At 42.9% G+C, this 72,089-nt stretch overlaps 2 protein-coding genes across 4 annotated transcripts in view; one reads left to right on the top strand and one right to left on the bottom strand.

The window, feature by feature from the left end:
• Positions 1–31,628: 31,628 nt before the first annotated feature.
• metap2a (methionyl aminopeptidase 2a) lies at positions 31,629–54,618 on the top strand. 2 transcript variants are annotated; one of them, XM_063072257.1, is made up of 11 exons: positions 31,629–31,867; positions 34,027–34,134; positions 34,228–34,293; positions 40,493–40,595; positions 42,572–42,733; positions 43,898–44,079; positions 44,177–44,271; positions 46,114–46,210; positions 48,280–48,383; positions 50,735–50,850; positions 53,853–54,618. In XM_063072257.1, the coding sequence occupies exons 1-11, from the start codon at positions 31,702–31,704 to the stop codon at positions 54,103–54,105; spliced, it is 1,452 nt and encodes a 483-aa protein (XP_062928327.1). In that variant the 5' UTR covers positions 31,629–31,701; the 3' UTR covers positions 54,106–54,618. The 2 variants fall into 2 exon arrangements, with proteins under 2 accessions (XP_062928327.1, XP_062928326.1); XM_063072256.1 differs by having other exon boundaries at positions 31,687–31,870.
• An 11,568-nt stretch (positions 54,619–66,186) lies between these two features.
• usp44 (ubiquitin specific peptidase 44) overlaps positions 66,187–72,089 on the bottom strand; it is a 64,809-nt gene continuing 58,906 nt past the window's right edge. For both annotated transcript variants that reach the window (XR_010021075.1, XM_063072255.1), the window contains one exon: positions 66,187–72,089. This exon is cut by the window's right edge. The gene's annotated coding sequence lies outside the window, so the exon portion shown is untranslated.

The following is a 72,089-nucleotide window of genomic DNA, read 5'->3' as shown; positions in this document are numbered from 1 at the left end:
AACCCAGGCAACATTTTAGTAAACCTCCTCTGTACTCTGTCAATTTTATTGACATCTTTTCTATAATTCAGTGACCAGAACTGTACACAATACTCCAAATTTGGCCTTACCAATGCCTTATACAATTTCAACATTACATCCCAACTCCTACACTCAATGCTCTGATTAATAAAGACCAGCATACCAAAAGCTTTCTTCACCACCCTATCCACATGAGATTCAACCTTCAGGGAACTATGCACCATTATTCCTAGATCCATCTGTTCTACAGCATTCTTCAATGCCCTACCATTTACCATGTATGTTCTATTTTGATTAGTCCTACCAAATTGTAGCACCTCACATTTTTCAGCATTAAACTCCATCTGCCATCTTTCAGCCCACTCTTCTAATAGGCCTAAATCTCTCTGCAAGCTTTGAAAACCTACTTCATTATCCACAACACCACCTATCTTAGTATCATCTGCATACTTACTAATCCAATTTACCACCCCATCATCCAGATTAATAATATATATGTCAAACAATATTGGACCCAGTACAGATCCCTGAGGCACACCGCTACACACAGTCCTCCAATCTGACACACAGTTATCCACCACTACTCTCTGGCGTCTCCCATCCGGCCACTGCTGATTCCATTTTACTACTTCGATATTAATGGCTAACGATTGAACCTTCCTAACTAACCTTCCGTGTGGAACCTTGTCAAAGGCCACATAGACAACATCCACTGTTTTACCCTCGTCAACTTTCTTAGCAACCTCATCAAAAAATTCAATAAGATTTGTCAAACATGACCTTCCATGCACAAATCCATGTTGACCGTTCCAAATCAGACCCTGTCTATCCAGATATTTATATATACCATCTCTAAGAATACTTTCCATCAATTTACCCACCACTGACGTCAAACTCACAGGCTGATAATTGCTAGGTTTACTTTTAGAAGGCTTTTTAAACAATGGAACCACATGAGCAATACGCCAATCCTCCGGCACCATCCCCGTTTCTAATGACATTTGAAATATTTCTGTCAGAGCCCCTGCTATTTCCACACTATCTTCCTTCAAGGTCCTAGGGAATATCTTGTCCGGACCCGGAGACTTATCCACTTTTATATTCCTTAAAAGTGCAAGTACTTCCTCTTCTTTAATCATCATACTTTCCATAACTACCCTTCTTGTTTCCTTTATCTTACACAATTCAATGTCCTTCTCCTTAGTGAATACCGAAGAAAGGAAATTGTTTAAAATCTCCCCCATCTCTTTTGGCTCCGCACATAGCCGTCCACTCTGATTCTCCAAGGGACCAATTTTATCCCTCACTATCCTTTTGCCACTAACATAACTGTAGAAACCCTTTGGATTTATTTTCACCTTACTTGCCAAAGCAGCCTCGTATCTTCTTTCAGCTTTTCTAATTTCTTTCTTAAGATTCTTTTTTCATTCTTTATATTCCTCGAGCACCTCATTAACTCCAAGCTGCCTATATTTATTGAAGATCCCTCTCTTTTTCGAACCAAGTTTCCAAAATCCCTTGAAAACCATGGTTCTCTCAAACTTTTAACCTTTCTTTTCAACCTAACAGGAACATAAAGATTCTGTACCCTCAAAATTTCACCTTTAAATGACCTCCATTTCTCTATTACATCCTTCCCATAAAACAAATTGTCCCAATCCACTCCTTCTAAATCCTTTCGCATCTCCTCAAAGTTAGCCTTTCTCCAATCAAAAATTTCAATCCTAGGTCCAGTCCTATCCTTCTCCATAATTATATTGAAACTAATGGCATTGTGATCACTGGACCCGAAGTGCTCTCCAACACATATGTCCCTCACCTACCCTATCTCATTCCCTAACAGGAGATCCAACACTGCCCCTTCTCTAGTTGGTACCTTTATGTATTGCTGAAAAAAACTATCTTGCACACATTTGACAAACTCCAAACCACCCAGCCCTTTTACAGAATGGGCTTCCCAGTCTATGTGTGGAAAATTAAAATCTCCCACAATCACAACCTTGTGCTTACTACAAATATCTACTATCTCCTTACAAATTTGCTTCTCCAGTTCTCGGTCCCCGTTAGATGGTCTATAATACACCCCTATAAGCGTCACAACACATTTCCTATTCCTCAATTCCACCCAAATAGCCTCCCTAGACGAGTCCACTAATCTATCCTGCCAGAGCACCGTTGTTATATTTTCTCTGACAAGCAATGCAACACCTTCCCCTCTCGCCCCTCCTATTCTATCACACCTGAAGCAACGAAATCCTGGAATATTTAGTTGCCAATCACACCCCTCCTGCAACCACGTTTCACTAATAGCTACAACATCATATTTCCAGGTATCAATCCATGCTCTAAGCTCATCCACCTTTCTTACAATGCTCCTAGCATTAAAATAGATGCATTTAAGAAACTCCCCACCTCTTACTCTCTTTTTATCCTTAATGGAGCAAACAACTTTGTTATCTTTTTCTTCCTCGTCCCCTACATCTTCGGTCTGAGTGCTCCCGTTCTCTGTCCCCTGACTATCCTCCCTCACACACTGTCTACCTGCCTTCTCCATTTGTGAACCAACCTCCCCTCTCCTAGTCTCCTTAATTTGATTCCCACCCCCCAACCATTCTAATTTAAAGTCACCTCAGTAGCCTTCGCAAATTTCCTCGCCAGGATATTGGTCCCCCTAGGATTCAAGTGTAACCTGTCCTTTTTGAACAGGTCATGCCTGCGCCAATAGAGGTCCCATGATCCAAAATCTTGAATCCCTGCCCCCTGCTCCAATCCCTCAACCACGCATTTATCCTTCATCACATTGCATTCCTACTCTCACTGTCACGTGGCACTGGCAGTAATCCCAAGATTACTACCTTTGCGGTCCTTTTTCTCAACTCCCTAACTCCCTATATTCTTCTTTCAGGACCTCTCCCCTTTTCCAACCTATGTCATTGGTACTTATATGTACAACGACCTCTGTCTCCTCTCCCTCCCACTTCAGAATCTCTTGGATGCAATCAGAAACATCCCGGACCCTGGCACCAGGGAGGCAAACTACCATCCGGGTCTCCAGACTGCGTCCACAGAATCCTCTATCTGACCCCCTAACTATTGAGTCCCCTATTTCTACTGCCCTCCTCTTCCTTTCCCTACCCTTCTGAGCTACAGGGCCGGACTCTGTGCCAGAGGCATGGCCACTGTCACTTCCCCCAGGTAAACTGTCCCCCCCCAACAGTACTCAAACAGGAGTACCTATTGTCAAGGGGCACAGCCACTGGGGTACCCTCTATAACCTGACTCTTCCTATTCCCCCTCCTAATCGTGACCCACTTGTCTGCCTCGCGTGGCCCCAGTGTGACTACCTGCCTGTAACTCCTCTCTATCAACTCCTCACTCACCCTGGCAAGATGAAGGTCATCGAGCTGCAGCTCCAGTTCCCTAACGCATTTTCTTAGGAGCTGCATCTCGACGCATCTGGCGCAGATGTGGATATCTGGGAGGCTGGGAGACTCCACGACCTCTCACATCCGGCACTGAGAACAACAAGCTGCCCTCACACTCATACTTTCCCCTCTCCTCAAATAACAACAAAAAATGAATATCAAACCTTCCTTGCCTCACCCGTTCCCGCCTAAGCCCATTGAGCCAAAGCCCTTAAGCCTTCACTCTGCTCCCAGCTCACTCCGCAGCCCGCAAATGACTCTGCCCGCTGTATAAGGTGGTGTTCCTTTTAAATCGTCCACGCTTCACTCCCCGACGTCTCACACCTATGCAGTCCCGCCTCTCTGAACGCCGATGGAAAAAAACCGAAAAATTCAAAAAAGGTTTCCTCTGCACTCCCGTTCTGATTTTCAGACTTCCTTCTCTGAATAGTTCATAGTTCAAAGTTGAAAGTAAAGTTATTATCAAAGTAGGTATATCTTACCATATATTACCTTGAGATTCATTTTCTAGCAGGCATTTACAGGAAATACAATACTATTTATGAAAAACTATTCATAAACAAAGATTGAAAAACAACCAACGTGCAAAAGAAGAAAAATTGTGCAAATAAAAAAATAAAACTGAGAACATGAGTTATAAAGCATCCTTAAAAGTGAGTCTATGGATTGTAGAAATGGTTCAGAGTTGTGGAGAATGGGCTCATCCGCATGTTTAGGAAGCCCGATGGCTGCTGGCTGATAACTTTTCCTGAACCTGATCATGTGGGTCCTGAGGCTTCTGTTCCTCCTGCCAGATGATAGTAGCAAAAAGAGTCTATGTCCTGGATGGTGGGGGTCCTTGAGGATGGATGCTGCTTTCTTGTGGCATCGTTCCATGTAAAGATGCTATGGAGGACTTAGCCTACGATGGACAGGGCTCTATCTACCACTTTCTTTTTTCCATTCCTGGGCATTGCTGTTTCCATACCAGGATGTGATGCAACTAGTTAGGATGCTCTCCACTGTGCATCTATAGAAGTTTGTCAAAGTTTTTGGTGACATGTCGAATCTACCTGAACTTCTAATAAACTAGAGCCGCTAGTGTGCCTCCTTTGTGGTGGCACTTACATGCTGGCTTCAGGAGAGATCCTCTGATATGATGAAGCTAAGGAATTTAAAGCTCCTGATGCTCTCCATCTCTGATCCCCTAATGAGGACTGATTCATCGACCTCTGGCTCCTTCCTCCTGTGGCCGATAATCAGCTGTTTGCTTTTGCTTATGTTGATTGAGAGGTTGTTGTGGCACCACTTTACCAGATTTTCAATCTCCCTCCTACATGCGGATTCATCATCACCTTTGATTCAGCTGAAGGACTGAAAATTAACTCCTGCAGCACACTGCTCATCACTGGTTTCCCTTTCAAGAAACAACCTTCGACCACCACCCTCTGCTTCCTATTTCTCAGCTAATTTTGAATCCACCTGAAGCTCTCTCCGTGGATTCTGTGGAACCTAACCTTCAGAACCTGTCTGCTATCCGTGAGCTTATCGAAGGAAAAGTCTAAAGCCAAATAGACATCCCTCATCCACCCTTTTGGTTACCCCTCAGAATTCCTTCTGGTATTCCCTCTAGCAACCGTGTGTGTGTGTGTGTGTGTGTGTGTGTGTGTGTGAGACAGAGAGAGAGAGAGAGAAGAGCTTGACTTACATGATTTCACATATTCACAAACATGGTCATTAACATCAATAACTTTGTGTGTGTGGGTGAGAGAGGGGGAGAGAGCTCGACTCACATGATTTCACATATTCACAAACATGGTCATTAACATTAATAGGCACAGGTTCACACGATCACTCACAAACACCACTCTTTACACAGACTATCAGACACACAAAAATGCTTATTTACAAGAAACTCACATTAACAAACAGGGATTCTCTCTCACACATACACAGACAGGCACATAAACCTTGAAATATTCTGCACAAAGCAGTCAAACATTTAGATTAACACAAAACCACAGAATCATAAATAGATTCTACACATTTACCTATTCACACAGATCCACTCATATTTAAAACAAAGATTTCAAAGATACATTTCATGTCAGGAAAATGTATACAATTTACAATCTTTAATTTTTTTTCTTCGCAACCATCCATGAAAACAGAGGAGTGCCCCAAAGAATGAATGACAGTTAGATGTTAGAACCCCAAAGCCCCCCAGCTCCCCCGACCCACGCATAAGCAGCAGCAAAGCAACGATCCCCCCTCCCCCACCAGCAAAAAAGCATTGATGCCCTCCACCGAGCACTCAAGTGTGCAGCAAAGCATCAGTAAAGACACAGATTTGCAGTACCCCAAAGACTACTCATTCACCAGGTAATTCAGCACATCACAGTTTCTCTTGCTCTCTCTCTCTCTCTCTCTCTCTCTCTCTCTGTCTCTCTCCACCCCTCCCCCCCAATAAGGGAAAAAAGAGGTTTCTCCGTTTCATATAATTAACTCTGAATTTACTGTGACTTCAATCACCATAATGGTGGCTTAGCAGTTTCTTCACTGATTGAACAGCCAGCCTGAATGAAATGGCAGACAGAAAGTGAACCAACATCAGCAATAAGACAATCTGACTTTGTCCTTTCTAGTCTTCCTTTGACAAATGTATTGTTCCATGTTGGTATAGAGCTGGGCAGGCAGACATTTTTGAGAACGTGCCCAAATTGGCAATAACCTTTTTTAAAAATTCTCTCATTTGCCAGGATAATTTTGCACCGTGATTATCAATCCTTAACGAATTAGTAACAGTAACTATGAACCTCTTCAAGGAAAAAGGGATGTCATGCTGCTTATTTATATGTATTAATTGTTTGACTGTTTAAAAAGAATAACAAATGAAGCATTTTAAAAACCCTGTTCAACAATCATTCATATTAATATTTTAAAAAGACAATTGAAAAGTAACATATTTCAAAATAGTATTGTTATTATATGTCATATATAAAATAAGAAATGTGAATCTGAAATTACATGCTTTGATGCATATTCATAAAAAAATCAAGGAAAGGAAAATAAACGCACTTTAGACCATAAGACACAGGAGCAGAATGAGACCATTTGGCCCATCGAGTCCGCTCCACCATTTCATCGTGACTGATCCAGTTTTTCTCTCAGCCCTGTCTCCTGCCTTCTCCCCGTATCCCCTCATGCCCCGACCACTCAAGAAACTATCAATCTCTTCAACCTCTGTCTTAAATTTACATAAACACTTGGCCTCCACAGCTGCCTGTGGCAAAGAATTCCACATATTCTCTATTCTCTGGCTACTTCACCTGCGTTCTATAAGTATGCCGCTCTATTCCGAGGCTGTGCCCTCTGGCCCTTGACTCTCCCTGCATAGGAAACATACACTCTATCAAGGCTTTTCATCATTTGATAGGTTTCAATGAGGTCACCACTCATTCTTCTAATTCTAGTGAACACAGGCCAGGGCCATCAAATGTTCTTCATATGACAAGCCATTCAATCCTGGAATTATTTTTGTGAATTTCCTTTGAACCCTCTCCAGTTTCAGCACATCACTACTCACATTACTCCAAGTAAGGCATCATCAATGCTTTATAAAGTCTCAATGCTACATACTTACTTTTATATTCTAGTCCTCTTGAAACAAATGCTAATATTACATTTGCCTTCCTCACCACAGACTCAAACTGCAAATTAACCATTAAGGGAATCCTTGTTTTTTTTTTTGTAATTTCTCTCCATTTAGAAAATAACCAGCCCTTTCATTTCTGCTAACAAAGTGCATGACCATACACTTCCTGACACTGTATTCCATCTACCATTTTCTTGCCTACTCTCCTAATCTGTCCTTTGTAGCCTTTCTACTTCCTCAAAACTGCCTGCCCCTCCACCTATCTTTGTGCAAACTTTGAACAAAGACATCAATTCCACCAACCAAATCATTGACATAAAAAGAATCGCTCCCACTGCAGACCCCGGTCGAACACCACAGATTGGCAGCCAATCAGAAAATGCTCCCTTCATTCCCACTCTTTTCCACCTGCCAATCAGCCACTGATTTTTTATCCATGCTAGAATATTTCCTGTGATACCATGGTCTTGTAGCTTGCTAAGCAGCCTCATGCATGGCACCTTGTCAGAGGCTTCTGAAAATCCAAGTACACAACATCAACCAATTCTCGTTTGTCTATCCTGCTTGTTATTTCTTCAAAGAATTCCAACAGATTAGTCAGCAAGATTTTCCCTTGAGGATGATAAATATGTAACGGGGTTAACATGGTCAGTTAAACATAGCAGCCTGCTTTTTCTGCAAGAAACTTTGATGATCAATAAATGTGCTAATTTTGCTATTCAGTGCTGAAGTTAGCCAGCTAGTGTTTCAGGATGCTTGTCTCCTTGTGCAGTCATCGCAGAGATAAGACCGCTCCGGTTTGTTTTGTGTATGTGAGCCATTATACCTATTCTGTAATTTGTCTTTCGGGACTGTCATATACGTAGATAAGTCTGGCTCCAGCCTGTCTTGTGTGGGGGTATCTGAACAACTATATCCATTTTGTAAGGGGAATTGTGAGTTAGTTGGTGGACAGAGCAGGAACAGTCACAGACTGTTCCTGTTTGAGCGACTAACAAAAGCGCTCAGGGGGCTTTGAATAAAGGGTTTATACTTATACGGTCTCTGAGTGACTTTATCCGGATTCAACTTCCACATTTGGTGCAATGAGCAGGGTACCAACATAGGGACTGTGACACAAAGGTGGGTTGAGTACGCAACAGACTGAACATCCTATCTACGGGGACCGATCAGGCCCGTAAAGACGAATTGTCTTTGTCGCTCTCTATGATACCAGTGTGAGTCTCTGTCCTTCGCCCGGACCTCAACACAGGACCCTGATGGGACCTGGATCAAATCTGCTGAGATACTCGTATAAGGTAGGACAATTGTTTGAAAATTGGACAGCTGACAGGTGTTGGGTAGAAGTTAAAATGAGGTAAGAGTTAAAGTCGAGTAAAGAAAAACCAGGAGAATTGAGGAGTAGACACCGTGTCTGGTAAAAAAAGAAAGGATAAAATTGGACAGGTGACATGGGTCAGGTAAAATTTGCAGTCAGATCTAAGAATTACAGTTTGGTAAATGAACCAGGAAAATTGAACAGTAGACATGGTGCGCAGGTATCGGGTAAAAATTAAAGTCCGGTAAAGGAAGTAGGAACATTGAACAGTAGATACCGTGCGCAGGTATCCCAACACCCCATTGTGACAGAATGAACCAGCCAACCATGGACCCAGCGACACAGACACTGGAGATGAACTCTCGCCATCCAAGATTCCTTAGTGTCGAAATCCCTCCCCCACCCGCCCGAGTCATCCTTAGTCCTGGAGAGCCTCTTCAGTCACCCGGAGGCTCCCGTAGAAGGGGGGATACTGTCATGGTCCGGTCCGTGAAGTCCGCATTCCAGTTCACGGTCCAGTCCGTGGACTCAGGACTCCGGGTCTTCCAGATGTCCCTCGTTTGGTTGAGTTAATCATAGGCACCTGATTCCCATCTTGGGGCTTGGAATATAAGTAGCCATGGGTTGAGTGTGGCCTGCTGGTTTGTCTTGTCAGTCCCCCTTGGAGCAACCTGCTGATGGAAGGCCAATGAAACCATTTGTGATCTCTAGGCCTGGTTGGAGGACCACTGCTCATGGATCCTTGTTGCCACTTGTCGGAGTAGTCTTTGCGGTTTGGATTCAGCTGTTTCCCGGGCCAGATGAGTGGCCGTCAGCCACTCCAAGCTAGGTAGGGATCTGGCTGTTTCTGTAGCCAGTGGAGGTTGCTGTCTGTAACTGCGACTCGGAGCAACCCCGAAGCAGAGATGAAACTGTCTGTTGTTCTTTGGTGTTTGTCTCTTATTGTCCTTGCCTCCGTGGAGTAAGTCAGGCTGTTTGCCGTTGCCCTGTGGGGGGGTCATGTCTTGTCTTCTCCTCGCCTCTGTTGGGTAAGTCTGGCTGTTCTGCCGTTACCCAACAGGTGGACCTGTCCCACCTTGGTGTGGAGAGGTTGAGTCCCGGCTTTTCGAAGGACAAGTCCCGGCTCTATGTTGATGTTCAGTTCCCAGTCGGTCTCTCAGCTCCAGCCTCCGAGTTATCAGCCTCCGCATTTCAAGACGAAGATCCCGCAGCCAAGCTCCAAGAACCCGAGCCTCGAAGATCCCGCACTCAAGCCCCAGGACCCCAGCCAACCTCCAAGCTTAGGCCTCTAGTCCCCAGCCACGTCCTGTCCTGAAGCCGTGTCATGTCCTTGCCTGGTTCTGGGGTCCGCGCCCGAGGCAAGACCCAGGTTCGGGGTCCGTGTTCAGTCTCGGGCTCGGAGTCGATGCCTTGTCTTCTAGTCCATGGTTTCTAGTCCTGGTCCACATTCCCTAGCCCAAGTCTGCGTTCTTGTCCCTGCTCCTTGTCCGTATCCTGTCTCGTCCCTACTCTAGTCAAGTCCTGTTCCTTGTACTTCAGTGTCTGTGTCTTGCATTTGGGTCCGTTACCAGCGCCCCATTGTGACATTTACGTTTTTTAGGTGGTATGTTAGGTAAGAAATTGAGGGACTTGGGATGTGACAAGTGTGACCGAGCCGTAAAAATGGTCCGGATAAAGATCAGTTGTAATAAATGCAAAACCTTGATCAAGAAATAAAACCGAAGGCCAAAAGCAACAAATGCAGGGACAAATAGAGAATCATAAGCGGGATCCCGGAAGCATGTCTGGCTTACAGACCCTGTCTGATGAAAGTGATCGCGATAAAGACCGGCTAGTAATAAGACCCGGGGACCTGAAGTTTCTCCGGGGTTCTCTGACACTGTGGGAGGAGGGGTGAAACAAAAGGAAAAGGCGAGGACAGAGCGCCTATATCCAACCATCCGGCGAGGTGACACTGAAGAACGGATAAGCCCGAACCTCAGAGACAATAACCTACCCGAATGATGCCAAACCCCAGGGCGGGGGAGAAAGATCAGCTGGCGGTTAACCCTGTCTATGCCCCATGGACGCCACAAGAGATGATCATGATAAAGAATCAGGCCCCTGACAGAAAGGAGAAACCGGAGCTTTTCGCACAATATGTGCGGAGCACAATTCAGATGTATAACGCTACTCGCCAGGATCTTTTGGAACTTTGTTGCATGATATTATCTGCGGACGAGGGACGGAAATGGAAGGCAGAACTGGGGTACCGGACTTACCAAGAACTGGGGGGAGAGGTACTAAACGGGGAAGAGCAGACTAATCAGATAATACAGGGCTTGGAAAAAGCACTCCAACAGCCTGTTCACATCACTAAAGTATTAGAATGTAAACCGAAACCCCGGGAATCAGGGCCGGATTACCAGCAGCGCTTTGTATCATGCTATGTGATTTACGCGGTGGACCAGATCTTCAATAACGGGAATACTTCCCCTCAATTTAATGCGCTGTTGCTCCAAGGCCTCCCGTTTAAGTTAGCCACGATGTGATTAAGACCAACAATATGGACTGGCCGGATAATGACCGTAATCGGATGCGGCAGGCCGGAGTTTACTACTGGGATCCCAGCGCAGAGTCCACACCCGCCTCAAAGGGAGTTGCAGTCAAGCATAAATTTGTCCAACGGGACGAGGGACACCGACGGAGGTCAGATAATGGCCGGCATCGTAACCACACGCCGGAACCGGGCAACCGGGATTGAGATCAGTTCCCTGATTGGCCTTACCCTCCCCCCCCACCCCCATGTTGACCCGTACGCCCAAGGACCCGGCCAGCTGACGGCAATAAAGGGACGACCCCAACAACCTTATCCTCCGGAGCGAAGAAATGGCCACCCCAGCGAGCGCCCAGGCCCGGGGGAGCTCAGCCTGGACTGTGCTTTAACTGTGGCCAACCAGGACACTGGAAGGCAAGGTGCCCCGGGGACAGCAGAGACGCCCCGTTTCAAACCGGACAGTCACCCCATTCTCCGTAAACAATCCTTTTGCTAACTGGCCCTCGAAAATATTGCCCGTTGTAAGAAGCGACCCGCAAGAGGAACTCAACATAATCCTTCAGGTAGCTGGAATTCAACTTCCATGTATGATTGATACGGGGGAAACCACATTCACCCTCGATCATGAGACAGTGTCGGAACATGGGTTCCTGCTTTCCTTGGCCACCATTGCCCTCTCGGGGTTCGAGGGGTCTGAACGGACATACCAACGGACGCGACCCCTATGGGTGAAGTTTCAGGGAAGGCAATATATACCCTGGTAACTGCGAGTTCTAATATTACCTTACATCAGCCTGTAGATGTGCTCTCTTTCCACTCGGTGGTGGAGCTTTTGACCTCTCGACAGACACAGCACCTCACTCAGGCACGACAAAATCGCTATGAGACAGCCTTACCGAGCAACCCGCTGCTGACATTTTCTCTCTGCTCCACTTTAAACCCGGCCACTTCCCTAACGTTGCCACCCCAGGTTACAGACGATTCTGAACATGATTGCGTGCAGCGAAATCAACTCCTCGCCACAGCCCGCGAAGACCTCACGGACCAAACCCTACAGGACCCCGACATAACCTTGTATGTCGATGGTAGTCCTTTCATGGGCCCTCAAGGCCAGAGATGTTCCGGCTATGCTGCGGTCACAGATGACCTGGTGCTCGAGCAGGCAGCCTTTCAACCAGCCGTGTCGGCACAAAAAGCTGAGTAATTTGCCCTCACTCGTGCCTGCATCCTCGCCGCCAACAAACGTGCAAACATCTACACTGATTCTCGATACGCCTCTGGGGAAGGTCATGACTACGGAGCGTTTTGGGAATGCCGGGGTTTCCTCACCTCCTCAGGACATCCTATTAGCAATGCTATGTGCAGAATCTCCTCACTGTCTTGCAACTTCCAAAAACATTGGCCATTATCAAAGGCTCCGCTCATACCAGCCAGACAATTGAAATCTCCACTGGTAACGCCATGGCTGATGACGCTGCCAAAGCCTCAGCCCAGACACTCGAATTTATAGCCCCATTGGGGCCCCGCCAAAACTCCCCGCGCCTCTCAGACAGCACGGGTTTGCCAGACGTGCAAGCCGTACGTAGTTATCAGGGGGACGCCCCAGAGGAGGAACTCAGACTATGGTCACAGATGGGCTGTAAGGAGGGTCCGGTGACGGGCCTCTGGTTCACCTCTGCGGGACGGGTCTGCGTCCCTACCCAATTTCTACCAATCCTCCTTGATTATATTCATACTCGTACTCACCTCGGAAAGGAGGGAAGGGTAAACAGTTTGCTGCAAACATGGTGGCGTCTGAAATTGCAGCAAACGGCAGCAAAGAGGGCAAGAGCGTGTTTAATGTGCCGTAAGGACAATGTGGGAAAGCGGATACCCTGTGTGTCGGGCACCACTCCCTTACCTGGAGGCCCCTTTTCATGTTTACAAATTGATTTTATTGAACTACCTAGAGTGCATTGTTACAAATATCGCTTATTAATCATAGATATAAATGGATCGAGGCAATCCCTGCCACGAATACTACAGCCCTGACAGCAGCTAAAATACTGTCGCAAGAAGTAATCACTCGGTATGGGCTACCAGAAATATTGAATTCAGATAATGGTCCCCACTTTGTAACCAAGATAAATGAAGAAATCTGCAATGCCTTATCCATTAAATAACAATTCCATTGCTCTCACCACCCCCAGGCTGCAGGTATAGTGGAAAGGGCAAATGCTACATTAAAAACCAAACTGGCAAAACTTGCAGAGGAAACGGGGCTTAATTGGTTAAAGGTTTTGCCCTTAGCTGTCATGGTCCAGTCCGTAAAGTCCGCATTCCAGTTCACAGTCCGGTCCATCGATCCTTATTCCAGGTTTTCTGGTTTTCCCTTGTTCTGTTGGGGTGCCTCAATTGAGGCACCTGATTCTTATTTTGGGCTGGCTACATAAATAGCTCCTGGGTTCAGCTTCAGTGGCTGGACTGTTCCCTTCCCTTCCCCTCCCCTTCCTTCTGAAGCCTTCGCCTGAAGCCTTGCCTGAAGCGCCGTCAGGTTCTACCGCCAGAGCAAGACCGGGGCCTTGTTGTGTCAAGATAAGGAACAGTCTGTTGTTGTTTGGAATTGTCTCTTTGTGTCCTCGCCTTCGCTAGGAAGATTCAGCCGTTTGCTGCTACCTTGAGTTGGGAACTGTCTCTGTGTCCTCGCCTTCGCTAGGTAGGTCCAGCCATTTGCTGCTACCTTGTGTTGGGAACCGTTTCTTGTGTCCTCGCCTCCACTGGGTAGGTCTGGCTGTTTGCCACTACCCTGAGTGGAGAACTGTCTCTTCGTGTTCAGTGTACTGTGTATAGAAAGAGCCCTGGCCCTTGGTTCTGTTCCCAAGGAGGAGGTCCTGGCTCTCTGTGCTGTGTACGAATCCCGGTCCTATGTCCTGATCCCGAGGAGGGGTCCTGGCTCTGTGTTCCATGTTCCTCTGTTCAAGTCCAAGGCTCTGTGTTTCCCGTGCTCAAGACCAAACATCCGAGGTGACTGAGTTCCAAGTCAAAATCAACAAGCTTTAGAGTGCAAGAATAAAGATCTACTGCTCTAATTAGACAGCACTCTGGAAGGAGAGTATATGGAACAACAGTGTTACAGGTCTGGTCTCCTTACCTAAGGAAGGATGCACTTGTGATGCAGAGAGCACAGCAAAAGTTCACCAGATAGATTACTGGGATGTTAGGTTTGTCATAAGAGATAAGATTATAGAAATCCCTATGATACGGTCATTTAGGTTACAGATATTCACCCTTAAAAGAATTCACAAAAGCAACAAAATTTTGAATAAAATTAATTCCATAGAATTTTTGTGTGAAGAGGTGGATACATTAACACAACAACTTTCAGCTCACATTTCTTGAAAAATGTACAGATGATGTGGCTTTACATTACAGAAAGTTGCCATATGGCCCATTTTCTAGGAACACAATCCCTCCCAATTCATGGAGTCGTCTATATACAGTTTGGGACTGCACTCACATGAGTTTAGAAATGATACATTGGAAGATACAAAATTAAAGTACATAATAGGTTGAGGCTGAGTGAATATTTCCACTGGCTGGGATGTCTAGAATCAGGAGTCATGGGTTCAGAAGGGAGGTGAAGGGGTGAGCTATTCAGGACAGGGATGAGATTTTTTTCCATTTAGAATCAACCTTCCCTCTATCTTATAGTTAATGCTGCGCGGATCAACCATTGCTCTGAGCAGGAAAACTGCGCAGCACATTATATAAAACGTAATTCCAGCTGCGTGGCAACGATTGGGAGCATTTCAGTCAGTGCGCGGCTGCGCAGCCTAGAGGGAACAGTGCTTAGAACTGCAGTGCATTCTGATACTAAGAAGGTTGTTATGGCGGGCGGGGACGGTAGGTGCAGTGGGGATAAATTCCTACTACCCATTAAATGCTCCCAATGGCCGCCTTTCAAATTGCACCTGACAATCAAGTCCAGCCCCAGGCCTTCAAGTGTGGCTTAGCTACTGACAGAGAAAGGGGCAAAGTGCTTTGAAACCAGTGAGATGGGGCTCGTCGCCCGTGGTAGGCAGTCGTCGTCCTGGCTATTCCTCGAGGTCGAGGATGATGGTCTTCATTCTGAAGAAGTGGCCCACAGAGTGAAGACACCGTGCATGTATTTGTTTAACGTGTACTTGATGTTGCACTCCAAGAATCACACGATACTTCACAAATCAACCAACTGATTCCAGTGGTATTGAAACCACGACGTGGAGCTGATGGATTTGTTGCAGCCTTCATACGCCTTCACAGCCGTTGAGTTCGAAGTAACTTAGTCCTCCTGTTCTTTGTCAGGGACCTCACCCTCGACCTTACCGCCATGGGTGACCCTACCAGGAGCATAGCTCCAGACGGCATCGCTCTCGGGATCACAGGACCACACAAGCTTCTCCACCACGACAAGGAGACCATCCACGGAGAAGGGCAGGCAGTTCATCTAGAAGGAAAACTCTAATCTCCAACCTCCAATGCCTATACGGCTATACCTACTCATGGGGAAGGCTCCGCGAGTAAACCCCGAGAAAAACAAATTCCGGAGCTGGAGTTCAACGCTAACCGGCAACTCCTGGAGCGCCACTGGTGCCAAACCGTACCGGTCCCTGCCGCTCCCTCCGATTCATCAGCCGCGGGGAGAGGGGGCGCCCGCGGCATGGGCAGTATCTTGCGCTCCATATCACACTGCTCTGGCTTGCATATCACGTGGACAGTTAGGACGCAACATCCATAGTCGACTCTGACCACGGAGGGCCTCAACTAAGAAGGCTCAATAGTTTTTAACTATTAAGAGAACAAAAGGTATGGGTTTACCACCGGAAATGCCGCTGAAACAAACCATCAGCAACGATCTTGGTGTCTGAGGGAGATAAGTGGGCACGGGAAGGAACTGCCTACTCCTGCTAGTGTTCTTAGATACTCAACATTCTGTCCTGATGTAGTATCTGCCCCATAGATGCTGCATGACCCGCTGAGTTCTTCCAGCGGGTTGTTTCTGTTCGCTTCTGCACCCTCCCAGACAGGGCACTCGCACAGTGCCGCAGACTGACACACTCATTTACACAATTCACAAGCGCACAGCAGACTGACACACTCATTTACACAATTCACAAGCGCACAGCAGACTGACGCGCTGCTTCAAACAAAACACACGTTTGTATAATCAATTGTAAACACACTGCTCTGACGATTATAAACAAGAGAAAATCTGCAGGTGCTGGAAATCAAAGTATTACACCCACAATGCTGGAGGAACTCAGTGGGTCAGGGAGCAACCATGGAAAAGAGTATACAGTCGACGTTTTGGGCAGAGACCCCTCATCAGGTCTCGGCCCGAAACGTCGACTGTTTACTCCCTTCCATAGATAGTCTGACGATTACATCCAGTCAGGACTCACCTCTCACTCGCTGTTCCAGGATAAATTGATCTTAACGGTTTCTCACACTTTTGGCCCCGTTTTAAAAGGACGACACCGATCTTGACTCCGGGTTCCAGGTCCACCTCTCTTCATCGCGGTGTCGTAGCCGGATGCCGTTCAGACCGTGCTCTACACGGCTGTTGGAACGACTCTCCCTTTCTCGAAAACACAAACGTGTTAGGCTAGGCTGGCTTGAATTGTGTGTGCTGTGGTTCCCGAGTGGGCCAAGAGTTGAGTTAGAAGTGGGAATCGAGCTAAGCTGAGTTTACTGAGGACAGCAACGACAAAGATAAGATGCCCTGTCATGAGGAACAGTGAGGGGACCCAGACGGGACCAGGACACAATTGTTACGCTGCCTTTTCAACAGAGCAACGGTAGCTGACGCTGCCACACTTCACAATGTCCTTGGTAACGACGTCTGAAGCAGGCTTGCGAAGGGTTAAAATCCTGATACAATTCAACCACAGGACAGATACAATTAAAGATCAATGGCCGTCTGGGCAAGAATATGGCATTAATCTTACTGTTTCATTTTAAAATCAAATTTACATTGAGAATTATAGAGTTACATTGAAAATGAAAAACTTCGCCCAAGGGGGAGTAGTCTATAAATTCCATAAACAGTACTAATGTTACATGACAGAGTATAAAGAAAATATCGGGGCTTTCAGGAAAATCACTGCAATAATTGTGGGCGAATTCGCAGAGCCTGGAGAAATCAACCAGCAAAACTAGTCCATGTGGGCCCGTAAAGTGTAGTTTCACAGAACAATAAACCATCCAGTTATCCTGACCTCCTTGTGTCCAGTCAGGAGTAATGAGAAAATATTAATTAACAATCACTGGGAACATTATTCATGATCACTGCAGATTATAGTGTTCCTGAGGACAGATGAGGGTCCACACCTATGTTCTCACCACGGGAGTGGCTCACCCAGACCTCCAGCCAGAAGAGCAACTTGCCCGCTGCAGAACTCCAGCTGGGGGAGCAGCCCAGAAGGTGATTGGAGGCTGATGATGTGTGTGGAGTGGGGGTTCTGGGTGGCCCACAGTGATGATCAAGACTGGATGGCATCATCTCCACCCTACTAAGCTGTCCATGGTCAGTTGTATTTCATTAGTTTTATCCTCATTGTTTGCCTCTTTTGCATGTTCGGTGTCATTAGCAAATCCAGAAATTTAAACTCTTCAATGTCCGAATAATTTAACTTTATCATTAAACCATTTGCCCTTGATGACTGTCATTACACCCATGTTCTTATGATGTCCTGTTGTCTGTCCTTAACCCTATTTCTTCATCTAAGTTGGAACAGATCCTCATTTCCAAGACCCTCAATTTTGTTAACCATTTTTGTCTGTAGTACTTTTGTTTGACTTATTGAGGAAGGTGATGTTTGAATGAAGACCTCAGAAATGGAACATTTCTGGTCTATTGGGCAGCAGTATGCCTGTTCCCCTATTAGTGTTGGAACATGCACTATCTACAGCAAGCATCCCAGAACAATGCAAATGTACCACCAGCTCTGTTTCTGCAAAATAATCCATGGAATAAATGAACCAATGTCAGTCTCTATCCATTCAGATCTGCATGCAGGCTATATCATGCAATACCCGACACCTAAAAACAACTCTATTCTAAGGTCTGTCACAGGAAAAGATTAGCACGACAGGGGAAAAGTTTCAAGACGTGTTCAAAGGTACCTTGAAACAATGTGACATTTCCACCTTCTGGGAATCGCTGATTCTTGACTACTCAAGGTGGAAAAAGCACATTTGGATTAATATTGAAAACTCTTGAATCCATTAATCAAGATAACATGGACACCCCACACAAAGTGCAGAAAGATTTCCTACCCTACAAATTGCCTACCCTGACATGCTCCTGTTCCATCTTGGAAGAAGCTACAGTTTTTACACTGGCCTCTCACTTACCTCAGATCATACAGAATGGAAGCAAGCTATTCTCAATCGTGAGGATTGTCGATGAAGAATAACTTGCCAAACGCTTCCTTAAGATCCATATGGAAGCATTCACTGCATTCATAAATCCCAGTGGAGCTTTAATTGGCGAAGAAGACCATTGCATTTCTGTAGCTGACAGTCATGTCCACTAACTCAGATGCCAGAATTTTGTGCTAGAGTGGAATATGGTTGAAATACATGACCTGCAGCTTCTTCATTTACAAGATGTGGGTATAGGTAGCAAGCCTGGCATTTATCACCCATCTCAAATTACTCTCAAGAAGATGGTGGTAAATGCTCCCACAGCAGTCCCTGTGGTGAAGGCATTCACAATTGTTGTTGGGTACATAGTTTTCAGGATTTAGATGCACGGATATTTAAGGAAAGGCAATATATTTCTAAGTCAGGAGGGTGTGTGATTTTAAGGATATTTTTATTTAGCCAGTGGCATTCCAATCCAGCTGCTGCCTTCATGAATCAAAGTGGTAGGGGTTGATGATTTGCAAGATGCTCCTGAGGGGCCACTGCTGAGTTGCAGAATACATTTTGTAACACAATTGTTGGTAGAGGAACAAACAGTGACGGTGGAGAAATGAGTGTCAATCAGGGATGGAAAACTTTGGCTAAAAGGTTAGCTATAAGATGCCAGAGTTGTTGCCCATCCCTATCTGCTTCTGAAATGACTCACCATCTTGAACTGTTTTAGTTGGTCAGATTGGTAGAGCAAAGAAAGGTATTTGATCCTGATAAATGTAAAGTTGTGCATTGGGAGAACCAGAACATACGAATTGGACAGTATTGCCAAAGATGTATCGAGGAACAGTGACATTTGTGTAAAATTCTGCTGGATTAGACTGTATTGAAATACAGTATTATTTTTCTTGTAGTTTAATATTCCTATGCATGCTTACATTTTAATATAATACCTACTGTATATACATGTAATCATTTATTGAATTTCCAGTAATTACAGGATGGATATTTTTATATAAGTTTTGTAGTTTTCTGTAGCAGGTGTCACACCACTTGAGTCTGGCTATTTAATAAGTTAATTGTTATCATTATAATTTGTGTTATCTCTAGTCTGAGTATGAGATGGTCAGAACCGCTTTTTCTTTTATCTTGTTTGGTTCTTGTAGCACTTAATAAAATTGCTAACAATAAGTTTTATGCCTCATTCTTGACTTCCAAAGAACCTTTGGATCACAAAAGCATCAGGATCCAACTACCCCAAAGATCCTTGGAGTTGGCAGCAAAGATAGATAAAGTGATAGAGAACGTAAATGAGATACTTGCCTTCAGTAATCTGGGATAGGGATGTAAGACCAGGCAGCATATGGTTCAAATGAAGTGCAGTGCACAGTTTGGTTTGCTACACTATAGGGCATGGTTACGCTGGAGAGAGTGCAGAGGAACTTCAATCGTGCCTGGAATGAAGCAAGGGGAGAGTATGGGTGGGCTGGATTTGATCCCCAAGGAGCAGAGCGGGCTGAACGGGGACCAGATTAGGTCACACAAAATTATGTAGGACATATAGAGCACAGATAGTAAGAAGCTTTTCCCAACAGCAGAGATAAATAAAGTCAGAGGGCATAGAATTAAGGTGAGGTTTGACATGTTTAGAGGATGGGTGGGACCTGGAATGAGTTAATCAGAGGCACCTGATGGGCTTGGATTATGTAGCCTTGGGGACGACTGTGGGCTGCTGGTTTGTCTTGTCAAGATCCCCTGGGAGCAACCTGCTGGTGGAAGGCTGGAGTGGCCACTTGCCATCTTTAGGCCATGTTGGGGAAGCATCCCCTCATGGAGCCTTGCTGTCAGTAGTCAGAGCTGCCTTTGTGGTATGGATTCGGCTGTTTCCTGGGCCAGCTGAGTAGCTGCCAGCTACTCTGAGCTAGGTAGGGATTTGGCTGTTTCCGTAGTCAGCCGAGGTTGCTGGCTGTAACTGCTACTCGGAGCAACCCCGATGCAGAGATGGAATTGTCTGTCGTTCTTTGGTGTTTGTCTCTTCTTGTCCTCGCCTCTGTGGGGTAAGTCTGGCTGTTCTACTGTTGCCCTGCAGGGGGATCTGTCTTGTCTTGTCCTCGCCTCCGTGGGGTAAGTCAGGCCGTTCTGCCGTTGCCCTGCAGGGGATCTGTCTTGTCCTCGCCTCCATGGGGTAAGTCAGGCCATTCTACCATTGCCCTGCAGGGGGACCTGTCTTGTCTCGTCTTGTCTTTGCCTCCGTTGGGTAAGTCTGGCCATTCTGCCGTTACCCAACGGATGGTCCTGTCCCACCTTGGTGTGGAGAGGAAGTTGAGTCCTGGCTTGTCTAAGTATAAGTCCTGTATATGTACTGTCCTGTCTCATGTTGGTGTTGTGTTAAAGATGAGTCCCAGCTTTACGAAGGATAAGTCTTGGCTCTATGTTGATGTACAGTTCCCAGTCTGTCTCTGAGCTCCAGCCTCCAAGTTATCAGCCTCTGTATTCCAAGACTCAAGACCCCAGCCTGCAGCCTCCAGTGTCAAGACCCCAGCCTGTCTCCAGCCTCAAGCCTCAAGACCAAGACCCCAGTCTCAAGAACAAGACCACAGCCTGCAGCCCCAAGCCTCTAGAGCCCAGCCACGTCCTGTTCTGTAGTCATGTCATGTCCTTGCCTGGTTCTGGGGCCTGAGCCCGAGGCAAGACCCAGGTTCTGGGTCGTTGTCCAGTCTCTGGCTCAGAGCCCAAGCCCAGACTCCTAGTACATAGTTCCCTGTCCGGGTTCCCTGTCTTGTCCATGTCCTAGCCCAAGACTGCATTCTTGTCCCTGCTCCTTGTCTGTATCCTGTTACATCCCTACTCTAGTCAAGTCCTGTTCCTTGTACTTCAGTGTCTGTGTCTTGCATTTGGGTCCGTTCCCAACGCCCCCATTGTGACATTGGTATTGATGGGGAACTTGATGATCAACATGTACATCAACATCAGAATCAGGTTTATTATCACCGGCATGTGACGTGAAATTTGTTAACTTAGCAGCAGCAGTTCAATGCAATATAGTACATAATATAGAAGAAAAAAAGGAAAAATAAATAAGTAAATCAATTACAGTATATGTATATTGAATAGATTAAAAATTGTGCAAAAACAGAAATAATATGTATTTAAAAATATGGTAGTGCTCATGGGTTCAATATCCATTTCAGGATTGGATGACAGAGGGGAAGAAGCTGTTCCTGAATCGCTGAGTGTGTGCCTTCAGGTTTCTGTACCTCCTATCTGATGGTAACAGTGAGAAAAGGGCATGCCCTGGGTGCTGGGGGTCCTTAATAATAGACGCTGCCTTTTGGCTCCTTGAAGATGTTCTTTGTAGGCTAGTACCCAAAACTTACAACCCTTTGTAGCTTCTTTCTGTACTGTGCAGCGGCCACCACATTCCAGACAGTGATGCAACCTGTCAGAATGCTCTCCACCCGACATCTATCGACGTTTCCGTGAAGCATCTGTCACATCTGATAAAGACTACAAGAACAGGATATTCCTGTATGGCTGCTGCCCTTGTTCTTTGTTAGTAGATGTTACACGTTTGGGACAAGTTTAGATAGTGCAGACAGAGTAAAGTTTTCCCCTTTTTCTGTTGATATAAGATCTGGGGGCTTTGGGTAAGCAATGCAGTGGGGATGTACCAGAGAGTGTACAGCTGGTAGATCTTCAGCTTCCTTACAAGTGCAGCGGCCCAGATCTGACCGAGCTCTGGTGTTGTCTGTGGGGAGCGTGCATATTGTTTTATGACAGTGTGGTGTTACCGCAGTAGTCCAGTTATTCCCAGCATGATAAATGAATGCACGATAAGTAAACTGCCTCTCACGTGTGTATTCTTCGAATGGTAGAATCTTGGGAGAGTTAACAAGACGGGGGAGAATAGGTTACTGGGAAAATTAATTTGAGAATTGTTCTTTAAACCAGAATTGACTCTGAACTAAATGGCCCCTTTCTACAGTTAGTTGTTTTAAGGAAACATGAAGTATGATGTGAAGAACTGTTTATGACCTCTAGTGTATTCGCTATATGAATGATGGAAATGGAAACAATCAGTAATCATCTGCAGTCCCTTGTGCCTGAATGGAAATAGTCTTGCTGAGATGTGGGAACAGAACAGTTAACTCGATTACTCCACATGGGCTGGATAGAACAAGTAACCTTTTGAGTTGTATTGATTCTATAACTCTTTCAACAACTATGAAATTAGAAAAGCTCAAGGGTGCAGTCACAGTCTATCGAAAGGACAGACTGATGGGCAGAGAGGGTGGGGTGGCTCTGTTGGTGAGGAATGATATTCAGTCCCTTGCGAGGGGGGACATAGAATCAGGAGACGTAGAGTCAGTATGGATAGAACTGAGAAATTCTAAGGGTACAAAGACCCTAATGGGAGTTATCTACAGGCCCCCAAACAGTAGTCTGGATGTAAGGGTGTAAGTTGAATCAAGAGTTAAATTGGCATGTCGCAAAGGTAATGCTACAGTTGTTATGGGGGATTTCAACATGCAGGTAGACTGGAGGAATCAGGTTGGTACTGGACCCCAAGAAAGGGAGTTTGTGGAGTCCCTCCGAGATGGATTCTTAGAACAGCTTGTACTGGAGCCTACCAGAGAGAACGCAATTCTAGATTTAGTGTTGTGCAATGAACCGGATTTGATCAGGGACCTTGAGGTAAAGGAGCCATTAGGAGGTAGTGACCATAATATGATAAGTTTTCATCTACAATTTGAGAGGGAGAAGGGAAACTCGGAAGTGTCAGTATTACAGTTGAAAAAAGGGAACTATGGTGCTATGAGGGAGGAGCTGGCCAAAGTTCAATGGAAAAATACCCTAGCAGAGATGACAGTGGAACAACAATGGCAAGTGTTTCTGAGAATAATGCGGAAGGTGCAGGATCAGTTCATTCCAAAGAGGAAGAAAGATCCTAAGGGGAGTAAGGGGAAGCCGTGGCTGACAAGGGAAGTAATGGACAGTATAAAAATAAAAGAGAAGAAGTGTAACATAGCAAAGACGAGTGGGAAGCCGGAGGATTGGGAAACTTATAAAGAGCAACAGAAGGTAACTAAAAAGGCAATATGTGGAGAAAAAATGAGGTACGAAGGTAAACTAGCCAAGAATATAAAGGAGGATAGTAAAAGCTTCTTTAGTTATGTGAAAAGGAAAAAAATAGTTAAGACCAAAACTGGGCCCTTGAAGACAGAAACGGGTGAATTTATTATGGGGAACAAGGAAATGGCAGATGAGTTGAACAGGTACTTTGGATCTGTCTTCTCTAGGGAAGACACAAACAATCTCCCAGACATAATAGTGGCCAAAGGACCTAGGGTAATGGATGAACTGAAGGAAATTTATATTAGGCAGGAAATGGTGTTGGATAGACTGATGGGACTGAAGGCTGATAAATCCCCAGGGCCTGATGGTCTACATCCCAGGGTACTTAAGGAGGTGGCTTTAGAAATCGTGGATGCATTGGTAATCATTTTCCAATAGATTCAGGATCAGTTCCTGTGGATTGGAGGGTGGCTAATGTTGTCCCTCTCTTCAAGAAGGGAGGAAGAGAGAAAACAGGGAATTATAGACCGGTTAGCCTGACGTCGGTGGTGGGAAAGATGCTGGAGTCAATTATAAAAGATGAAATTACGACACATCTGGATAGCAGTAACAGGATCGGTCCGAGTCAGCATGGATTTACAAAGGGGAAATCATGCTTGACTAATCTTCTGGAATTTTTTGAGGATGTAACTATGAAAATGGACAAGGGAGAGCCAGTGGATATAGTGTACCTGGACTTTCAGAAAGCCTTTGATAAAGTCCCACATAGGAGATTGGTGGGCAAAATTAGGGCACATGGTATTGGGGGCAGAGTACTGACATGGATTGAAAATTGGCTGGCTGACAGAAAACAAAGAGTAGCGATTAACGGGTCCCTTTCGGAATGGCAGGCGGTGACCAGTGGGGTACCGCAGGGTTCAGTGCTGGGACCACAGCTGTTTACAAAATATATTAACGATTTAGATGAGGGAATTAAAAGTAACATTAGCAAATTTGCCGATGACACAAAGCTGGGTGGCAGTGTGAAATATGAGGAGGATGTTATGAGAATGCAGGGTCCCTTGGACAGGCTGGGTGAGTGGGCAGATGCATGGCAGATGCAGTTTAATGTGGATAAATGTGAGGTTATCCACTTTGGTAGTAAGAACAGGAAAGCAGATTATTATCTAAATGGAGTCAAGTTAGGAAAAGGGGAAGTACAACGAGATCTAGATGTCCTTGTACATCAGTCACTGAAAGCAAGCATGCAAGTACAACAGGCAGTGAAGAGAGCTAATGGCATGCTGGTGGGACTGTCATATGTTGAAAGATTGGAGCGACTGGGCTTGTATACTCTGGAATTTAGAAGGCTGAGAGGGAATCTTATTGAAACATATAAGATTGGACACGCTGGAGGCAGGAAGTATATTCCCACTGATGGGTGAGTCCAGAACCAGAGGCCACAGTTTAAGAATAAGGGGTAGGCCATTTAGAACGGAGTTGAGGAAAAACTTTTTCACCCAGAGAGTGGTGGATATGTGGAATGCTCTGCCCCAGAAGGCTGTGGAGGCCAAGTCTCTGGATGTTTTCAAGAAAGAGATGGATAGAGCTCTTAAAGATAGCAGAATCAAAGGTTATGGGGATAAGGCAGGAACTGGATACTGATTGTGGATGATCAGCCATGATCACAGTGAATGGCGGTGCTGGCTCGAAGGGCCAAATTGCCTATTCCTGCACCTATTGTCTATTGTCTATAATGCTAATGTTATAACAGAAGTAAACAGTGGGTGAGGAGAGCTGAGTGCGAGTAGCATTAGATATGAGCACAACGTCAAGCACAGTGATCAACAATTCACTATTAACCACAAGCTCGCAATTGTTCATGTTCCTACTTCAACATTACTGAGCCTTTGGATTTGGTAGCATCTCTGCTCAACCCCCTGAAGTTTACTATTGGAACGTGAATTTGTGAAAAGTTTTCTTTTCTGAATGAAACCATCATTAATGCCCTCTCCTAGGCACGTTTGTACATCCAGCGAGCCATTCCTCAACACTTTAGCATGTTTTGGTTGTCTGGTATTTTGGGTATATAAATATTCAAAGGAGTTCTACCATTTGGGATATGCCCCTGTTGTAACCTATAAAAGGTTGTCTGGCTACATTCAAAATGTTCAAGTAGATAATTATAACTATTGAAATTATAGTTATTTATTGTCCTTGTGTTTAGTGTTGAGTGTTGGGAGAGGAGATGTACGTTCTCAGAAAGACCTGCAAGTGATGAACCTTTTATATCTGCCAACTTCAGTCTCTCATGAACTCAGTCGTAGCCACAATATGGCATTTTCACTCTTAATTTTTTTTTGCAAGATACGTGTGTGGCTAGCAAGACAAGTATTTATTCCCCATTTCTAACTTCTCTCAAGCAACAAATGGTGAGAGCTATCTTGAATCAATGCAGTCCTTCAGATGAAAATACTGTTGGATAAGATATTCCAGGATTTAAATTCAGTAATGGTGAAAGGACAGTGATATATTTTCAGATCAGTATAGTTTGTAACTTGATGGAAAACCAAAACACAAAGACATTTACAAGCATCTGAAATTCTTGTCCTTCTTGACGATAGCAAATGCAGCTTTGAGAGGCATAGCCAGGCAGTCATACAACTTTCTGAGTAGGCTAGGCAAGTACATTTTGTCGATATTACTCACTCTAGACAAGATGTGCCAATGATGGAGTAAATGAATATCCAGAGAGTTGGATCGGATGCCAGTCAAATTCTCTGCTTTGATGGGAATAACGATGTGCTGGGTCCTAATGCAAGGTATGATCATTGTTCTGACAATTTCAACACAATATAAAGCATGCAATAGAAATGAGCAACAGCAACTGCTTTCGGAACCAAACTGAGTCCTTAGATCCGAATTTCTGGGGTAGCAGGGCAAATTGCTGCAAAGTTCACAGAGATGAAGCACAGTAGCCAGGCAGTCTCACAACCTCAGTGTCATGGAGAGAGGAGCCCCAGTCTATCTGGCCCGGCGTTGAAATTGTCTGAACAATGAAAATACCTCGCATTAGGACCCAGGTTCTACCGTGGCAAATTGCTCTGGGCCTGGAACACACTGCCCGGTGATTTGCTTTGGGCTTAGGTTTCGCTGCTGAAGAAGTCATACTCAACGTCTCCAAATTGGCTCAGCGCTTAGAGCAATCTAACTTTGCCCAACTCTCAACACCCTTCCTTTCCAGTCTATCCGGACAGGCGTTAAATTGTCCAAACTGCGGATTGTGCCTCGCATTAGGACCTGGGCTCTGCCGCAGCGAGTCGCTCCGGACCTTGATTATGTTGCTGAAGAAGCTGTTCCAAATCGGCTTGGCATGTAGAGCGATCCACCCTCGCATCTGAGTTAGTTGGATGGGCATCGGAACTCCACTGCCTCAACTTCTCCACTCTGAATCACTCATCCCGATCAACATGGCTCCAACTCCAAGCCTGTCAACTTTGCAGCACACCAGCATGGCAAATCTCTTGAATTTGCTTCGCCTTTGTTTTCCTCTTCTTTGTTTGCAGTGATAGTTTACCACAATTCACTTTTTTAAAAAAGTGACTATTAGTAATGTTTTTAATTGAATTTCTTTGCTCTTGAACTACCAGTAAGCTGTCGCACGTCTTTGATAGCGCCATCTTACACTGGAAGACAAGCAATATGGCTTACACCAGAAGTGAACAGCAAATTAATTAAAATGGAATTGGACACTGGGTCGGTTGTTTCAGTCGTTCCACAAAGTGAGTCTGAACACCATTTCAAAGATATTGAACTGAAGCCTGCCAATATCCAACTAAGAACTTATACTGGAGAAAAGATAACTCCTATGGGAATGACATACCTAACAGTGAAATAACCAACAAGGCACATTGGGCTTGTACAGAACATAGAATAGTACAGCACTGTACAGGCCCTTCGGTCCACAATGTTGTGCCAACCCTCAAACCCTGCCTCCCATATAACCCCCCCCCACCTTAAATTCCTTCATATATCTGTCAAGTAGTCTCCTAAATTTCACTAGTGTATCTGCCTCCACCACTGACTCAGGCAGTGCATTCCATGCACCAACCAGTCTCTGAGTAAAAAACCTTCCTCTAATATCCCCCTTGAACTTCCCACCCCTTACCTTAAAGCCATGTCCTCTTGTATTGAGCAGTGCTGCCCTGGGGCAGAGGCTCTGGCTATCCGCTCTATCTATTCCTCTTATTATCTTGTACACCTCTATCATGTCTCCTCTTGTCCTCCATCTCTCCAAAGAGTAAAGCCCTAGCTCCCTTAATCTCTGATCATAATGCATACTCTCTAAACCAGGCAGCATCCTGATAAATCCACTCTGTACCCTTTCCAATGCTTCCACATCCTTCCTATAGTGAGGCGACCAGAACTGGACACAGTACTCCAAGTGTGGCCTAACCAGAGTTTTATAGAGCTGCATCATTACCCCGCGACTCTTAAAATCTATCCCTCGGCTTATGAAAGCTAACACCCCATAAGCTTTCTTAACTACCCTATCTACCTGTGAGGCAACTTTCAGGGATCTGTGGACATGTACCCCAAGATCCCTCTGCTTCTTCACACTACCAAGTATCCTGCCATTTACTTTGTACTCTGCCTTGGAGTTTGTCCTTCCAAAGTGTACCACCTCACACTTCTCCGGGTTGAACTCCATCTGCCACTTCTCAGCCCACTTCTGCATCCTATCAATGTCTCTCTGCAATCTTTGACAATCCTCTACACTATCTACAACACCACCAACTTTTGTGTCGTCTGCAAACTTGCCAACCCACCCCTTCTACCCCTACATCCAGGTTGTTAATAAAAATCATGAAAATTAGAGGTCCCAGAACAGATCCTTGTGGGACACAAATAGTCACAACCCTCCAATTCAAATGTACTCCCTCCACCACGACCCTCTGCCTTCTGCAGGCAAGCCAATTCTGAAACCACCTGGCCAAACTTCCCTGGATCCCATGCCTTCTGACTTTCTGAATAAGCCTACCGTGTGGAACCTTGTCAAATGCCTTACTAAAATCCATGTAGATCACATCCACAGCACTACCCTTATCTATATGCCTGGTCACCTCCTCAAAGAACTCTATTAGGCTTGTTAGACACGATCTGCCCTTAACAAAGCCATGCTGACTGTCCCTGATCAGACCATGATTCTCTAAATGCCCATAGATCCTATCTCTAAGAATCTTTTCCAATAGCTTTCCCACCACAGACGTAAGGCTCACTGGTCTATAATTACCTGGACTATCCCTACTATCTTTTTTGAACAGGGGGACAACATTCGCCTCCCTTGAATCCTCCGGTACCATTCCCGTGGACAACGAGGACATAAAGATCCTAGCCAGAGGCTCAGCAATCTCTTCCCTCACCTCGTGGAGTAGCCTGGGGAATATTCCGTCAGGCCCTGGGGACTTATCCGTCCTAATGTATTTTAACAACTCCAACACCTTCTCTCCTTTAATATCAACATGCTCCAGAACATCAACCTCACTCATATTGTCCTCACCATCATCAAGTTCCCTCTCATTGTTGAATACCGAAGAGAAGTATTCATGGAGGACCTCGCTCACTTCCACAACCTCCAGGCACATCTTCCCACCTTTATCTCTAATCGGTCCTACCTTCACTCCTGTCATCCTTTTGTTCTTCACATAATTGAAGAACAAAACCTTGGGGTTTTCCTTTACCCTACTCGTCAAGGCCTTCTCTTGCCCCCTTCTTGCTCTTCTCAGCCCCTTCTTAAACTCCTTTCTTGCTTCCCTATATTCCTCAATAGACCCATCTGATCCTTGCTTCCTAAACCTCATGTATCCTGCCTTCTTCCACTTGACTAGATTTTCCACCTTACTTGTCACCCATGGTTCCTTCACCCCACCATTCTTTATCTTCCTCACTGGGACAAATTTATCCCTAACATCCTGCAAGAGATCTCTAAACATTGACCACATGTCCATAGTACATTTCCTTGCAAAAACATCATCCCAATTCACACCCATAAGTTCTAGCCTTATAGCCTCATAATTTGCCCTTCCCTAATTAAAAATTTTCCTGTCCTCTATGATTCTATTCTTTTCCATGATAATGCTAAAGGCCAGGGAGCGGTGGTCACTGTCCCCCAGATGCTTACCCACTGAGAGATCTGTGACCTGACCCGGTTCATTACCTAGTACTAGATCTAGTATGGCATTTCCCCTGGTCGGCCTGTCCACATACTGTGACAGGAATCCGTCCTGGACACACTTAACAAACTCTGCCCCATCTAAACCCTTGGAACTAATCAGGTGCCAATCAATATTAGGGAAGTTAAAGTCACCCATGATAACAACCCTATTATTTTTGCACCTTTCCAAAATCAATATGGTAAAAACAGGAGGGCCAGTATTGTGGGGGCTGTGATTGGCTGAGAAAACCAGAACTTGATTAGAGATCCATCCACCATTTGCATGCCACATCCCCGCAGTAGAGTCAGCTGAAAGCAAATTAGAAAGGTACTGGATGATGCTACAGCAGTGTTCAAGGAATGCATTGGAAAACTTAAAACATATCAAAGATAAAACAGTGTTAAATGAAATGCCACACCCAAGTTTTACGAAGCCCGTCCAGCTCCTTATACCATTTGTGATAAAGTAGTCAATGAGCTAGCTCATGTGGAAACAGGATTTCTTTCCAGGATTGACTGGAGCCCGAGAGCAACACCAGTGGTCCCAGTAGGTAAGGAGAAGGGGTCTGTCAGGATCTGTGGTGGTTTTAAGGTGACCACCAATCCAGTACTGAATATAGATCAATACCCTTTGCCCAGAACAGAGGATAACTTTGCAGACCTTTTTGGAGGAAAGCACTTCAGCAAAGTGTACTTAGCTGAGGCCTACCTACAGATGGAGATGGAGAAAGTGTACAAAGTGTTTCTGGTCATAAACACTCACAAATGGCTTTATTGCTATAATAGGCTTAGTTTTGAAGTGGCATCTGTACTGGCGCTCTGGCAAAAGGCCATGGGCAGGTGCTGCAAGTCTGCCCATGCACTCAGTGCTACCCGGATGACATCATTGTTATCAGTATGGATGACAAAGAACATTTCCAAAATCTCAAGATGGTAGTAAAAAAGATTAGAAGATTATGGGCTCAGAGCAAGACGCAACGCGTGTAAATTCTTTAAACCAAGCATCACTTACACCACTGACACACAAGGAGTACACAGTGTGCTGAGAAAACTTAAGCAGTGGTGGATGCTCCAAGGCCATAGGACGTGTCACAGTTGTGGTCCTTTTTAGGATTTGTCAATTACTATAACAGGTTCCTGCCAAACTTGCTACTGCGCTCCACCGCTTGAACTTATTCCTACATTGAAATGCATTCTATACGGAGTTCGAGCTTATTGTTGCAAAGTTAATAGTTCAGTAATATTTGAGTAATATTGTAAATATATTATTTCATTAAATATTCTTTGTTTTTTAAATAATTAATTACAGGTTATATATAAAAGTATGTAAATGGCATACGTCATTATGCCACATGCCTCACTAAAAGTAAAAGCAAAGTAGACATGTTTATCCCGTCTCCATGTGTGACCTTTACTTAGTTTTATGTTTTGGAGTTAGCTGCACTGTGCCACAACACAAGTCTTTGGGATTACAACCTGGGCTTTATTAAGGCCTTCTCCATTTGCTTTCTCCATTGTGTTCAGGAATTTCTTAATGTCTCCAAAAAGGAATTGAATGTAACGAACATTCCAAGTCCTGATGAGTGGTCATGTCATTCCACAGGTGCTGCCTGATCTGCTGAGTTTTTCCAGCTTCTAGCTTGTTGATCCAGATGCCAGCTTCTACAGCCACTTGTGCCTCTGCTTTGAATGTAGTGAAACACAGAATCTGTGACAGAATGTATCTCCGGGGAAGAAGGTACCTCGGGATGGCCATTCGTTGCATATTTAGCAGTTCTACTGGGTGAAAATAATACAGGCATATAATAGGTCAAATTCAAATGTACTTTTCTTTTGATGATCCCTTCCTGACCTTACATCAACCTCCAACTTTCCCCATCATTAAACTGACCCTTGCCTTGCCCCTGCCTGGGACTTCTGCTCCTTACGTACCAACCGTGTATTTATTGTGTCTGCCAGCAGGGGCCGGTTGCCATCCGTACCCGGTAGGTCCCGGGACCCCGGCTGACACTGCCCGGGTGACGTCAGCCCCAAGCCCACGTGTCTCCCCCCCACGCCTATACTGTATCGTGGCTGCTACGTCACGACGCCCACGCCTGCGCTGTGGCTCTCCACCCCATCATGGCGGAACAGGCGGCGAAGGCTGAGAGTGGAGGAGGCGGGGAGGGAGGAGGCCAGAAGGTGGCCGAAGCTCAGCACTTAGTGAACGGCGGCCCGCTGGAGAAGGACGACGAGGTGGCTGAGGAAAGCATCAAAAAGAAAAAGAAGAAGAAAAAGAAGGGCAAGGGTGGTAAGGCATGGCGCGGGAGGGGTGTAGGCCCTGCCGGCATGTGAGGCACTCGGAGCCGAGCGGCACTACTGTACTGCTCTGCCCTTTCCCTGATGTCGCAGTAGGCCCTGTAGCCATAGTGTCCTTACGCTTCTGTGCCCAGTATGTGAAATCCTACCCTAGTGCACACTCACAGCACTTCCCCTCCTTCCCTCCCCCGTATAGTCTTTTCAATCTACCCACTCTTTAAATGTGGAAGTTGCCACCGATAAGGAGCTTTACGACGTGGGAGCTCTTTTGAGGAAAGTAGGAACGTTCTTAAAGTGTATAAGTTTAGATGGGCGGGGTGGTTGAAGGTTCGTGGTGCGTGAATATTGCCTCGGCCCAGCTGGGCCTCTTGTCTGTGTTGTAGGTATTAAGTAAAAGATGGAATAAGCTGAAAGCACTCGTTTTTTACTCTACTGACCATTTACTGCGATTTTCAGAGTACGTCTCTGGTAAAAAGATTTATAACTAAAACTCCCTATTTCATCTAATCTTTGTCAGTTAAATAAAATTGTAGTGTATAGGCTAGGTTGCTTTAAAGCTGACATAGTTGAGTCAATTTCATGTTCAGAAACCACGTTCAGATATGGCAGGGCCGGTTTTAAAGGCTTGCTACTTTTGAAGAGAGCTTTAAAAATGTCAATAAAGCTGAACAAAAATGAAATAATTTCTGTACATGTTGGAATTCTATAATAGAAAACAGTCGAAGTGAGTCATATGCAACAGGGTGAATAGAAAAGGTACTTGCAGTTTACACATTTGTGTATCTAAGTACACCATTAATCAATTACTTTTACTTTCTCTTCTTATTCGAAACAGACCATTAAATACATACTACAATTTCCCTCTCCTTGTAGAAGTGGCAAGAGCGATTTTTTGTTGCAATGGAGACTCAGGGAAGAATAAGACAGGACTTTCATAGTCTGCTGTGCTCACTTCCTTATATGGTTGGAAAATTTCAGATTCAAAAGCCAAGTTTGTGCCAGCTAGTTTACTTTCAGAGCAGGGGTGCTGTAGTTTGCTGCAATATTACAATCATTCAATTTTAAAGCAGATGTGACCCCTCCCTCTCCAAGCTTCTTCTATCATTTAATGAGATGATGGTTGTGTTGTTTACCACTTCCATTTACCCACAGTAACCTTTCATCCCAGCTTCATCAAGTGCTCTTTTACCACTGTAATAGTAATATTCCATCTCTGTTAAGAATGCCATTTTAGTAGGGAATTACCAAAGATGCCTCATTTGCCTGTATCTGGGAATACACGTCTCGATTTACTTGCAAGAGAAAATATACTCTTCATATTCACCCTTCCCATGCCTCTCAATTTTGTTTCAATCATTGCCTCTCAAGTAGATGTAAGTCTTAACATACTGTAGCTTTCAAGGAAAGTGAACTACATCTCTTCTCTGAACTACATCTGATCTTACCTATAAAGATGGTTGTAATGAAGCTTAGTGTTTTTAATGTATTTTCCTAGTAAGATTTTACAGTATTAATTGGAATATTGAGTGCTTTTGTTTCAGAGCATAAAATCTGCAAAGTATAAGATTGTATGAAATAAACTATAAACCAGTACATTTTTTCTGCCCTACTTCAAATTCTAAAAGGGTTATTGTTGCTATAGATTACTGTATTTTATATGGGACATGATCTGAAATTGTAACTCACTGGAGTTCGAGTTCATTCTCATCATGGAACTGCAGTAAGCATTGAAATTTTTAAAATGGTTTACTGAAACCTGTTTCCAAACAATGAAACGTCTTAAATTTCTTCTGAAGTTTTCGGTTTTCTGTAAAGTGCCAGCATTTGCACTTGTAAGTATCAACAGGTTCAGGACTAGATGGAAACTCCCAAACCTGATGTCAGGGTCCACTGGAGATTTCCTAGCATCATTCCGCAATTCCGCAGTGTTTTCCTTGTAAGATTCCTCAGCTTTTGCCCTCTGCAGTTTATGATCCTGCTTTTATATAAGAGAAATTTCCAAATCTCCTCAAGCTGGTAACGAAGTAGAGCATAGAGGCATATGGAATGACTGTGATATAGATATGCATGGTGATTGGCATAGGCACAATGGGCTGAAGGGAGTTCATCTATGTTGTACTATAACTATGAAATTTGCTTTTTTTGAAGGAGGCCAAAATGAATACGAAAAGGAATCTGTGGGAGTTGATGATGTAACAAAACAGCTGGAAAAGCAGATGCTTGAAGACAAGGAGAAAGAAGAAGAAGGTGAAGAAGGCAAGTAAGCTGTGGAAGGAAAGGAACTTAACTGTGATTGCTTGTTTAATACATTACACTAAAGTGCAGCGCGCCTGTTAATTTACCCAACAGAGGGAGATGGTGAAGGTGAAAGTTCCACAGCCAAGAAAAAGAAAAAGAAGAAAAAGAAGAAAGGACGTAAGTGGATTTTTGATGAATCTGACATGTTGCTGCAGCAGTACTATCAACTGGATGAGATATACATTGCACATACAGTACAAAGTCCATTTTATCTGAGCAGGCCAAGCATTTTGCTCTACTCCCTCCTTTATCTAACTTGAGAAACTCCTCTTCCCCTTTGCCTGTGTATGTGAAAAACAAAACTGCACACTTAAATTGCAGAACACTCTGCACATCAGCCTGTGGAGAGAGAAACAGAATTAACATTTCAGGTTGAAGCAACACACAAAATGTGGGAGGAACTCAGCAGGCCGGGTAGTATCTATGGAAAAGAGTACTTATGGCCTGTTAGTTGCAGGCCACACACTCAATTTGGCACAGATGAGTAAACTTCGCCTAGTAGCAAGCTGAATACTGGCCTGTCCCTTGCCTCTGGCCCCGACACCCTAAACATTCTTAAATTGGTCAAACAATGGCTTGTTCCTTACTCTTGGGCCTGGGCCTTGCCTCAGTTCTGACACTTTGAATCACCTCCAAGTCTGCTCTAGAAATAGCCAAAATACTAGCTAGTTCCCTGCTCTCGGGCATGGACCCTGTCACCTCAGTTTGGTCGTACACGCCATGCTGCAACTGTCCTGCACCTTTGAGATTTCAATTCACACCACAAAAATGCCAGGTCGTACAGGCGGTTCAAAAGTTCAAGTCCAAATGGGAAGTTTGTATAATAGAGATTGGGCAATGCTTATTTACTAGAATATTGCCTGGAAATATTAAATGAGAGCTTTTCGTTGAACAGGAGTTTCTAGTGACTTCAAAACATGGTTAAAATTATGAGAATGTGTATATAGGGAAAGGACTTTATGTTGTAATCAAAGGGACTAAAACATCTTTCATCTAAGATTCTGTTTGCATCGGGGACGTTATTTAGTCATAGTCATACTTTATTGATCCCGGGGGAAATTGGTTTTCGTTACAGTTGCACCATAAATAATAATAGAACCATAAATAGTTAAATAGTAATATGTAAATTATGCCAGTAAATTATGAAATAAGTCCAGGACCAGCCTATCAACTCAGGGTGTCTGACCCTCCAAGGGAGGAGTTGTAAAGTTTGATGGCCACAGGCAGGAATGACTTCCTATGACGCTCTGTGCTGCATCTCAGAGGAATGAGTCTCTGGCTGAATGTACTCCTGTGCCCACCCAGTACATTATGTAGTGGATGGGAGACATTGACCAAGATAGCATGCAGCTTAGACAGCATCCTCTTTTCAGACACCACCGTGAGAGAGTCCAGTTCCATCCCCACAACATCACTGGCCTTACGAATGAGTTTGTTGTTTCTGTTGGTGTCTGCTACCCTCAGCCTGCTGCCCCAGCACACAACAGCAAACATGATAGCACTGGCCACCACAGACTTGTAGAACATCCTCAGCATTGTCTGGCAGATCTTAAAGGACCTCAGTCTCCTCAGGAAATAGAGATGGCTCTGACCCTTCCTGTAGACAGCCTCAGTGTTCTTTGACCAGTCCAGTTTATTGTCAGTTCGTATCCCCAGGTATTTGTAATCCTCCACCATGTCCACACTGACCCCCCGGATGGAAACGGGTCACCGGTACCTTAGCTGTCCTCGGGTCTACCACCAGCTCCTTAGTCTTTTTCACATTAAGCTGCAGATAATTCTGCTCACACCATGTGACAAAGTTTCCTACCGTAGCCCTGTACTCGACCTCATCTCCCTTGCTGATGCATCCAACTATGGCAGAGTCATCCGAAAACTTCTGAAGATGACAAGACTCTGTGCAGTAGTTGAAGTCCGAGGTGTAAATGGTGAAGAGAAAGGGAGACAAGACAGTCCCCTGTGGAGCCCCAGTGCTGCTGATCACTCTGTCGGACACACAGTGTTGCAAGCACACGTACTGTGGTCTGCCAGTCAGGTAATCAAGAATCCATGATACCAGGGAAGCATCCACCTGCATCGCTGTCAGCTTCTCCCCCAGCAGAGCAGGGCAGATGGTGTTGAACGCACTGGAGAAGTCAAAAAACATGACCCTCACAGTGCTCGCTGGCTTGTCCAGGTGGGCGTAGACACGGTTCAGCAGGTAGATGATGGCATCCTCAACTCCTAGTCGGGGCTGGTAGGCAAACTGGAGGGGATCTAAGTGGCCTGACCATAGGCCGGAGCAGCTCCAGAACAAGTCTTTCCAGGGTCTACATGATGTGGGAGGACAATGCCACCGGTCTGTAGTCATTGAGGCCGCTGGGGCGCGGCGTCTTCGGCACAGGGACGAGGCAGGACATCTTCCACAATACAGGAACCTTCCGGAGCCTCAGGCTCAGGTTGAATACATGGTAAAGTACTCCACATAGCTGAGGGGCACAGGCTTTGAGCACCCTGTTACTGACACCATCCGGTCTTGCAGCCTTGCTTGGGTTGAGATGTTTCAGCTGTTTTCTCACCTGTTCAGCTGTGAAGCCCACCGTGGTGGTTTCGTGTGTGGAAGGGGTATAGTCATGAGAGCAGGGTGGGGGACTGTGAGGAGGGGTAGGAGGGGAGAGTGGAATATGTGTTGGTTGGGGGCCGACAACAGATGGCTCGTGGGGGATGGGCAGGGGTCACAATGTCAAATCTGTTAAAGAACAGGTTAAGTTCATTGGCCCTGTCCACACTGCCTTCAGCTCCTCTGTTGCTAGTTGGCCGGAACCCAGTGATGGTCCTCATCCCCCTCCAGACCTCTGTCATGTTGTTCTGCTGGAGTTTCCACTCAAGCTTCCTCCTGTACCTGTCTTTAGCCTCCCTGATCCTGGCTTTCAGGTCCCTCTGTATTGCCCTCAGCTCCTCCCTATTTCCATCTCTAACGCCCTCTTTTTAGCGTTCAGGATGTCCTTAATGTCCTTTGTCACCCATAGCTTGTTATTTGAATAACGAAGGACAGTTCTTGTCGGAACATTGCAGTCCACACAGAAGTTGATGTAATCAGTGATGCACTCTGTGAGCCCATCAATATCCTCTCCATAAGGCTCACAGAATGCCTGCCAGTCTGTCACCTCAAAACAACCCTGGAGCGCCTCATAAGCCTCCTCCGACCATTTTCTCACTGTCCTCGAGGTTGCAGGTTTACTCTTCACCAGAGGCATGTAGCAGGGTTTTAGATGCACCAGGTTGTGATCTGACCTTCCCAGTGGGGGGAGGGGAGAGGAGCTGTATGCATCCTTAACGTTAGCGTACATCAAATCCAGAGTCCTCTCCCCTCTGGTTGTACAGCTCACATAGGACGTGAAGTATTTAGAGGGCTTTCACACAGGAAGGCATGAGCAGAGTTTGGAACTGCAGCAAAGATGATCTGAGATTGAAGTCAATTTTAAATAGATGTTGAAAGAACTAGGAAAAAGGAGATAGAGTACTGATCCCTTGGAGGGTAGACACTGAAAGTGGCCTGTTTCAGCCAAATATTGTTTCTGATTTGTGTCTTTTTCCACAAGAGTTGTTCCAACTTTGTAAAAAAAAAAGTTAAAACTAACTATTTTGTCGTAGTTAAAAGCTTGTGGAAATTCATAATTACTTTGTGATGCAGATGGACATATCTGTGGAGTTTGCTAAGCAGTTCCGTTCTGGTTCATGTCAGACTAAACAGCAGATGGGCAGGTTGACAGAACCTTTCTGCTGAAGCAAAGCGAACATTTATTGCAGACAGTTAAATGCTTGCAAAAGGACCGACAGGCTCCGGGACAGCTTCTTCCACCAGGCTATCAGACTGATTAATTCATGCTGATACAATTGTATTTTTATGTTATATTGACTGTCCTGTTGTACATACTGTTTATTACAAATTACTATAAATCGCATATTTCACATTTAGGCGGAGACGTAACAAAGATTTTTTCTCCTCATGTATATGAAGGATGTAAGTAATAAATTCAATTCAATGCTGCAGGATAGTTGCCTTGACTCTGATTAAAAATGACTGCTAAAAACCATATCTATAATCTTGGGTAAATTTTGGTAGTATAATTTGGTCAGAATTATGGTCCAAACCTATTCTGTGTCAAACCTTTCTTATCACTCTACCCGTCATAACACTGAATTCCCAGTTTTTAACCAATTCTAAAAAGTCACCCTTGCCTTTAAATCACTTGCCAACTTCTAGTTTTCCTTGGATTTCCACTCTATTTCTTGTCCAAGATTATTTCAGGTCTTGTGCAGTGCTGTTCACCCAATTTCTAATTCCTTGAAGTTCTTCCTAAAACTGACATTTGTGACCGTGTTTTGATCTTACTAATTTGTCGTACTCTAGCTAGGCATCCACCTGTCTTAGGAGTACGGTGTAGTTCTGTGTCAAAGGTACTATTTAAATGTATGCTGTCAGTCTATGTTAAAATAAACTATATTTGAGTTGGATGTTTTATCTCCAAAAAGATAGCATCATAATAAGTGAGAAGCCCATGTCATTTAAGCTGCAGTTTTATTCTATAACCCGCTAAGGAAGTCCTTGCCCTTGGTAAGATGTATAGTTAACTCACATTGCTACTTTTGTTTTCCTACAGAAAAACTGGTAGAGATGGTGAAATTACCCAAATAGATACAGTGGATTCAAGTTAATTAGGCTATTAATTAATTGGGGCATTGCTTATTTGGGACAGAAAAAGACTAATCAAATAGCTGGGATTCCCAGTTGCTTATTTGGCACACCATGCTGCTTAATTGCAACAGGAGCTTGCTGAATGGTTTCTGACTAGCATAAGGCATGTGCACTTGTGTGGATGCTAGACCATTAGACCATACTTAAAAGTTAAGTTTTTAAGTCGTGTCAGTTGCTTTTTTTATTCAAAAAGCAGTGATTTTTGTCATTGACACTTGGCGAGAAATAAGCATCAAGACAATTCAGAACTGTTTTGCTCACTGTAGTGTCAAGCATTCAGGCTTGCAGATGCCAGAATGGCTGGCAGTGAAAATGAAATGATTGCATTACTACAAGTTAGGAACTACAAATAAATTGAAGATATCAACAATCATTTTCAAAGTTACAAGGAAAGTGAAGATTAGGAGAATGCAATCATTAACAGCTTTGTATGAAGGTAGTCCATTATCTAGATGTCTGCAGTGATTTTGTTCATTTACAGCCAATCAAAAGAATGTGCCAGTGTACACTGGCTGAATTCCTTCAATAACTATTAGGAAACTAAAACTGTACAGTTTTATAGTACTGTAGTAGTATTGATTGCATTGTTATTTGTTCTGATTTTATTTAAATACATAATCAGTTACTCAGTTTGTCTTTTTTTTAATACCTTTTTAACTGTCACCATAAAACTTTGGCTAATTTGGGAAGCCGTTTAATTGGGCCAAAATGTACTGGCCTGGAGTGTCCCAATTAACCAGAGTCCAATGTATTTAGAACCTGCTTAAGTACACCATGGATAGTTGCTGAGTTTCCGGTGTGTTACTCTCATTTAGAGATTATGCACTTTTAGCCTTTGTTTCCATGTCACTGTCAACATTGAGTCACAGTCCCTGTCAGGGGTCCCTTCCACCACTGTCATGGGTGGAAGGGGGAGTGGAAATACAAAGCAAGATGACAGAAATTTAAAATGTGAACTAAGATATTTGATGTCAAAATCAAGTTTAATATCTTGATACATAATCAAGCTACAAATTGCAATAAGTACTACAAAAAAAATTAGTTCAAAAAAAAGGGGGGGAAAATAGTGAGGTGGTGTTCATGAGTTCATTGTCCATTCATAATGGCGGAGAGGAAGAAGCTGAAATGTTGAGTGTGTGTGTCTTCAGGCTCCTATACCACTACCTTGATGGTAGTATTGAAAAGAGAGCCTGTCCTGGGTAATAGGGTCCTAATTATGGATGCCACGTTTTTTGAGGCAAAACTATTTGAATGTATCTTCGATACTGGGGAGGCTAGTTCCTGGGGAAGGAGCTGGCTGAGTGTGCAACTTTCTGCAGCATGTGGGATGCAACTCCTGCAGAGCATAATAGATATTTGGAGCTCTCTTCTCAAAAGGCAGCTCAGGCTGAGGTTCAATTCAAAATTTTAAAGCTGAAATCAACTTTTATTTGGGATTGTATGTGTGCAGAGGTAATGTAGGCATTGAAGTGACACACATTGGCTAAGATCTAACTAAATAATGGGGATGGACTTTACTATAATTCGGTGTTTGTTATAGTCACTAATCCTTGTCCTCAATGCTTTTATCAATGACAGCAAAAGTTCAGACCGATCCTCCTTCCATTCCCATTTGTGAGTTGTTTCCTTCTGGTGTATATCTTAAAGGACAGGAATGTGAATATCCACCATTACAGGATGGGTAAGTTCTTTTGCATTAGTATGTTGTATTGATTATTTCAATAGCACCACATTTTGTGCTATTTTTGAAGGCCATCAGGATGGATGTTAATTGGTTATTTACAATACTTGTGTTCTGCATTCCCAAGCTGAGTATCACATATTATATACAATTTAATCTCCTTCAGTGTTTTCCTTGCTCACCAGCCCTAAACATCTTTATAATGTGAATTTCCTTTAAGCACCCTCTTTCCAAAGAAATCTACTCTCAAATATTTGAGATTCTAGTGCTCGCTCATGCTTGGAGGTTTTGTTTTTAACCACCTAATTGTTACTGCTGTTGGCATCTCATTCCCAGAAGAAGAATAAAGGGCAAGCAAATGTAAATCCAAAATCCACTCTCTTAAAAATTTGTAAAAATAGGACGCAAGAATGCAGGTTTAAATCGGTGAAAGAAGCTCATAAAAGGACTAATTAACTCAAAATTTGATACTCAGATTCTTGCAAATGGGGAAAAAATGAATGTCACAGTGTGGTGGGGACTGTAGTACTTCTAATGGCTTATTGAATTGAATATGCCAGCTTTCATCAATATCGTTCTTTTCCTCTGTGACCCTGTAGCCTGGTCTCTTGCATGCCAATCAACTTCTCCTGACTTTTCTTATCCTTCTCCTAAACAAGACGTAATTTACAGTATACTATCAAGTAGCATGCCTTTGGGATGTGGGAAGAGCCTCACACTCCTGGTCCCAGGACCTGAAGCAGCAGCACTATCTGCGGTGCTACTGTGCAGAGAATCAGGATGAGTGGGGATGGATTTGACTAGACAAATTACTCCTTGTGTGTAATATCTCATGCACTTGCCTCACTGTTTTAGGTAAATGCACTATGATGTACTCAGTGGTTGTCCTACCTTCTGTTCTACATCCTGAACTTTAGCTTGCAATCAGACTTGAGTCACTAGGTCACTCCAAGGACTGTCACATAATTGAGCTCATTGCTAGCTTTAATGGGATGGTGCTGGTCTCTTGGTCATCAGAACATCTATCAGTTATTGAAGATCGAAAGTAGAGTTTTCAGAAACTGAATATGTTAAGGAAATGCTTATTTTAAGATTACTCATTATGTTGAAAAATAAAGCTCCACATCCCTAAAACAATTTGTAAATATTCTGGAAACAAATTGTAAATAGCTGCTTAATGACAAACACAGGGTACTGTTGTGGATACAGCAGATTCTGAGGTTGGGGTTTTTTATGTAATTGGCAAGTAGCGTTTATTCTGGCCCTGACTGTCACTTCTCAGATAAACATTGCCCATCAAAATTTAGAGGTAGAGACACCAATCAGTCAGAAAACCACTCCAACTTATTGAACCTTTGAAACAGGTTCCTGTTTGAAGATTGAATCATTTTCCAAAATTGGGAAAGAATGTGTTGTCAAGCGGACAAATAGTCCATTTGGGTGCATTATCATCGTCAGGTCTAGGTTGTTTAGACCTTCATTGTGTTTAATTGTATTTGCAGTCATGCACTGTATTTTGCTTGCAGTGGAGCAAGTATGCCATACTGTATGTACATGAACACATGTCACTGAGATAAACTCACGCGGCCATAAAGAGACCAAAGAGATGCTTTGGATTTGGGCAACTATATTGTAATATGGAAATTTAGTATCTGAAGTGGAGATTCTTAACATTATTTTGATGTGTTTTTCTTGCTCAGTACAGAATTAGCGTTCCACAATCTGAGAAATACATTGTATTTCTTCTGTGTTTAGAGAAATGAGGATAAGCATTAAAAATTCCAACTCATACTTGGGGCAGTGAGCAGTATTCAGGAAACTTGTGTTTTGATTCGTAAGATCTATGCAAGTATATTGGAAGCAACTTGTCTATTTTTATAAGGATTTGGAAGTTCTCTTAGATTTGCCTCTTAGTATTTCTTGACTTTGTTTTGGTGAGATTGATAACCTTTGCTCCTCTCACTTCTAACATTAAGGCGTACTTCTGCTTGGCGCATGACTAGTGAGCAAAAGAAGGCATTAAATCAGGCCAGCGAGGAGATCTGGAATGATTTTAGACAAGCAGCTGAAGCTCACAGACAAGTTCGAAAATATGTTAGGAGCTGGCTCAAGCCGGGGATGACCATGATAGAGATCTGGTGAGTAAAATGTCATCACATATAAACTTGTTGATGAGCTGTGGGTGCAGCTGATTTGTTCAAGCAATGTGAACCTTGCTGATAAGGCTGGCATGAGCTGTTCATTCCTAATTAGTCCCAAAGCTTTGGCTGCTAGACCACTATAGAGGGTGGTGCCTTCAAATGTGGGTCTGGAGCGGGAAGCAGACCAAGAAAGGCAGACGTTTTTCAGAGACGTGTGTCTGATACTTTCATTATTACATTTAACGTATAACCTAATCATATTAGGTTGTTACAGATTTTAATTACTTGAGTTTACATATCCTGCCACTCTGGGAAGATTTGAATTTGACCCCAAAGATGTCCTTTCTTGAAGCATATTTGTGACATCTATATATTAGTTTTATGATCATTGTTCATGGCACACAGGAGCAGCTTCTTCCCCTCTGCCATCCCTTCTAAATGGGCATTGAACCCATGAACACCTCACTGCTTTTATTTGTTTTTGCACTACTTATTTCAACTTAGCTATTAATATTCATGATAATTACTGTCATTCAGTTTTATTTCTATATTTATCATGTATTGCAAAGTTAATAAATTCCACAACATGCTGCTGATATTAACTCTGGTTCTGGTTCTGATACTGGTTTGGCACACAGATATATATAGGGTTGGTATTGTGTATGTGAAGCAATAGTTCATGCTCTGGTTATTGATTCATTAGCTTTATTACTACATTACCATGCCGTTCTGTTTCTTAAACTAAAAGCTGTCAATTTAGATTACACTTTAAATTTTGATTGAAATGATAGTGGAACAAGAAGTTAATCAGGTTGACATAAACTACGCTTGACTGGCTGTTCACTGGAAGCCGGGTTTAGGTTTCTGCAGCTGACTTTTGTTTCCATTTTGACTGGCTCTGCAAACAACATTATAAAATCATTTTATTTATTTTTAATGTACACTTTACACTGTTATCCTTCAGTTTAAATAGAAAAAAATGTCCTAAAATTCAGACAAAATTAGAACATACTAGATGAACAGTAGATCTGTTGGGCTGTTTGATCTTCTGGATAAGTCACAATATTTTTCTTTACATCTTTCAACCTGAATTTGCCGAGCTACTAACGCATCTTTTGCAGACCAGGAGATGATACTAATGGCAAGCTTTCATTTCTACAGTGAAAAGCTTGAAGATTGCTCCCGTAAGTTGATCAAAGAAGATGGACTGAATGCTGGGTTGGCGTTTCCAACAGGCTGCTCACTGAACAACTGTGCAGCCCACTACACACCGAATGCAGGAGACCCAACTGTCCTACAGTATGATGATGTGTGCAAAATTGATTTTGGAACCCACATCAATGGTTAGTCTGGTTTTCTTGTAGCTGGACTTTCTAAAATGTTTGAGTTTCCTGCGATTTGATTTCGCTAAATGCGTAATTTGACCTTTCTCTTTTACAGGCCATATTATTGACTGCGCTTTCACAGTTGCTTTTAACCCCAAATATGACAAGCTTATAGAAGCTGTTAGAGATGCCACTAATACTGGTATCAAGGTAAGTGATTTTTAAAAATTCTGTTCAACAGGTCAGGTGAGCTAGTGGTATAATAGTGTTCACATTTGAGGCTACACAGTAGTAGAGGAGTTAACATAATACTGTTAAAGTGCCGATAACCTGGGTTCAGTTCTGCCACTGTCTGTTAGGAGTATATATTATCCCCATGACTATTTGGGTTTCCTCCAACATTTCAAAGATGTGGGTAGTGGGTGTAATTGGGCGGCATGGGCTTGTTGGGTCGGAAGGACCTGTTACTGTACTATATGTAAATAATTTTTAAAAATCTTGTGTCCTTTGAAGAGGATTTGCGTACAGGAGCAGGGACACCTTGCTGCAGTTGTACCATCTTGCTTTGGTTTCCTTATCTGAGGAAGGATGTTCTTGCTGTGAGAAAGAGCAGTGTAGGTCTTCGAGATTAATTCCAAACATGGCAGGACTGGGAAGAGATGAGCTCTGTTAGGTCTGTAGTCATAGTCTAGCAGAACTAGAGGGATCTCATGCTATCACTGATCAGGGTTCGATTCCTGCCAGTATTTGTAAGGAGTTGGACATTCTTCCCATGACTGGAGGTTTTCTTTAGGTGCTCCGGTTTCCTGCCGTACTCCAGGGGAATGCGTGTTAGGATAGTAATTTTGTGGGCACACTGAGTTGGCACAAGAAGCGTGGCAACTTCCAGCACGATCCTCAGGCTATGTTGGTCGTTAACACAAAATAATGCATTTCACTGTGACTTATTGTACATGTGACAAAGCTAATCTTTTATCTTTTTTTAATTAATGGGTTTAAACAGATAAGATAGAGTATGCTCCCAGTGGCTGGAGAGTCAGGATCAAGGAGTCACCCAGTCCCCAGCAGGAAAGATTTATTTTCATTCAAAGGGTAATGAATCTGTGGAATTCTCTATCACAGGAATTGGAGGCTATCATTATATATAGTATAGGGAGTAGATAGTTTAATTCGTGAAGGGGAAGAAATGATAAAGATGGTCAACATGATTACACTGAATGCTGGAGCAGGTCTGATGAGCTGAATGACCTCTTTCTGTTCCTATATTTTTGTGCTGCAAATATTTTCCACAGACCAATCTTTTTAAGTCTTATCCATCAACCTACCTTGGCTTCCCTGGGGTATTCAGTTCCATTTAAATTACCTATGGCATTGCCTTGGCTATTTGATGGATTAAAGGCAGGAAATCTTCCCCTTGTCCTTCTCCATATTCCTGAGGATGTGTAGACCATGAGTAAGTCCCAGAAAGGGAAAAGTCCCCTAATTTGTGGAGGTAATTGGCAAGTATCATTAGTGAACTGATGAGAAATCAAAAAGACAGTTTACAGTCTCCATTTGGAAAATAGGACCTAAGAAATAAAGGTGAAAACACACCTCCACTTGCTCTGTTGTTCATGGACAATCTTTTACTTTAGGGTTACTTTCTTGCATAATCCCTGTATCCTTCAATATCAGACATTCCACAAATGTTTGAATATGAAGTAGAAACCAACTGTTAGAGGAACTTGGATGGGGGGGTTAGGTTTTGAAGCTCTGTAGGGGATGGAAGGGAAGGAATTGTCAATGTTTTGGGTCAGGAGCCTGCATTGGAAAGTTCCCCACATGTCACCTGACATGTTTACTGTTTCCAGCATTTCAGATTTCTATCAGATGTGGGTCCCCCCCTCCCCCCCAAGTGATACTCTGTTATTGGTGGAATTGTTATGGAAGCTGGATTGCGCCAAGAATCTACAGCCAAGCTTCTCTGAAACAGCTTGAGCCATTCAAGCATTGTATTTGATAGAAATCTGATGCTTTCATCTGCCATTAATCTGAATGATTCTCTTATTTTAGAATGCAGGAATTGATGTTCGCCTGTGTGACATTGGGGAATCCATTCAGGAAGTCATGGAATCTTATGAAGTAGAAATTGATGGCAAAACATACCAAGGTATCGGTTAAATATATGGTTTGAGTGTAGAGTTGTGGAGAGGTAGAGCATGGAAATATATCTTTTAGCCCACTGAGTCTGTGTTGACCATCAAGTACTTTTTTTTAATATTCACCCTGCCATTTGGTTCCTCTGATACTTCTGTTGAAGTGACTTGTTGCTGATAGTAACATGCGCACTCTTGACTGAAGCATCGTCTTTGTTTTACTTGTGCAAAGGAGAACAGCATGGGCCCTTGTCACCCACGCTGTTCTCATGTCTGAACAGAATTGGTTTATCAGTGACAGATATTGATCATTGTACATTGTATATGTTTCAATTCCTTACTTGTAAGATCAATTGCTATTTACAATAGAGGTGTTCATTCGAAACTTTGAAAAGCCAGCCAATCATATTTTGAAGTTAGTGAAGACAATAGAGCCTTAGTTTTGGGTATGTTTCACATCCTCAGTTACTTTAATCTCGTATGTCTCTGGCACCCCATTGTAAAGGGATGCTACACCTCAGAGACCTTTCTTGAGAAGTCTCACCACAAAGGTCTCACTCGCCTGGCCTGAGGACAGATTGCTGCAGTCAGTCCAGCCTGTCTCATCTGTAGTAAGCAAAGGTATCTCCAGCATCTCATTTGACTAAGACTACCCCAGGCTATCTATCCTTGCCTTACTGCAACTTGCACTCTCCATGAACTCAGCCCTATACTCCCAGGCTTTACCATTCACCAACATGCTAATTTATAGTGCCCAGTTATTACCAGCCCACACATTTTTGAGCTGTAGAAAGAAACGGGAGCATGTGGAAGAAATTCGCATGATCACGGAGAACCTGCATACTCCACATAGACAGTGTTTGCAATCAGGTCACTGTCTATGTTAGGCTGTTTGACTTTGATACTTTCCTTCCTTGGATTCTCCTTTTCATTTTTATATTCACTAGAAGCCCACTAACAAAGGGCTATCTGCCTGCTTCCTCCCATTCTGCAAGGATTCCATTTCATTCTCCTGTTTCCCAATCTCTTGTTTCTCTCTGCTGCCTTCTTTCAATGCCTTTCTCCTCAATATTAGATTCCATCTGCTGAGGTTGTCAAGGCTGCAAACTCCATTTGCTGCTCTTCTCATCTTGTCTCCTCATCCTGCTCTCAGAACTATAGTAGTTCATATTTGCCTTCCATCGCAACAGAATTCGGCAGTTGCCAACATCTTCAATGTGATGTCTTCCCCATCCTCCTCTGCCTCGTTACAAAACTGTTTCTCCAGGATGGTTTGATCCACTCTTCCATTTCCCATGGGATCTTCACATGAAACTTCAAAGTATGCAGGTGAATGTGGAACTTGTTGCCACAGAAGGCTGTTGGTGGCAAAATCATTGGGTGTATTTAAGCTAGAGATTGATAGGTTCTTGATTGGTAAAGGAATTAAGGGTTACGAGGAGAAGGCAACTGATCAGAGTTTTTAAAAAGCCATGATTGAATAATGAAGCAGACTCTATGGGCTGAATGGCAGATTTCTGCTCCAATATATTATGGTCATACCATCTTAATAGGTCATCTACCCACTGGCCTTTTTCTCTTAAAACATCGTCACCTGCCTTCTAGCCTACCTTCATCATTTTTCTCTCACTCCTGTCCCCACAGCACCAAATGTATCTTTTTTTCTCTGCATCATTACACCTATTTCTCTCAAATTATTCCCAGATCTCGTGAAAGGTCACCAGCCTGAAATGTTAATGCTGTTCTTCTCTTCACAGATGCTTCCTGACGTGCTGATTTCCAGCATCTTGGTTTTACATATGTTAAATTGGCTGAGTATTTAGAATAGCATAGGAACCCTTTTTCCCACCATCTAATTGGTGGCATTGAGACAAGTTGAATCCTTCAACTATACTAGAGCAGGTGTCAGCCCATGGGATCGTACTTCAGCAACTCTGAGCTCCTCTCAGTGTTTTGAATTGTTCTTAATGTTTGGCTAATATATTGTTTTCAAAGGTGTATCGCATTATCCTTGCAAAGATTTTCTACTTTAGACCGTCATCTTCTAAGAAGTTCATTCTCACTTTTTTTTTTATCTTAACAGTAAAACCAATCCGCAACCTAAATGGACATTCTATTGGACAATACAGAATACATGCAGGGAAAACAGTTCCAATTGTCAAAGGTGGTGAAGCAACCAGAATGGAGGTGAAGTTCAAGTTTATTCTTCATTCATTTTCTCAGCGTACTTGATTAAGTTGGTAATCATCTGATAAGTTACCCCCATTACACCTTAAGGTTATTTTATTTCTAGGCAAGTGGGCTTAAGAACCCTGCAGAACAATCCAACCCATGTGTTGGTGGGCAGCCTGGAGTTATGGTACCAGCTGCTGGAACAGGCCGTCGGGGAAAAAATGTGATTTTTCATTGAAAAGGGAAATGGGATGTTCCGTTGAAATGAGTTGTGGGTTGAATAGTCTCTGGCAGGAGACTTTGGTTTTGGAGTGAAACTGGCACTGTTGCTTTTTTGTTACTTTGGCTCGAAACCCCTCAAAACCCTCCCAGCAATAACAGATTAATAAGGGTTGGATGAAAAATCAAAAGAAAGAACTATTTCAGTAGAAGACAGTACTAGGAAACTGATAGGATTGAAGGTAAATAAATCCTTGGGACCAGTGGATTGAAGTCCTGGGTTCTAATGAAAGTGACTGCAACCATGGTTATCATTTGTCAAGATTCCCTAGTTCTGAAGAAGTCAGAGGATTTACAAATATAAGAACTGCAAATACGAAAGCATTGTTTAAGAAGGTAGGAAACTATAGATTAGCCTAATGTCTGTCATTGTGAGAATCATGGAAACCATTATTAAGGCATTGCAGGTAGTTCAGCTATAATGTGCATTTCCATAATGTGAATTTGTTATGTGATTGATGGGTTAGGAAGCTCTACTTGAATCACACAGGCTGCATTGATTATAGCGCTATTGGGAAAACCTGTTTAAATCTGTCCTTTGTTGTTACTACAACCTATAATGCTACTTTCTATAATGTGGTGTTTCTTAGGAGTGTACCTGTTTTGTCACAGTTGAATTATCTGTACAAGAAAGTCATGGACAGTTAAGCAGAGCCAGCATTAAATACCAAGAAATCAACATGTATAGGTTTAGAATGTTAAGTATTTATCTTTAAATAACAACTTAATCATTGGTAAAGCTCTTTTTAAAAAAAAAGGTATTTAAGGTATCACCTGATAGTTTCTTTGGGTTATCACTCACGGGCAACCTCAAAGTGTTCCTTGACTGCCATAAGAATTTGAATGAATTTCATCTAATTTGCCAAATTAATACCAATTCTTTTTGTAAGAATGGCATTAGAGGGGTGCATAAGGGTGCACAGCTTGCTCTGTTTCCAGGTTTACTGGGAGACATGGGTATTTTAAGAAAACACCAGCTCAAAGTTACTTATATGAGACAGAACCCCATTCCTTCTCGGGTATCACATGGACTGAAGTATATTGCTGGAAAAGGCTGCTTCCCCACACAAAGACTGTTAGATTCTACTGCCACATTATAGCAAGGGGCCAAGTGTGTTGGTGAGTGGGCAGAAGAACTTCCACCTAAAATGCCCATAAACTGATGGTTCAAGACATGTAAATAGACATCAAGGGGAGAAGAAAACCAGAGGATATGGGTTAAGGGTGAGGGGGGGGAAGTTTAAAGGGAACATTGGGGGGCTTCTTCACACAGAGAGTGGAGGGAGTATGGAATGAGCTGCCAGACGAGGTGGTAAATGCGGGTTCTTTTTTAACATTTAAGAATAAATTGGACAGATACGTGGATGGGAGGTGTATGGAGGGATATGGTCCGTGTTCAGGTCAGTGGGACTAGGCAGAAAATGGTTCGGCACAGCCAAGAAGGGCCAAAAAGCCTGTTTCTGTGCTGTAGTTTCTATGGTTTTCTAAATTGAAATAAGTAATGTCCACATGGTTGGGATTCATACATTCATTGTGGGGTGTTGGAGAAGCCCTGTAGGCTCTAATCTAGGGGTGTTGGGGAAGCAACATAAAAACAAGTCCACCTTTAGTGTGTGTTTGTGACGGGAAAAGAAGGCAGACACAGACTGTTCTATTTGCTGTCTATTTACTGTACTTACAGAAGTGATTCAGAGTAACCAAATCCGAGGGAGTAATCCAATACCCAAAATCGACAATACGAAAACACAGGTCAACACCGAGACTACAAGTCTGTTAATACAGAAACTAGTGCGGTTCTTGAACTGTTGATTCTCTCCAGCAGCGCTCTCTTTTGCTCCCGGGATGCCGGCTTCTTTAAATTACGCTCTCCAAATTGCGAATGAAGCACTCCTGACCAGGAGGCAGGTCCAGCAGTGCTCTAAATTGAGATTTATGGCGGCTCGGCAGGAAAGCTGGACAGAGAGAGAGAAAGAGAACAGAAAAAGCAAGGCTGTGCAGTGTGCACACACGTAACTTGGTGAGAGTTGTCATTTGACTGTCGTCGTTGAGATTTAAATTTTAGATATCTTATGTTTTTATTCACTTAGGAAGGAGAAGTATATGCAATAGAGACATTTGGGAGCACAGGGAAAGGAGTTGTTCACGATGACATGGACTGTTCACATTATATGAAGAACTTTGATGTTGGCCATGTACCAATAAGGTAAATCTGTTAATCAGAATCGGTTTTAATATCACCAGCACATGTCATGAAATTTAATGTTCGGCAGCAGCAATCCATTGCAATACATAAAAGCTGTGAATTACAGTAAGTAAATATACTGTATATAGATATCACTCCTTGAAGATATTCTGGATGCTGGGGAGGCCAGTACTTATGATGGAACTTCGTGCAACTTATTTTGATCTTGTGCATTGCACCTCCCCCCTTGGGCCATGCAGCCAGTTAAGATGTTCTCCACAGTTAATCTGTAGAAATTTGCATACTTAAACTCCTCATGAAGTATAGCTGCTCTCTTGCCTTCTTTGTAATTGCATTGATATGTTGGGCCCAGGATAGACCCTTAGAGATGAACTTGAAATTGTTCACTCTTTCAATTTCCGACCCCTCTAAGGACCTGCGCGTGTTCACTCGTATTACTCTTTCTGAAGTCCACAGTCAATTCTTTGGTCTTGGTGACATTGAGTGCAAGGTTTTTGCTGTGACATCCTGTACATCTTTTCATCTCCATCTGAAATTCTGCCGATAATAGTTGTGTCATCAGCAACTTTATAGATAGCATTTGAGCTATGCCTAGCCACACAGCCATGGGTGTAGAGGGAGTAGAGTAGTGGGCTAAGTACACACCCCTGAGGTGCACCAGTGTTGATTATCTGAGGTAGAGATGTTACATAGAAACATAGAAACATAGAAAATAGGTGCAGGAGTAGGCCATTCGGCCCTTCGAGCCTGCACCGCCATTTATTATGATCATGGCTGATCATCCAACTCAGAACCCAGCCTTCCCTCCATACCCCCTGACCCCTGAAGCCACAAGGGCCATATCTAACTTCCTTTTAAACATAGCTAATGAACTGGCCTCAACAGTTTGCTGTGGCAGAGAATTCCACAGATTCACCACTCTCTGTGTGAAGAAGTTTTTCCTAACCTCGGTCCTAAAAGGCTTCCCCTCTATCCTCAAACTGTGACCCCTCGTTCTAGACCTCCCCAACATCGGGAACAATCTTCCTGCATCTAGCCTGTCCAATCCCTTTAGGATCTTATACGTTTCAATCAGATCCCCCCTCAATCTTCTAAATTCCAACGAGTACAAGCCCAGTTCATCCAGTCTTTCTTCATATGAAAGACCTGCCATCCCAGGAATCAATCTGGTGAACCTTCTTTGTACTCCCTCTATGGCAAAGATGTCTTTCCTCAGATTAGGGGACCAAAACTGCACACAATACTCCAGGTGTGGTCTCACCAAGGCCTTGTACAACTGCAGTAGTACCTCCCTGCTCCTGTACTCGAATCCTCTCGCTATAAATGCCAGCATACCGTTCGCCTTTTTCACCGCCTGCTGTACCTGCATGCCCACTTTCAATGACTGGTGTATAATGACACCCAGGTCTCGTTGCACCTCCCCTTTTCCTAATCGGCCACCATTCAGATAATAATCAGATAATGTTATTTCGGATTCGCACAGACTGTTCTTCCATTGAAGAAGTCAAGGATCCAGTTGCAGAGGGAGGTAGAGGCCAGGTTTTGGAGCTTTTTGATCAGACCTGTAGGAATGATTGTATTAAACACTGAGCTGTAGTCAATAAACAGCAGCCTGACGTAAGTATTAGTGTTGTCCAGGTGAACCAAGGCTGTATGAAGAACCAATGAGGTCGCATCTGCTGTACCGTGGCAATAGGCAAATTGCAATGGTTCCAGGTCCTTGCTGAGAAGGGAGTTCATTCTAGCCATAACCAACTTGTCAAAGCCATCACTGTAGATGTGAGTGTTACTGCACGATAGTGTTGAGGCAGCTCGCCCTGCTGCTCGTAGGCACAGGTACGATTGTTGCCCTTTTGAAGCAGGTGGGAACTTCCAACAGTAGCAATGAGAGATTGAAAATGTCTTTGAGCATATTTGCCATTTGTTTGGCACAGGTTTTCAAAGCCCTACCAGGTACCCCACCGAGGCCTGTCACCTTGCGAGCTCACTCTCTCGAAAGACGATCTGACATTATCCTACGAGACAGTGATCACAAGTTCACTGTTTATTGCAGGGATCCTTAGCTGTTAAATTTTGGTGTTGACAGACAAAATTAATTGCTGACCATGGTTAATTGACTTCCAAAAACAAAATCTTTGTATCACATGGAACTGTAATTACATGTCAGGCCATTGACATTTATCTTAAGTCTTCCATTTTTCTGTTGGATTGTTTAGAAATGACCTACCAATGTTGGCTGTGCAGTAATAATCAACTGGTGATTTATCATTAAATATTAAAAGTATGAGCGTGTTCATCTGATTTCATTTATAAACCAAAGAATCCATTTTTCAGTTGCAGAGTGGTCCAGCACAATTCACTCAAAATTGGTCAGCCACTGCAAATGACTGGAATGTTAAGCATCCAGTTTGACCTCCAGCTTCTATCCACTCCAGCTGACAGTGGCTGAGACCAATGAATTAATCACTTTTGAATTTTCCAATAATTATATACTTCATTGGGCTTTGGAAGGGGCTGTTAATAAGGTGCAAGAACATGGGTGAAAGCTAGTAAGTTCATCCATGTTATTACAATTGTGCTTGTTAGATAATTTTGTATTATCACAAATAATGAACTGAAAGTTATCACAGTTCAACACAAATCTCAATGTAAAAAATATGCTTGAAAAAAATTTCAGAAATCCCCAATAACGTTGGTTTTATGGCAGCTTAATTTTCAGCAAGATAGGAATTTAGGTGGAAATTTTGGGGCTGAGTGAATAACAGTATTAAAACTAGTCCATTTGCACCTATATCTCAGACTGTGCTGTAGAGAGAAAGTTTTGAATTTGACAGTGAAGAGTTTGAAGTGCTGGCTGATGATCTCTGCTGTTAATTTGTTACTGAATGACTTACAGCTTGATGGTGAACAATTGCTTCAGTTTTGTCCAGTGATTCTGAATTGATTTGACAAACTTGCAAATTAAGCAAATTATTCAGAATTGTTTGTTTTTTGTTGTTCAGACTTCCACGAGCAAAGCATCTCCTGAATGTTATCAATGAGAACTTTGGGACACTTGCCTTTTGCCGTCGATGGCTAGACCGTTTGGGTGAGAGCAAATACCTCATGGCCTTGAAGAACCTGTGTGATCTGGGGATAGTAGATCCATACCCTCCACTGTGTGACATCAAAGGCTCGTACACAGCACAGTTTGAACACACAATCTTGCTTCGCCCAACGTGTAAAGAAGTCGTGAGCCGTGGGGACGATTATTGACCATGAACATCACCTGGCTTTGTTGTGCTGAGAGGCTGTGTGAATGGTTTCACCTTCAAAGTTCTCCCACCTCTTTGTTTTAGTAATGGACTGGGTGTTTGCCATGTTTTAGAGAGGGTGGCAATAGGGAGAAGGAGCAGCTTGTATTTCCACCCATCACACAAATTTTTAATAAAACATTTCTGATGTCTAGGAACTTTGTTATATTGATGGGATCTTCTCCTTAACACTGATGGATTAATAGAATGCAATTGAAATACAGGCATTGGAGCAGAATATGATATCTCCCCCATTAAACTGTCTGCTGCTAGAATGATTAAAACTGTTATTTGGTACTGGCATTTCAGGAGAGTGGGATGCTGCTTGCTGTAGAATCTCAACTCTAGCAGAGAGTTCTACTAATATTTCCCAGAGGCTGTTATAATATAATTTAACTGTTGTGTCAGTACCTGCACACTCAATTGTCTTCTAAATTTCCTGGCAAAGAATTTAATAAAAATAAAGATTAACTTCCATAGTGAGTGACATTTGCCGGCTTAACATCTTATGTGGAAGGTGAAGTGACCCAGATAAAGAAACAGAGCAACTTAGTTTTGTCATTGATCATTTATTTTTAATAAGCATTTGTTCAACTGCCCTAAGACAAATCATGACCTCGGGCTGGATTGGCACCACCTATCAAATTCACAACCTGTTCATGTGGCAAGAGAGATTTGTAACTCACCAGTCCAATTCCTATTAATTTGAAGAAGTTTAGCTCTTGTCATTTCACTCTTACTGACTCAAGGCTGGGTTTGGACTGTAGTGCCATGGCCAAGGCTCCAGACCACTGAGAATGGTCAAATCTAAGGCTTTGAGTTGGATATAATGTAGTTACGAAGTACTGAGAGTTTGATATTTATAAGCACTAGCTCAATTAAAATCGAACTGCCCTAACACTTAAGCAACACAATGTTGGAGGAAGTCAGCAGCATCTATGGAGGGAAATAAACAGTTGGTGTTTTGTGCTGAGCTCTTTCATCAGAACTAGAGTCCTGATGAAAGGTCATGGCCCAAAACATCAACTGTTTTTTTCCCTCCATAGATGCTGTCTGACTTGTTGAGCTCTTATAGTTTGTATGTGTTGTTTAAGATTTCCAGCATCTGCAGAATTTCATTTGTCTCTAATTTTCCAGAGTGGATTGTGTGAGCTTTGACAACTTGTAGAGAAAATAGCCATCAGGTCTTGGACAGATTGGTGGCAAATTGCAGTCTGCACTTGGAAGTCTAACTAGATGGTGTAAGTGAAGTAAAAGAACAGATTTACCTTGTAGCTTTCGTGCACTTAATCTTTTATTGGACTTCTGTGTTACAAATAGTGCATTAATATGTGGAAATTAAAAGATTGCATTTTGTTCACTATCTTTCGGACCTTTCCCGGCAGCTGCTCAATTAGATAGTGGACTCTAATTTAGAAGACAAAGTTCAAGCCTTTCCTCAGGGAACTCAGAATATAAACCACATGTCATGCTGTTTAGGGTGGATAATTGTTAGTGGGTTGCCTCATTGAGAACAATATGGAAGCATTTAAGATGGTAGGAATTTTGTGTGGTTTTAGTCTCATATAAGTATGGATGTACTTTATTGAAAGTGCTGAACGTAGAACCTAACAACATAGTTGGCCCACAATGTTGTGTCAACCTTTTAAATTAAAGATCAATCTAAGCCTTCCATTTTTTATCATCGTGCCTGCCTCTGGTCCCTGAACTTCCCTCCAATCACCCCAAAATTATGCCTTCTCCTTTTAGCCATTTCCACCCTGGCTTTCCACTCAATCTATGCCTCTTAGCATCTTGTACACCTCTATCAAGTTATCTCTCATTCTCCTTTGCTCCAAAGAGAAAAGCCCGAGCTAACTCGACCTTTTCCCCAAAAGGCATGCTCCCTAATCCAGGCAACATTCTGGTAAATTTCTGCATCCTCAGTAAAACTTCACATCCTTTCTATAATGAAACAATCAGAAGTGTACCCAATCCTCTCAAGTGTTGTCTAACCAGGGTTTTATAGATTTGCAACATTTCCTCATGACTGTAACGCGATCTCCCAACTAATGAAGATCAACAAACCATATATCCTATCAACTTGCGTGACAACTTTAAGGAATCTATGGCTGGGGATCACCTGTTCCTCCACACTGTCAGGAGTCCTGCCACTAACCCTGCATTTTGCCTTCAAATTTGACTTTCCAAAGTTAATCACTTCATACTTTTCCTAGGTTGAACTGCCACTTCTCAGCCCACCTCTGCATCCTGTAAATGTCCTCATCCAATTCATTTATAAAGACCAGAGTTGGGTGGGGGCAAGGTCCCAGAACAGCCCTGGGGACAATATTTCAGCAGAATATACTCCAACTACTACCACCCTCTGCATTCTATATGCTTACCAATTCTGTATCCACCTAGCCAAGTTTCTCTGGAACCCAGGCTTCATTTATCCTTGCAAGTGGAACACGTGCTACACCTACCCCTACACCACCTCCTACCATTCAGGGCCCCAAGCAGTCCCTCCAGGTGAGGCTCCCAGTGTATATCAGTGAGACCCAACATTGATTAGGAGATTGCTTTGCCGAGCACCTACAGAGGTCTGACAGAAAAAGCAGTACCTCCCAGTGGGTTCTGCATATGAATTCATCAGCAATACTGGAGGTCTCCCTGCTTTCCCACATCCTGCAAGAGGACCATTCAATTACTCTGCCTAGCATCCTTACTGTAAAATTGCCTTCACCCAAATAAGTACTTTCCCACACCATCTACTTCTATTCCCCCCAGGCAACGTTTATGGTCACTATCTTTGAAATGCTCAGCCACGGAGAGACCTGACAGCTTTCATTGCCTAGCACCATATTCAGTATGGCCTCTCCTTTAGTCAGCATGTCTACATAATTGAGTTGGGAACTCTTTCTGGATGCCTAAAAATTCCATCCAATCTAAACTTTTTGCATTAAGCAGGTACCAATCAATATTAGAGAAGTTGAAGTCACACATGACAACAACTTATTTTTGCACCTTTCCAAAATTTACCTCCCGATCTGTGCCTCTGAGGTAGTCAACAGAATATTCCCAATGAAGTGATAGCTCCCTTCCTGTTTCTGATTTCCACCCACACTCACAGGGTAGACAAGCCTTCCATGATGTCCTCCCTTTCTGCAGTTGTGATGTTATCTGATCAGCAATACCACCTCCCCACCTCTTTTACCTCCTGTCTTGTTCCTTTTGAAACATCTGAGCCCCAGAACTTTCAGCAATCATTCCTGCTCCACATACTTGCCTCCAATCACCTTAAAATTATGCCTCCTCTTATTAGCCTTTTCTGCCCTAGGAAAAATTTCTCTGGCTACCCTCTTGTTCCATGCCTCTTAATCACCTTGAACCCCCATATCAAGTCACCTCTCCTCCTCTCCAAAGCAAAAGACCCCAGCTCGCTCATAACCTGGATTTCAAAATTTCAGATCATATGCACCAGGAATTTATAACCACAAAATTATCAAGATTTGTGCTGAAATCTGTTGCCTTGCAGTTAAATATGGGTAGCTATCATGTTGATCCAATAATATTTGCATCATTCTTGAGTATTAATAGAGTTCTCTTCCAGAGGAAACTGCCATCGTTTTTAACCACATGGCTCTAGCCAGATTGTATGCATGATCACATTTTGTTCAACTCACATTTTCATAGTTGCCGTATTGAAAACGTTGAGTATTGTGCAGAACCACAGTGGCCTGAAGCTGGAGAGGTAATAAACTGAATTTAGTTATGGTCAGGCAACTCCATGCACATAAATATTCTCCTGGTCCACTAGCTACGCTTCCAGTTTCTCTTCCTGGCTCACTCAGGTTGACTTTTGTTGGTAACCTCACATCATTTAATTTGGGGGTGTGGCACTGTTGCTCAGAGATAGTGTCACAGCTGCAGAAGAGGAGTCGTGGAGGGATTGTCTATGGAGTCTCTGTTGGGTGGAAGTTAGGAACGGGAAGGGGTCAATAACTCCACTGGGTGTTTTTTTATAGACGACCCCATAATAACAGGGACAGCGAAGAGCTGATAGGGAGACAGATTCTGAAAAGGTGTAATAACAGCAGGGTTGTCACAGTGGGAGACTTTAATTTCCTTAATATCGATTGGCATCTCCCGAGAGTGAGGGGTTTAGATGGGGTAGAGTTTGTTAGGTGTGTTCAGGAAGGTTTTTTGACACAATATGTAGATAAGCCTACAAGAGGAGAGGCTGTACTTGATCTGGTATTGGGAAATGAACTTGGTCAGGTGTCAGATCTCTGTGGGAGAGCATTTTGGAGATAGTGATCACAATTCTATCTACAATAGCATTGGAGAGGGATAGGAACAGACAATTTAGAAAAGCATTTAATTGGAGTAAGGGGAAATATGAGGCTATCGGGCAGAAACTTGGAAGCATAAATTGGGAACAGATGTTCTTAGGGGAATGTACAGAAGAAATGTGGCAAATGTTCAGGGGATATTTGCGTGGAGTTCTGCTTAGGTACATTCCAATGAGACAGGGAAAGGATGGTAGGATACAGGGACCGTGGTGTACTAAGGCTGTTGTAAATCTAGTCCAGAAGAAAAGAAAAAAGCTTAACCAAAGGTTCAAAGAACTAGGTTATGACAGAGATCTGGAAGATTATCAGGCTCGCAGGAAGGAGCTTAAGAATGAAATTAGGAAAGCCAGAAGGGGCCATGAGAAGGCCTTGGTGGATAGGATTAAGGATAACCCCAAGGCATTCTACAAGTATGTGAAGAGCAAGAGGATAAGACGTGAGAGAATAGGACCAGTCAAGTGTGACAGTGGAAAAGTGTATGGAACCAGAGGAGATAGCAGAAGTATTTAATGAATACTTTGCTTCAGTATTCACCACGGAAAAAATCTTGGCAATTGTAGGGATGACTTACAGTGGACTGAAAAGCTTGAGCATGTTGATATTAAGAAAGAGGATGTGCTGTTGCTTTTGGAAAGCATCAAGTTGGATATGTCACCGGTACCGGATGAGATGTACCCCAGGCTACTGTGGGAGGTGAGGGAGGAGATTGTTGAGCCTCTGGCGATGATCTTTACATCATCAATGGGGACGGAAGAGGTTCCGGAGGATTGGAGGGTTACGGATGTTATTCCCTTATTCAAGAAAGAGTAGAGATAGCTCAGGAAATTATAGACCAGTGAGTCTTACTTCAGTGGTTGGTAAGTTGATGGATGGAGAAGATCCTGAGAGGCAGGATTTATGAACATTTGGAGAGGAATAATATGATTAGGAATAGTCAGAGTGGCTTTGTCAAAGGCAGGTCATGCCTTACAAGCCTGATTGATTTTTTTGAGAATGTGACTAAACCCATTGATGAAGGTAGAGCAGTAGGTGTAGTTATGGATTTCAGCAAGGCATATGATAAGGTACCCCATGCAAGGCTTATTGAAAAAATAAGGAGGCATGGGATCCAAGGGGACATTGCCTTGTGGATCCAGAATTGGCTTGCCCACAGAAGGTGAAGTGTGGTTGTAGATGGGTTATATTTTGCATGGAGGTCGGTGACCAGTGTTGTGTCTCAGGAATCTGTTCTGGGACCCTTACTCTTAGTGATTTTTATAAATGACCTGGATGAGGAAGTGGAGGGATGGGTTAGTAAATTTGCTGATGACACAAAGGTTGGAGGTGTTGTGGATAGTGTAGAGGGCTATCTGAGGTTACAGCGGGACATTGATAGGATGCAAAACTGGGCTGAGAAGTGGCAGATGGAGTTCAACCCAGATAAGTGTGAGGTGGTTAATTTTGGTAGGTCAAGTAGGATGGCAGAATATAGTATTAATGGTAAGATACTTGGCAGTGTGGGGATCAGAGGGATCTTGGGGTCCGAGTCCGTAGGACGCTCGAAGTAGCTGTGCAGGTTGACTCTGTGGCTAAGAATGCATATGGTGCATTGGCCCTCATCAATTATGGGATTGAGTTTAGGAGCCAAGAGGTAATGTTGCAGTTATGTAGGACCCTGGTCAGACCCCACTTGGAGTACTGTGCTCAGTTCTGGTCAGCTCACTATAGGGATGATATGGAAACCATGGAAAGGGTGCAGAGGAGATATACAAGGATTTTGCCTGAATTGGGGAGCATGTCTTATGAGAATAGGTTGAGTGAACTTAGCCTTTTCTCCTTGGAGCGATGGAGGATGAGAGGTGACCTGATAAAGGTGTATAAGATGATGAGAGGCATTGATCATGTGGATAGTCAGAGGCTTTTTCCCAGGGCTGAAATGATTAACACGAGAGGGCACAGTTTTAAGGTGCTTGGAAGTAGGTAGAGGAGATGTTGGATAAGTTTTTTTACACAGAGAGTGGAGAGTGTGTAGAATTGGCTGCTGGTGACAGTAGCGGAGGCGAATACAATAGGGTCTTTTAAGAGAATCCTGGACATGTACATGGAGCTTGGAAAAACAGAGGGCTATGGATAACCCTGGTTAATTTCTAAGGTAAGGACATGTTCAGCACAGCTTTGTGGGCTGAAGGGCCTGTATCGTGCTGTAGGTTTTCTATGTTTGTATGTACACCTTCATCTACACCATCTGTGAATGTTCACACTGTCATCTACAGCCTGGGTGTTCATGGAAGCTTTCTACTTGTAGAGCTGAGTCAAACATTTATTAATAGAGAACTTGTATGTAGTATATTACAGATGCTCATGTAAAATAATTGTACACCTTCAGCTGACATTGAGGATGGAGGTTCCAGAACTCTAGCTGATGTTCATTTGTTTTATTTTTAACTCCACACCCTCCACCACACATTCTTCAACAGCAAACATCACCAAAGGGATTTGATTCCATGTTCTGTTGCCAGTTTACACCTTAATTAGTCCACCTGTGAACACCTTCAGCTATTCACTGCACCAGTAAAATGACTGCAATTGTTGGGTTCCACATGGTCTCACAGAGTGCTGAACAAATTTCTAGCACATCAAACTTTCCCCCAGAGATAATCATAAATGCTCTCACATCTTAACTATCTGGTTCTCTATCCTCTGGAAGTGCATGTTTCTTTTGAAAATCACCCCTTTTACAAAAGTTAGTTTTGCTTTCCTTTACTGTTTACATTTTAAAATGGTACAGTTCTTAGATGGTATGTCTTTGTGGTTAGAGATCTTTTAAATCAGGGGTTTCCAACTTGGGGTCCATGGACACCTAGCTTAATGGTCTATGACATCAAAATAACAGTATAGTGAAGAATCCCACGCACCCCTCACAAACTCTTCTCCCTCCCGCCATCTGGCAAAAGGTACCAAAGTATTCGGGCTCTCACAACCAGGCTGTGCAACAGTTTCTTCCTCCAAGCCATCAGACTCCTCAATACTCAGAGTCTAGACTGACATCTACATCATTTATTATTATATTTGTCCTCTACTGTGCCTATTGTCTTGTTTATTAATTATTGTATGCCCTGCACTGTTTTGTGCACTTTATGTAGTCCTGTGCAGGTCTGTAGTCTAGTGTAGCCTTGTGTTGTCTCACATAGTCTAGTGTAGTTTTGTGTTGTTTCATGTAGCACCGTGGTCCTGGAGGAACGTTGTTTCGTTTTTACTGTGTACTGTACCAGCAGTTTATGGTCGAAATGACAATAAACTTGACTTGACCAATGAAAATGTGGGGATGACTTCAAGCGGTCTGAAACACAAGTTTATAGACATTAAGGAAGAGGATGTGCTGGAGCTTTTGAAAGGTAAGATAAGTCGCCGGGCCCAGACGAGATATACCCCAGGCTACTGTGGGAAGCAAGGTAGGAGATTGTTAAGCCTCTGGACATCATCCATAGGGACAGAAGAAGTACCAGAGGATTGGAAGGTTGCAAATGTTGTTTCCCTTGTTCAAGAAAGGAAGTTGAGATATCTCAGGAAATTGTAGGCCACTGAATCTTCAGTGGTGGGCAAGTTGTTGTTGAAGATCCTGAGGCAGGATTTATGAGCATTTGGAGAGGCATCATCTGATTAGGGATAGTCAGCATAGCTTTGTCAAGGGCAGGTCGTGCCTTCTGAACCTGATTGAATTCTTTGAGGATGTAACAAAACAAATTATTGAAGGCAGAGCAGTGGCTGTAGTGTATATGGATTTCAGTAAAGCATTTAATAAGGTTCCCCATGCAAGGCTCATTCAGAAAGTAATAAGACATGGGATCCAAGGAGACCTTGCTTTGTGGATCCAGAATTGGTTTGACCACAGAAGGCAAAGGATGGTTGCAGATGGTTCATATCCTGCATGGGGGACAGTGATCAGTGGTGTTCAGCAGGGATCCTTCCTCTTTGTGATTTTTATAAATGACTTGGATGTGGAAGTAGAAGGGTAGGTTAGTAAGTTTGCTGATGACACAAAAGTTGGGGGAGTTCTGGAAAGTCTGGAGAGTTGTCAGAGGTTACAGAGGACATTGACAGGTTGCAGAACTGGGCTGAGAAGTGGCAGATGGAGTTCAACCCAGATAATTGTGGTTCATTTCAGTAAGTCAAATTTGAAGACAGAATATAATATTAATGGTAAGACTCTTGGCGGTGTGGAGGATCAGTGAGATCTTAGGTCACTCAAAGCTGCTGCACAGGTTGACAGTGTTGTTAAGAGGGTGTATGGTATGTTAGCCTCAATCAACTGTGGGATTGAGTTCAAGAGCCATGAGGTAATGTTACAGCTATCCAAGACCCCACTTGGAGTACTGTGTTCAGTTCTGGTCACCTCACTGCAGTAAGGATGTGGATACTACAGAGAGTGCAGAGGAGATTTATAAGAATGTTGCCTGGATTGGCAAGCATGCCTTATGAGAATAGTTGAATGACCTTGGTCTTTTCTTCTTGGAGCAATGGAGGATGACAGGTGACGTGATAGAGGTGTACAAGATGATGAGAGGCTTTTTCCCAAGGCTGATATGGCTAACAAAAGGAGGCATAGTTTTAAGGTGCTTGGAAGTAGGTACAGGGAGGATGTCAGAGGCAAGTTTTCCACAGGGAGTGGTGGGTGCGTGGAATGCACTGCCAGCAAAGGTGGTAGAGACGGATACAATAGGGTCTTTTAAGAGACTCTTAGATAGGTATATGGAGCTTAGAAAAATAGAGGGCTACATGGTGGGGAAATTCTAGGCAGGTTCTAGAGTGGGTTATGTGGTCAGCACAACATTGTGGGCTGAAGGGCCAGTAATGTGCTGTAGATTTTCTATGTTTCTAAGTAGAGAGGCTACACAAGGACAGACAAATTAGGAGAATGGGCAAAGTAGTAAGTGACAGATGAAATTGAGTGTTGGGAAGTATATGGTCATGCACTTCTGTAAAAGAAAGAGTAGACTTATTTTCTAAATGGAGAGAAAAAACAAAAAACTGAGGCGCAAAGGGACTTGAGAGTCCTTGTGCAGGATTCCCTAAAGGTTGATTTGCAGGTTAGTAAGGAAGGCAAATGTAACATTCATTTCAAGAAGACTAGAATGTAAAAGCAAGGATGTAATGTTGAGACTTTATGAAGCACTGGTGAGACCTCACTTACAGTATTGTGCCCCTTATCTTAAAAAGGGCATGCTGAAACTGGAGATGGTTCAAAGGAGGTTCACAAAAATAATTCCAGGGTATAACAGCTTGTTATATGAAAAGCATTTGATGGCTCTGGGCCTGTATTAACTAGAATTCAGAAGAATGAGGGGGACCTCATTGAAACCTAATGGTGAAAGGCCTTGATAGAGTGGATATGGAGAGGATGTTTCCTATGGTGGGACAGTATAAAATAGAGGGGCATCCTTTTAGAACAGAGTTGAGGAGGAATTTCTTTAGCCAGAGAGTGGTGATTCTGTGCAGTTCATTGCCAAAGGCAGTGATGGAGGCCAAGTCTTTGTATATTTAAGGCAAAGGTTGATAGATTCTGTCAGAGCCAACAGAATGTTCTGTAGAAAGGAAAGTTATTCTCAAACTCTAGAGTGTAATACTACAAGAAACAGTCACAAACAATTACCTTATCAATTTTTATGGGCATCTGCTTTTGAAAATCTCAATTGATGCAGTTAAGTAGGCTAACATTGTCCTTCTACAGTCAAAAAAACACATCTCATAGTTAAGACTTAGTTATTGGAATGGAAAAGGTTGTTCACAGATTGCATTTAAACTTTGAGTAGAAAGCCATTTATAAATGAAATTGAAGTACAGCTTCAAGTGAATTTCGACTAAATTGAAGCAGATCTTTAGTACTTAAAGTGGGACATTCAGCTGGAACCCAATTGCTACTCTAATTAATACAACATCCCATTGGTCATCTGCTGCAGGAACAAGGGTTGTTACAATGATCATTTTAAATCAGTGGCTTCCCTAAATAGAAGCTGCAATGAAACAATAAAAATTACAGGAATACTTGTAATATCCATTTGTCTTTGGAATGAAAATATAATAAATTTTATGTGGTGTTCACAAATCAATGGATAGGCTGCAAAGACCAGACAATTATCTCCTTTGCTTAACTAATTTTCTTACTAGTCCATCATTCTGTTTTTGTCAACTACTCAAGGACTCACTGGTTACACTTCTACTGAATTCACACTGGATGCTTTAGTATAAATTACAGTGATGCTAGAACATTTGTGAACCCTGTAGAGTTTTCTCTATTTCTGCATAAATACGACCTAAAATATGATCAGATCTTCATGCAAGTCCTAAAACTAGATAATGAGAATCCAGTTAAATAACACAAAATACATTATACTTGTGCATTTGAGAAAAATGATCCAATATTACACGTATTTGTTGGAAAAAGTGTGTGATACCCTTGTACAGCAATAACATCAACCAAATGTTTCCAGTGACTGTTGATCAGCCCTGCACATCGGCTTGGAGGAATTTTAGGCCACTCCTCCTTACAAAACTGCTTCAACTCTAGGATGTTGGTGAGTTTCCTTGCATAAACTGCTTGCTTCAGGTCTTTCCACAACACTTCTATAGGATTAAGGTCAAGACTTTGACTCGGCCATTCCAAAACATGAATTTTCTTTTTAAACCATCCTGTTGTTGATTTACCCTTGTCTTTTGGATCATTGTCTTGTTGCATTATCCAACTTCTATTAAGCATCAGGTGATAGATCACTGTCCTGACATTCTGTAAAATGTTTTGATATAATTTTGAATTCATTGTTCCCTCAACAATTGCAAGCTGTCCAGGTCCTGAGGCAGCAAAGCGGCCCCAAACCATGAAGCTTCTTCCACCATGCTTTACAACTGGGATGAGGTTTTGGTGTTGGTGCTGGTGTGCAGTGGCCTTTTTCTTCCAAACATAGCAGGGTGCATTTCTGTCAAAATTCAACTTCTGTCTCATCTGTCCACAGAACATTGTCCCGGAACCATTGGGGTTCTATTGCCACCTTGAGACATGCAGCCATGTTTTTTTTGTTTGGTGAGTAGTGGTTTCCTTCTCCAGCATTGCACATTGTGCTTCGTGTGATTTTTGCAGGACGCCCACTCCTAGGAAGAGTAGCAACAGTACTGAGATTCCTTCGTTTGTAGACAACTTCTCTTACTGTGGACTGATGAACATTCAGATCTTTAGAAATGCTTTTGTAGCCTTTTCCAGCTTCATGCATCTCTACAATTCTTCCAAGGTCCTCTGAAAGTTGTTTTGATCGAGGCATGGTGCATGTAAACAGATTTTTCTTGAGAAGAGCAGGCTCAGTGTTTTTTTTAAAATAAATAAGGCAGGGCACCTCTACAACCCACACCTCCAATCTCATCTCATTGATCGGATCACCCAACTCCAAATGGCTTTTGGAGAGGTTCACATACTCCACCCTCCCCCCCCCCCAAACAAATACAAACGTTTGTACATGTAATATTGGATCATTTTTCTCAATAAATAAATGAACAAGTATAATGTTTTTGTGTTATTTAACTGGGTTCTCTTTATCTAGTTTTAAGGTCTTGTATGAAGATCTGATCACATTTTAGTCATATTTATGCAGAAATAGAGAAAATTCTACGGGGTTCACCAACTTTCCAGCACCACTGAATATATTTTGTCCTTGGCTCTTTTCTTGTGCATGTAAGACTACATCTCAGTTTCCACTCTTGCAAAATCGCAGTCAACCACACAATTATTCTCTGTAATAAGTTAAGAATCCAATTCTGTTCCCTCTTTGCTTTTCATTTTTGGTATCTTTTCTATGTAATTATGTTTTTCTTCTTCACATGCCCTTTTGTAGCAACTACTCAGAGCCATCCAATTTTGGTCTAGCTGGTTCTAAAGTTCAGTACAATGTACTTTCTTTTTAATCATTCCATAATCAATCCTCTGGACCACCTTGGTTACTCTCGAATTTACACGTTCCTCAATGGATAAAGAATCAATATCTTGCATTCATCCATAATAGAACACATTTGCCAAATACATACCCATTCCAATCCATGGGGAAGACACACAAAATGCTGGAGGAACTCAGCAGGCCAGGCAACATCTATGGAAAAGAGTATAGTCGACATTTCTGGCTGAAGCCCTTCGGCAGGACTGAGGAACCAATCCATGGGAAACAGTTTGACAGCAATTACTTTTAAACAAGATGGAAATGCTTCTCTTTAAGAAATGGCAATGCAGTCTTCAACAGACCACCAACCCACCTCAAAAGACTCTTAGAATTGTATAATTTTAAGTATGTTGTGAGATATTGTGAATGTTACAGTAGTGTGTTCCACTCCAAAGCTTCATGTTTACATTACAACAGAACTTTCAGAAAACCAAAAATTTCAATCTGGAGACTTAAGTGTAGGTAACACTTGGAGGTCGTTTATTTAAAAACTTTATTGAGGTAAAGTATCTAAAGTTGAAGTAACAATTTTGCATAGCATTGCTTTACAACAACCAAGAATTTTCATATAGCAAAATGAATAATCATCTTTTAACAAAATTGGGTAAAAGCTTTTTTTCCCTCTATTGTACTGTATGAAATGCTGCTATGATATAGGTCAACTTGTCAATTAAAGCTAGTTGCACATATGTAAAAATTCAAGTTAGAGCCACACTTACAAAAAATAGAACTTTGGATCTAAACCTTGATTGTAGAAAACATTTGAGACACATTCTTTTCCCATTTTAACTACTCCCTGCTCCCTCATTTTATGTCACAATCATACTTATGATAAACTCTCATCTCTTTGATACACATTTTAGAAAAATATTTCTCACTGTATTTCGACCAAAATAAATTTCACCAAAATTGGAACAGGCATATCATTCAATGGTCCCAGAAAGAGGAGAGAATTCAATAGCTCATTAATGAGAACTGAAAACATTAAGACCCTTCTTGATCATTGTTTAAAATTGTAGAAAGCATCAATGCAAAAAACACGGGTATAGCAGATTATGCTGATGCCTCAGCTCCAGAGACAAGGGTTCAATCCTGACCTCCAGTGCTATTTGTGAAGTTTAAAAATTCTCGCTGTGACCCTGTGGGTTAAAGGCTGATTTATACCTGTGCGTACTAGTTTACGCCTGTATCTGCCTTGCTCTGCAATTCACCGCCAAAATGCTAGTTGGTGGAGGGGTTTCTCTGCCACTGTGTTGTGTTTCTTCGTGTTGAAACTCAACACGAGGAAACTCAAACTTCAAACAATGGCGACTGAAACTGAAGGAGGGTGAATTTTCTGTGCTTGTCCGGTCACTGAGAGACATGGACGAGGAAATGCATTTCAAATATTTTCGGACGTCAGCAGGTAGATTCGACGATTTGTTTCATCGTCTCCAACCATTTATTTCGCATCTGTGTATGCACAGTATACTCTGAGACTGGCAATCACCATTCGAGTTTTAGCTTCAGGTGGAAGTCAACAGGCTGTAGCAGCTAGCTACAAACTGGCATCAAGCACAGGGTCCTCCATAATTTCAGAGGTCTGTAAAGTTTTATGGAAAGCATCGCAACCAGAGTTCCTTCCCTGCCCTTCAGTCACCCATGGGAAGCTATTGCAGTGTAGGAGGAAATGCGATGCTACCAAGTGGACCAATCACAGTTGTTGCAGTCTGCGACGCCGCAATGCGTAGTTACATTTTGGGAGAGGTGTGCGTTAGGCTACGGCGTACATTTGACGCACAAGTATAAATCAGCATTTACCTTTAAGACACATTTGGTTGACAGATTGGCCACCATGAAATACCCATAGTGTAAGTAGGTGGTGGGCATACAATTTATGTATATAAGCTACGTATTTATATTTATTGTGTTTTTATTAATATTGTGTTCCTTATCTTTAAATTTTTTGTGCTGCATCAGATCTAGAATAAATTATTTTGTTCTTACACTTGTGTAAAGGAAATTACATTAAACAGTCTTGAATCTTGGTTAACGGGGAATAGGGAAGTTGCAGTGTGTGAATTGAACTGCCACAGACTGGGCGAAATGGCTTTCTATGTAATAAAACACGAAAATAACAGAAATATGAACATGGGTTCTTAAGAGATGTTTCAACAACAGCTGATCAGGCCAACGGTAGCACAGTTACAGCCCTAAGCAACAAGCACAGCATGAAATTAGCATGGTTGATGCAATTTTATAAACACCTAATCTGACCTTTACCAAGCCTGCAGAAGATATGGAATACCACCAAAAATCCTCAAAAATAAGTTCACAGGTTGTCATGAATTATTTACAAGATGATCAAATATTTGATATAACATGATGCTTTAGAATTCCCAGTGTGCTCAATAAAAGTAAAAATATTAGTATGAACCTGATGCCTTAATAGGCAATTTCGTAGAAATTCCGAATTTGTTTCAAAAACCTAGGCTTGGCACTTTGGGTGGAAGGTAAAGATCAATGAGGCAGAGAGAGGGGAAAGTAATCAAGGATTAATAGACTGCTTAAAGATCAGTTGGGCAAAAGTATGAATAGTCAAGCAGCATCTGGAGCAGGACTTGGAGAGAGAAAGCATGGTGTAGAAATACTGATCCAAAGCACACAAAAGATATCAACAGACATTTAAAGGTGAAAAATCACACCAAGAACACAGTTGAAACATTAAATGTTATATTACTAAGGATGAAGTTGCACTTTTTTGAACCCTGATATGAAAACACAGACCTCCATTTTTTTCTGCTGTGAATTTCACATGTTCTTACTTGAGATATATAATGTCACACTGACTTAAAAACCTTTCCCAATTAAAGGTGACCCAAAACAGATTCTTAATAGTTCAAATGATGATTTGGTTTCCTTTTCAGATGTAAATTCAAGAAGATGAAACAGTAAATGGACTGGTGTTTTGTGATGGACCCTGCACATGAAAAGCGTGGAACAAGGAACAAACTACCTTCATTATTAACTTCACACTGACACTAATCACTTTATTACACAATTACCCAAATGCTCACTGATACAGTCGGAGACTTGCACAAGATTTATGGAATTTCAGTCCCTTCTATAGACCCGGTTGGTGGCGTAGTGGCATCAGTGCCGTACTTCAGGACAAAAGGTCCTGGGTTCGAATCCAGCCGGCTCCCCTGCACGCTTTCCATCCGTGCTGGGTTACCAGCTGGTGATCTCTTTGGAAACTCACCCGTCAGAAGGCAATGGCAAACCACTGCTGTAACTTGCCTCGTACGCGGTTCCCCACTACGTCAGAGAGGCATGAGAAACTCTGGATGCAATGTACCTTCCCTTTTTCCTATAAAGCCAGTACTTTGAACAAAGTTCAAGAGTGGAAGGGTACCTTAAAGAACTGGGCATCTCAAATGATCTCCTGGTTTCCCAAAATGATCCCAGTCACCAGTCTACAAGAGCTGCTGTCTGGTTTCTGCAAGATAAAGTACCAAAAGGCCAGTTTCTGTACTGTACAAATTCAATGACTAAGCGCTGGAGAGTTACAATAAGAACAGAAAATTCTTTCAAAAGCAACACACCAGAATGCTGGAAGAACTCAGCAGGCCAGGCAGCATCTATGGAAAAGAGTAAACAATTGATATTTCGGTCTGAGACCCTTCATCAGGATGCTGTCTGGCCTGCAGAGTTCCTCCAGCATTTTGTGTTTGCTTCGGATTTCCAGCATCTGCAGATTTTCTGGTGTTTCAAATGTAATCAGCTTGAAACATTAACTCTGCTTGTATCTCCACAGTGATGCATATTCTGTTTTTATATTAGTTCTTAATTGTTATACAATCATATGCAAAATGATTTCCTACATTACAGCACAACATTTCAACATTTAAAGTATAACTCCAGCACACTGCATTCAAGATCTAAATTTATCACTGAATTTTCACCAGGATTCAATTATTCTCACTTAGCTATAGACTTGTATTTCAAGGCAAAGCTAGGACTGCGTTAAACTACATCAGAACAATAGCCCAGTTATTCCCTCTGTTAATTCCTCTGTAGAAACAACATAGAAACAAGGAACGTATACACGAGGAATTCTGCAAATGCTGGAAATTCAAGCAACACACATCAAAGTTGCTGGTGAACGCAGCAGGCCAGGCAGCATCTCTAGGAAGAGGTACAGTCGACGTTTTGGGCCAAGACCCTTCGTCAGGACTAATGGGGCATTTGTCAAATCATGGCGACAGCACACCAGCGTCAACTCCTATCCAAACTTACAGTATTGCATGATATATTCAACCTAAAGAATAAGATGTTGATTAAGAATTATTCAATTTTTAAAAAGTATTTGTTCATTTAGAACAAATTATAACTGAAGAGTTTAAAATATAAACACAAGCCCAAACAATACAAGAGTTCAAACAAGAGAATCTGTAGAAGCTGGAAATCTAAGCAACACACACAAAATGCTGGAGGAACTCGGAGCAGTCAGCATCTTTGGAAAAAAGTACAGCTGACGTTTTGGCCGAGACCCTTCGACAGGACAAGAGTTAGGCAGGTTTCTAGTAATTGAGTAATACAGACTGAACGGTCAGATGCAAGTGCAAAAAATTCTGAAAACAGTAAAACACTTCACAGGACCCTTTACATGGATAGGGCAGAACACAAAACAGGATCATGTGGTAGGGAACTATTAAGTTGGAAGTGGTAGATGGAAGATTTCCAAAGGTGATAAATCTGTGAAGGTTTGGGTGATGGTGGTCCGGTGCTAGTTGGCCAGGTTCTGATCCAGGGGTAAGTAAGAAGCGGTGTCTGAGATCTGCCATCTGACCCCTGTAAGGTGAAGGTCAGTCCTCCAAACTACAACACCACCATCCTCGATTGTGGGGTAGATGCTGCGGTTGCTATCAGGGCAGAGAGTGGACAGCAATATGTTCAGGGGAGTGGGATGGGGTGAGGGGATTGGAGATGTCAATATGGCTGATGTCAGGCGAGCAGCTGAAAATGAAAAAATTGAGGGGGGATAAGCGGCTAGAAGGGAATGTCTAAGGAGTGTTGGAGATAGGAGAAAGGATCTTAAATCCTTTGGTAAGATTTCTTACCAAAGAAACTAGCATGGAGACAGAGGCTACAGAAAAGCTCAACACCTGATGGATCTCGACCTCTCTGAAACGTGAAAACAGGGATACAAAGATCACAAGACAGAGAAGCAGAATCAGCCCATCAAGTTTACTCCACTATTTGATCGTGGTTAATTTATTTTCTCCCCAACCTCATTCTCCTGCCTTCTCCCTGCAATCTTTGACACCCTTACTAATCACGAACCCATCAACCTTTGCTTTAAATATTCCCAATGACTTGGCCATCTGTGGCATTGAATTCCAGAGATTCACCACCCTCTGGCTATAGAAATTTCTCCATATTTCTGTTCTAAAGGGACTCTAGGGTGAGATCTCAGCTGAGCGATGGGGGTGGGGGTGCAGATCCAGTGAAGTAAATTTAAAGTTAAATAAAGTAATTAAAAAATAAAGTTAAAAGCGGATAGTGAAGACAACAGAGGGATGGAGCTGGGGTCAGGCATAGCATCAAGAGAGGAAGAGTCAGTGGCTACATCAAGGAATGCAGCACAGATGTGTGGGCGAGTTTTTATAAAATTT

This window comes from Mobula hypostoma, chromosome 20 (assembly GCF_963921235.1).
Source record: "Mobula hypostoma chromosome 20, sMobHyp1.1, whole genome shotgun sequence".
Classification (NCBI taxonomy): Eukaryota; Metazoa; Chordata; class Chondrichthyes; order Myliobatiformes; family Myliobatidae; genus Mobula; species Mobula hypostoma.
Note: the sequence above shows the minus strand (reverse complement) of the source record. Positions and strands in the feature narration are given on the sequence as shown.

Bases quoted from the DNA above. Each gene is read 5' to 3' on its own strand.
- metap2a (XM_063072256.1), top strand. From the start codon at position 31,702: ATGGCGGAACAGGCGGCGAAGGCTGAGAGTGGAGGAGGCGGGGAGGGA. The intron at 40,596-42,571 runs GTAAGTTCTTTT...TCTAACATTAAG, and splicing joins TATCCACCATTACAGGATGG to GCGTACTTCTGCTTGGCGCA. The intron at 46,211-48,279 runs GTATCGGTTAAA...TTATCTTAACAG, and splicing joins TGATGGCAAAACATACCAAG to TAAAACCAATCCGCAACCTA.